Source organism: Oncorhynchus kisutch, linkage group LG25 (genome assembly GCF_002021735.2).
Source record: "Oncorhynchus kisutch isolate 150728-3 linkage group LG25, Okis_V2, whole genome shotgun sequence".
Lineage (NCBI taxonomy): Eukaryota > Metazoa > Chordata > Actinopteri > Salmoniformes > Salmonidae > Oncorhynchus > Oncorhynchus kisutch.
In genome coordinates this window covers 39,293,238-39,360,096 of record NC_034198.2, presented here as the reverse complement: position 1 = coordinate 39,360,096, position 66,859 = coordinate 39,293,238, and the positions used below count along the sequence as shown (strand labels likewise).

Here is a 66,859-nt window from a genome sequence, read left to right as displayed (position 1 = left end):
TTGGTTCCTTCCCTATAACTGTCACTCCATTTGGTTCCTTCCCTATAACTGTCACTCCCTTTGGTTCTTTCCCTATAACTGTCACTCCCTTTGGTTCTTTCCCTATAACTGTCACTCCCTTTGGTTCTTTCCCTATAACTGTCACTCCCTTTGGTTCTTTCCCTATAACTGTCACTCCCTTTGGTTCTTTCCCTATAACTGTCACTCCCTTTGGTTCCTTCCCTATAACTGTCACTCCCTTTGGTTCCTTCCCTATAACTGTCACTCCCTTTGGTTCTTTCCCTATAACTGTCACTCCCTTTGGTTCCTTCCCTATAACTGTCACTCCCTTTGGTTCTTTCCCTATAACTGTCACTCCCTTTGGTTCTTTCCCTATAACTGTTACTCCCTTTGGTTCTTTCCCTAGGCATCATTGACTCTGTTTGTGTCTAAAGTCTGTACGCTTTTCGTGTTTTTTGTTTTTGTATTATGTTCTATTTATTTTTCAATTGACACTCCCTGAACTTGCTTCCCGACTCCCAGCGTACATGTTACATAAGCAATGCCCCCAAGCACTCTGGCACCTTTCATGGCTGGGATAAGTTCTTTCCACTTCTGGCACACATCGTGCTAGCATGTCGGCAGGTAGCCTAGTGGTTAGAGCTTTGGGCCAGTAACTGAAAGGTTGCGAGATCGAATCCCTGAGCTGACAAGTTACAAATCTGTCGTTCTGCCCCTGAACAAGGCAGTTAACCCACTGTTCCTCGGCCATCATTGAAAATAAGAATTTGTTCTTAATTGACTTGCCTAGATAAATGTAAAAAATGTCCCGGACCCCTGACCTGATTTCACCGCTCGCGCCAGCATGTCCCGGGCCCCTGACCTGATTTTACCGCTCGCCCCAGCATGTCCCGGACCCCTGACCTGATTTCATTGGTCGTGCCAGCATGTCCCGGACCCCTGACCTGATTTCACCGGTCGAGCCAGCATGTCCCGGACCCCTGACCTGATTTCACCGGTCGCGCCAGCATGTCCCGGACCCCTGACCTGATTTCACCGGTCGTGCTAGCATGTCCCGGACCTCTGACCTGATTTCATTGGTCGTGCTAGCATGTCCCAGACTGCTGACCTGATTTCATTGGTCATGCCAGCATGTCCCGGACCCCCGACCTGATTTCATTGGTCGTGCTAGCATGTCCCGGACCGCTGACCTGATTTCATTGGTCATGCCAGCATGTCCCGGACCCCTGACCTGATTTCACCGGTAGTGCTAGCATGTCCCGTACCCCTGACCTGATTTCATTGGTCGTGCTAGCATGTCCCGGACCCCTGACCTGATTTCACCGGTAGTGCTAGCATGTCCCGGACCCCTGACCTGATTTCATTGGTCGTGCTAGCATGTCCCAGACTGCTGACCTGATTTCATTGGTCGTGCTAGCATGTCCCAGACTGCTGTCCTGATTTCACCGGTAGTGCAAGCATGTCCCGGACCCCTGACCTGATTTCACCAGTAGTGCTAGCATGTCCCGGACCCCTGACCTGATTTCACCGGTAGTGCTAGCATGTCCCGTACCCCTGACCTGATTTCATTGGTCGTGCTAGCATGTCCCGGACCCCTGACCTGATTTCACCGGTAGTGCTAGCATGTCCCGGACCCCTGACCTGATTTCATTGGTCGTGCTAGCATGTCCCAGACTGCTGACCTGATTTCATTGGTCGTGCTAGCATGTCCCAGACTGCTGTCCTGATTTCACCGGTAGTGCTAGCATGTCCCGGACCCCTGACCTGATTTCACCGGTAGTGCTAGCATGTCCCGGACCCCTGACCTGATTTCACCGGTAGTGCTAGCATGTCCCGGACCCCTGACCTGATTTCACCGGTAGTGCTAGCATGTCCCGGACCCCTGACCTGATTTCACCGGTAGTGCCAGCATGTCCCGGACCCCTGACCTGATTTCACCGGTAGTGCTAGCATGTCCCGTACCCCTGTTGACAAAGTAGCATGTGCTTTTGCCTCTGCGTTGCATGCTCTTTTGGATTTTAAGCTGGGTATCCGTGTGACCACGCCTTTATTAAATACATTTGATTGATTGATTGGTCCCTTCTTGTGTAGCCCAAGTCTGGTTGACTGATCTGCAGTGGCATCAATGCTCTGCTGCTCCAAATCTTTTATTTTTTTATTTTTTTTACTTCTTTTTTTTTGCCAGACAGCTCTAGTTTCTCTACCTCAGCATGACAGATGAAAGACAAGTTGTCAAGGTTTTCAGTTCTTATTCAGATGGTTGCCTGGAAACCAGTGGTGGAAAAAGTACACAATTGTCACATCTTGAGTAAAAGTAAAGATACCTTATTATTAAAAAAACAACTCAAGTAAAAGTGGAAGTCATCCAGTAAAATACAACTTTAGTGAAAGTCTAAAAGTATTACGTTTTAAATATACTTAAGTATCAAAAGTAAATGTAATTGCTAAAATATACTTAAGTATTCAAAGTAAAAGTAATAGTATAAATCATTTCACATTCCTTATATTAGGAAAATCAGACGGGATGATTTATGTTTTATATTATGGATAGGCACACTCTAACACTCAGACGTAATTTACAAACGAAGCATTTATGTTTAGGAGTTCTGCGAGATCAGATGCAGTAGGGACGACCAGGGATGTTCTCTGTTTAGGGAGTCCTCCAGATCAGAGGCAGTAGGGACGCCCAGGGATGTTCTCTGTTTAGGGAGTCCTCCAGATCAGAGGCAGTAGGGACGACCAGGGATGTTCTCTGTTTAGGGAGTCCTCCAGATCAGAGGCAGTAGGGACGACCAGGGATGTTCTCTTGATAAGAGTGTGAATTGTACCATTTTACTGTCTGCTAAACATTCAAAATGTAACCAGTACTTTTGGGTGTGTGAAAATGTATGGAGTAAAAAGTAAATTATTTTCTTTAGGAATGTAGTATTAGAATCTACCCTAACCAGAAACCGTGGATGGATGGCGGCATTCACGCAAAACTGAAAGAGCAAACCACCATATTTAACCATGGAAAGAGGTCTGGGAATATGGCTTAATATAAACAGTGTAGTTATTCCCTCTGCAAGGCAATCAAACAAGTGAAATGCCGGTACAGGGACAAAGTTGAGTTGCAATTCAACGGCTCAGACACGAGACGTATATAGCAGAGTCTACAGGAAATCATGGACTACAAAAAGAAAACCAGCCACGTCACGGACACCGACATCATGATTGCAGACAAACTAAACACCTTCTTTGCCTGGTTTGAGGATAATACAGTGCCATTGTCGCGACCCACTAACAACGCCTGCACCCCACCCTCTCTGTGGCCGACGTGAGTAAAACATTTAAACGTGTTAACCCTTGCAAGGCTGCTGGCCCAGACGGCATCCCTAGCCGCGTCCTCAGAGCATGCGCAGATCAGCAGACTGGTGTATTTACAGACATTCAATCGCTCCCTATCCCAGTCTGCTGTCTCAGCATGCTTCAAGATGGCCACCATTGTTCCTGTGTACAAGAAGGCAAAGATAACTGAACTAAATTACTACCGCCACGTAGCACTCACTTATGTCATCATGAAGTGCTATGAGAGACTCTCTAAGGGTCATATCACCTCCACTTTATCGGCCACCCTAGACCCACCTCAGTTTGCCTACCGCCCCAACAGGTCCACAGAGGATGCAATTACCATCACACTGCACACTTCCCTATCCAATCTGGACAAGAGGAATACCTATGTAAGAATGCTGTCATTGACTAAAGCTCAGCATTCAACACCATAGTACCCTCCAAGCTCATCATCAAGCTGGAGGCCCTGGGTCTCAACCCCGCCCTGTGCAATTGGGTCCTGGACTTTCTGACGGACCGACCCCAGGTGGCGAAGGAACAACATCTCCACTTTGCTGACCCTCAACACTGGGGTCCCACAAGGGTGCATGCTCAGCCCCCTCCCGTACTCCCTGTTCACCCACAACTGCGTGGCCGTGCACGTCTCCAACTCAATCCTCAAGTTTGCAGACGGCACAACAGTAGTGGGAAGGGACTACCAACAACAACGAGACAGCCTGCAGGGAGGAGGTGAGGGCAATAGGAGTGTGGTGTCAGGAAAATAACCTCTCACTCAATGTCAACAAAGCAAAGGAGACGATTGTGGACTTCAGGAAACAGCAGAGGGAGAACCCCCCCCCCCCCCCCCCCCCCCCTATCCACATTGAAGGGACAGCAGTGGAGAAGGTGGAAAGTTTTAAGTTCCTCGGCATACACATCACAAACAAACTGAAATGGTCCACCCACACAGACAGTGTGGTGAAGAAGGCGCAACAGTGCCTCTTCAATCTCAGGAGGCTGAAGAAAATTGGCTTGTCACCCAAAACCCTGACAAACTTTTACAGATGCACAATAGAGAGCATCCTGTTGGGCTGTATCACCGCCTGGTACGGCACTTGCACCGCCCTCAACCGCAAGGCTCTCCAGAGGATGGTACGGTCTGCACAACGCATCACCGGGTGCAAACTACCTGCCCTCCATGACACCTACAGCACCCGATGTCACAGGAAGGCCGAAAAGATCATCAAGGACAACATCCACCCGAGCCACTGCCTGTTCACACCACTACCATCCAGAAGACGAGGTCAATACAGGTGTATCATAGCTGCGATTGAGAGACTGAAAAACAGCTTCTATCTCAGAGCCATCAGACAGCTAAACAGCCATCACTAACTCAGAGAGGCTGCTGCCTACACTGAGACTCAATAACTGGCCACTTTAATAATATTTACATATCTTACATTACTCATATCATAAAAACAGTTGAAGTTGGAAATTTACATACGCCCTTAGCCAATTACATTTCATCTCAGTTTTTCACCATTTCTGACATTTAATCCTAGTAAAAATTCAATTTTAGGTCAGTTAGGATCACTTTATTTTAAGAATGTGAAATGTCAGAATAATAGTGGAGAGAATGATTTATTTCAGCTTTTATTTCTTTCATCACATTCCCAGTGGGACAGAAGTTTACATACACTCAATTAGTATTTGGTAGCATTGCTTTTAAATTGTATATCCTTGGGTCAAACGTTTTGGGTAGCCTTCCACAAGCTTCCCACAATAAGTTGGGTGAATTTTGGCCCATTCCTCCTGACAGGGCTGGTGTAACAGAGTCAGGTTTGTAGGCCTCCTTGCTCACACAGGCTTTTTCAGTTTTGCCCACAAATTGTCTACGGGATTGAGGTCAGGGCTTTGTGATGGCTAGTCCAAAACCTTGACTTTGTTGTCCTTAAGCCATTTTGCCACAACTTTGGAAGCATGCTTGGGGTCATTGTCCATTTGGAAGACCCATTTGCAACCAAGCTTTAACTTCCTGACTGATGTCTTGAGATGTTGCTTCAATATGTCCACATCATTTTCCTCCCTCATGATGCTATCTAATTTGTGAATTGCACCAGTCCCTCCTGCAGCAAAGCACCCCCACAACATGATGCTGCCACCCCCACAACATGATGCTGCCACCCCCACAACATGATGCTGCCACCCCCACAACACAATGCTGCCACCCCCACAACATGATGCTGCCACCCCCACAACATGATGCTGCCACCCCCACAACATGATGCTGCCACCCCCACAACATGATGCTGCCACCCCCACAACATGATGCTGCCACCCCCACAACATGATGCTGCCATCCCCGTGCTTCACGGTTGGGATGGTGTTCTTCGGCTTGCAAGCCTCCCCCTTTTTCCTCCAAACATAACGATGGTTATTATAGCCAAACAGTTCTATTTTTGTTTCATCAGACCAGAGGACATTTCTCCAAAAAGTCTGATATTTGTCCCCATGTGCAGTTTCAAACCGTAGTCTGACTTTTTTTATGGCGGTTTTGAAGCAGTGGCTTCTTCCTTGCTGAGCGGCCTTTCAGGTTATGTTGATATAGGACTCGTTTTACTGTGGATATAGATACTTTTGTACCGGTTTCCTCCAGCATCTTCACAAGGTCCTTTGCTGTTGTTCTGGGATTGATTTGCACTTTTCACACCAAAGTACGTTCATCTCTAGGAGACAGAACGCATCTCCTTCCTGAGCGGTATGATGGCTGTGTGGTCCCATTTTTGTTATACTTGCGTACTATTGTTTGTACAGATGAACGTGGTACATTCCGGCATTTGGAAATTGCTCCCAATGATGAACCAGACTTGTGGAGATCTACAAAAAAAATAATCCTGAGGTCGGATGATTTCTTTTGATTTTCCCATGATGTCAAGCGCGTTTTTTTAAAACGTTTTTAAAATTCTATTCACCACTTCAAAATGACTTTCTCTGATCAGACATAGGCTACTCAAAGAGACATAGGACTGTTTTATATTCCTATTCTCCATATAATTCAATAACTGACTTTTATATTCCTATTCTCCATATAATTCAATGTCTGACTTGGATTTCTCCATCCTATTCTTTTGCCGCAGCGCAATTCTACACCTCCGGAGATCTTGAAACAGACGTGCATAGCTACCTTGACATTTTTCGATTTAAGATGCGTCCACAAAGGGGCGTGAATATAATCAGTGACGACGATGCCTACATTCTCGCCAGTAGGTCCACCCGCCACATCTGTTGTAGTTTTAAGAACGAGTTTTGACTGCATAAACCAGCCCAATTTAACTGGTATTTAAACTACAACTCCCAGAAGCACATTCCACAATAAAATACCGGTGACATTTTTGGTTACATGATTGAGTACATTCTAGCCAATTAGGAATCTTGTGGAATACCTATGTGGGACATGAGCCCAGCGCATAAAACTGGCCCGTTGTCCGGCGTTTCGCCAGCTCAAAGTGCCACGACTCAAATTGAAATAAATAGGAATCCCAGACTGAGAAAGAAAATTTGCGGAAATAGCGGCATATTTATCGCCAGATTGAAGGAAATTCCACAACAAAAACCCGAACTTCTTCAACCGCTTCCAAAAGTGGTGTAGTTACATCAGCAGATATATATATAAAAAAGAAGGTAGGAATTCTGAAGACCTCTGGAAAGCCAGAATTACTTGGTAATTTAACTGACTAATGATGACTGTAAAGTTAGCCTTTTTTAAAACCTAGTTAGTTAACTGACTTGTGATTTGTTATTAGACCGCAGCAGACAGTTTAGCATTTTTTGTAACAATACTGTAGTAGCTAAACTAATTTAACTAGTTATGAGACTAACTAGCAAGCCAGCTAGCGTGTTGTAACAACCCAAGTTAACGTTAATTCTCAACTCCTGAGATGTGATGTAACGTTAGTTAGATAGTTAACGTTAACTTAGTTTCTTTATTTTTTTTAATAGCAAACTTTATTTGCGATTTACACAATGATGACACTTCTTCTTTTCCATTTCACATGCTATGTCAAAAGATTGAGAAATTAGGTCACAGCGTTTCATGACGACAATTTAAATAACTTGCTGAATGCATAATATTTGAGATGTATTTCTCACGATATAATGCCGCGTCATGTTTTTTTTGTTGAGCTGGGAGTCAGAGGGTGGGGGGTAAACCAGCCCCCCCTCAGTCGGTGCTCGGTCCAGGGAGGGAGAGAAACCCGTTGGAATGTCCAGACAGACCTGGGCGGAGCGTTGGGGTGTTGACATTATGCCAAGCACTTGTTAGTGAATATGGTTATTTGCATAGGCGATATTCAATGGACTGTAGGGAATGGAAGGGTTTCCGATGGAGTATCCTAATAGCAGAGAGAGTAGGAAGGAGTTATGTGTTTCTTTTCCGTAACGACTGACGCTTTGTTCACACCGACAGTCATTGCATTTTGGTACACCAGAAGTACATTAATTTCCAATGAAATGCTGTGTGTACCTCGCAGCATTGTGTTGTCGTGCGTACGTTGGATTTGTCGAATTTATGCGTTAAACCGTATTCGTATACGGCTTGACAGAAATGGCAGCAGAAGGTGAATGTTGAACTTTTGTTGCACACACATCCAGATGATGCTGCGTAATAGTTTGCGTAATATTCTCTATCGGTGTGATCAAGGCGTGAGGTTTGCATTTTTCTCTGCATGCAGTGCTTGACGTGGAATGAAGTAGGTTCCGGTACTCATTTTGGGTTCCGGTACTGTTTATATTTAGGTGCATGAGCTCCACAATACTTTTGAACACACAGTATATTTTATAAAAGGAACAGAATCTCAAGCAGTAGAACAGTTGTATGACGACGGTAATCCGCTCTAGTGAGCGCCTGCTCAAAGCCAAGCACTGTCTGCATGAAATACTTTTCTTCAGATGTAGGTGGCACCAAAAATCTTTGTTGCCTTTCCTTTATGCATGCCTGTTTTTGAAGGATGACGTGCAAGTTAGAGGCCCACACTGTTTGCTTTGTCTGTAACATTGCTTCCTATCCAAATGGAGAGCCTCTTAACTTGACTCACTCTTCCCCTTGGGTAGTTTGTCAACTGGTTAATTCCACCAAGTCATAATTTAAGCCTATAAAAACATTGAGCAGTAACTATGTTAAGCTTGGTTGATAAAGAACGTTCAAACATCCATTTAATTTGCCAAGCTGGGTTTAGTTTATTCATCATTTTTCAGTCTGTAATAACTTGTCATTGACGTGTAACCCTCCGTATGTAGGGAATCCCAGATACTGGGACATAACATTTCTACTCTGCTATTCAATCAAACGGCTTCTCCATATTCCAAGTGGATCCAACGTCGGTTTCTGGTAAGAGTTGTTAACGTTTCCAACATTTAACAATTCCTTGTGTACCGAAGATGAAAACATTGCAAGATCCTGTTCACCCGACCTGGCAATTTTTTTTAATGCTAAAATACCCACCCCACTATATGCAGAGGGAATCCCACCCCACTATATGCAGAGGGAATCCCACCCCACTATAGGCAGAGGGAATCCCACCCCACTATAGGCAGAGGGAATCCCACCCCACTATAGGCAGAGGGAATCCCACCCCACTATAGGCAGAGGGAATCCCACCCCACTATAGGCAGAGGGAATCCCACCCCACTATAGGCAGAGGGAATCCCACCCCACTATAGGCAGAGGGAATCCCACCCCACTATAGGCAGAGGGAATCCCACCCCACTATAGGCAGAGGGAATCCCACCCCACTATAGGCAGAGGGAATCCCACCCCACTATAGGCAGAGGGAATTCACGCGTGTTATCACAGCTGTGTACATACCGCCATAAGCAAACACCAATTTAGACAGCAAGAATCCTCTCACCCGGAATCAGACTTTTTTTTTGGTCATGGTTGACTTTAACCAAGCCCATCTAAAACAAATGTTCCCAAAATATCACCTATCTGTATCCTGCCCCACAAGAGGTGGGGCAGGATACAGCACACTGGATTCTCTTGTGGGGCAGGATACACATTGGTGATATTTTGGGAAAATTTGTTTTAGATGGGCTTTGTTAAAGTCACCCGTGACAATGAAGACTGATTCATGATGAGAGGATTCTCACCCGGAATCACAAACATCTGTGACGCATACAAAGCTTTACCCCACTTCAGCCAATCAGATCACATCCCTCTGGTCATACTCCCCACCTACGAGCAGCAATGGAGATATCGGTACAAATATGAACCCTGATGACTTGGTGGCGTGTGACGCACACAAGGCAAGCAGGTACGAACTCCGCAAATCCATTAGGGATGCAAAAAGACCAGACTCAACTTGAATTGATGTTTGTCAAATCAGACTTGTAGCAAAGACTACAGACCACAAAGGCAAATCTAGCTGTGCCTGGCCCACTGACGCCTCCCTCCCAGATGAGCTGAACACATGCTATGCTCGCTTTGGGGGCAGACAATACCGAGCCATCCAGGAGGACTCTCGCTGTTCCGGACGACCAGGTGCTTTTGCTCTTCGAGTTTGACATTAGGAATACTCTTTAGTGAATACTCACAAAGCTGCCAGCCAAGATGGCATCCCTGACCGTGTCCTCAGTGTTTGCTGACCAACTAGCGGGCGTCTTATTGAACATCTTCAACCTGTCCCTGTCTCAAACTTTAGCCCCTACCTGCTTTAAGGTGGGGATTGACTATCACCCCATCGCGCTCAGCTCCGTCATCATGAAGTGCCTCAAAAGGTTGGTCATGGCCCACATCAAGGCCAGTATCCTAGGCACACTGGACCCAATTCAATTTGCCTACCGCTCTAACAAATCCACTGAATATGCCATTTCAATCGCTATTCACACAAGGAACACCTATGTGAGAATGCTGTTCATCGACTACAGTTCAGCATTCAACACTATTGTTCCCTCTACGCTAGACACCGAGCTCAGAGCCCTAGGTCTGGACATCTGGACAACACCCTCTGACACTGGATCCTGGACTTCCTGATGGGCAGACCACAGACTGTGGCTTGACAATAGCCCCCCCCCCCCCCCCCTCACAAGCCATCACGCTTGAACTGGACTGACCACCTGCTCTGATTCTCTGCACCTTAGCACTCACCCACAGAGACATCCACACACACATACATTCATGCTACAACTGCTGCTACCAGTCTCCTTATTAAATTCGGAAAGTATTCAGACCCAATGACTTTTTCCACATTTTGTTGCGTTACAGCCTTATTCTAAAATTGATGATGGGTAAAAAACTAATTTAATCAATCTACACATATCTAATCTACACCCCATAATGACAAAGCAAAAACAGGTTTTTAGAAATTTCAGCAAATGTATTAAAAAAAATAAAGAATGGATCACATAAAAAAAAAAACCATTTATTTCACCTTTATTTAACCAGGTAGGCCAGTTGAGAACACCTTTATTTAACCAGGTAGGCCAGTTGAGAACACCTTTATTTAACCAGGTAGGCCAGTTGAGAACACCTTTATTTAACCAGGTAGGCCAGTTGAGAACAAGTTCTCATTTACAACTGCGACCTGGCCAAGATAAAGCAAAGCAATGCGACACAAACAACAACACAGAGTTACACATGGAATAAACAAACATAGTAATATGTATATACAGTGAGTGCAAATTAGGTAAGATAAGGGAGGTAAGGCAATAAATAGGCCATAATGGTGAAATAATTACAATTTAGTAATTAAACACTGGGGTGATAGATGTGCAGAAGATGAATGTGCAAGTAGAGATACTGGGGTGCAGAGTAGGGAAAAAAGTAACGGTATGGGGGATGAGGTAGTTGGATGCGCTTTTTACAGATGGGCTATGTACAGGTGCAGTGAGCTGCTCTGACAGCTCCAGTCATTGGCAGCAGAGAACTGGAAGGAAATGAGGGCAAAGGAGGAATTGGCTTTGGGGATGACCAGTGAAATATACCTGCTGTAGCGCGTGCTACGGATGGGTGCTGCTATGGTGACCAGTGAGCTGAGATCAGGCGGGGCTTTACCTAGCCGAGACTTATAGATGACCTGTTGCCAGTGGGTTTGGCGACGAATATGAAGACAGGGCGGGTGGTAAGGTGACAAAATGGTTGGCACTGTGATAGACTGCATCCAATTTGCTGATTAAAGGGTTGGTTATTTTGGAAATGCCATTGCCCAAGTCGAGGATCAGTAGGATAATCCGTTTTACGAGGGTATATTTGGTTTGGCAGCATGAGTGAAGGAGGCGTTGTTGCGAAATAGGAAGCCGGTTCTAGATTTAATTTTGGATTGGAGATGCTTAATGTGAGTCTGGAAGGAGAGTTTACAATCTAACCAGTATTTGTAGTTGTCAACATATTCTAAGTCCGAACCGCCCGGAGTAGTGGTGCTGGAGGGGCGGGTAGGTGTGGGCAGCGATCGGTTGAAAAGCATGCATTTAGTTTTACTTGCGTTTACTAGCAGTTGGAGGCCACGGAAGGAGAGTTCTATGGCATTGAAGCTCGTCTGGAGGTTAGTTAACACAGTGTCCAAAGAAGGGCCAGAAGTATACAGAATGGTGTCGTCTGCGTAGAGGTGGATCAGAGAATCACCAGCAGCAAGAGCGACATCATTGATGTATACAGAGAAGAGAGTCGGTCCAAGAATTGAACCCTGTGGCACCCCCAGAGACTGTCAGAGGTCCGGACAACAGGCGACAACAGGCCCTCCGATTTGACACACTGAACTCTATCAGAGAAGTAGTTGGTGAACCAGGCAAGGCAGTCGTTTGAGAAACCAAGGCTGTAGAGTCTGCCGATAAGAATGGTGATTGCAAGAGTCGAAAGCCTTGGCCAGGTCGGTGAATACAGCTGCACAGTACTGTCTCTTATCGATGGCGGTTATGATGTCATTTAGAACCTTGAGCGTGGCTGAGGTGCACCCATGACCAGCTCGGAAACCAGATTGCATAGCAGAGAAGGTACGGTGGGATTCGAAATGGTCGCTAATCTGTTAACTTGGCTTTCGAAGACCTTGGAAAGGCAGGGTAGGATAGATATTGGTCTGTAACAGTTTGGGTCTAGAGTGTCTCCCCCTTTGGGTCTAGAGTGTCTCCCAGCTTTCCAATCTATGGGAATCTCAGATGATACGAAAGAGAGGTTGAACAGGCTAGTAATAGGGGTTGCAACAATTGCGGCAGATAATTTTAGAAAGAGGGTCCAGATTGTCTGATTTTGTTGGGGTCCAGATTTTGCAGCTCTTTCAGAACATCAGCTATTTGGTTTTGGGTGCAGGAGAAATGGGGGAGGCTTGGGTGAGTTGCTGTGGGGGGTGCAGGACAGTTGACCGGTGTAGGGGTAGCCAGGTGGAAAGCATGGCCAGCCTTAGAAAAATGCTTATTGTAATTCTGAAATATCGTGGATTTATCGGTGGTGACAGTGTTTCTTAGCCTCAGTGCAGTGGGCAGCTGTGAGGAGGTGTTCTTATTCTCCATGGACTGTAGTGTCCAATAACCTTTTTGAGTTTGTGATACAGGATGCAAATTTCTGTTTGAAAATGCTAGCCTTAGCTTTCCTAACTGCTTGTATGTATTGGTTCCCAACTTCCCTGAAAAGTTGCATATCACAGGGGTTATTTGATGCTAATGCAGAACGCCACAGGATGTTTATTTTTTTTGCTGTTCAAGGGCAGTCAGGTCTGGAGTGAACCAAGGGCTATATCTGTTCTTGGTTCTATTTTTTTTAATGGGGCATGCCTATTTAAGATGGTGAGGAAGGCACTTTTTAAAGAATAACCAGGCATCCTCTACTGACGGCATGAGGTCAATATCCTTCCAGGATACCCGGGCCAGGGTGATTAGAAAGGCCTTCTCGCTGAAGTGTTTTAGGGAGCGTTTGACAGTGATGAGGGGTGGTCGTTTGACCGCAGACCCGTTACGGATGCAGGCAATGAGGCAATGATCGCTGAGATCTTGGTTGACGACAGCAGAGGTGTATTTGGAGGGCAAGTTGGTCAGGATGATATCTATGATGGTGCTCGTGTTTACGTATTTGGGGTTGTACCTGTACCATATTGTCTAGCCTGGCTGATTTGTTGGTATTCAGACCCTTTACTCAGTACTTTGTTTAAGCACCTTTGGCAGTAATTACAGCCCTGAGTCTTGGGTATTACTCTACAAGCTTGGCACACCTGTATTTGGGGTGTTTATAACATTCTTCTCTGCAGATCTTCTCAAACTTTGTCAGGTTTGATGGGGAACGTCGCTGCACAGCTATTTTCAGATGTTCGATCGAGGTTCGTCCGGGCTCTGGCTGGGCCACTCAAGGACATTCAGAGACTCGTCCCGAAGCCACTCCTGCGTTGTCTTGGCTGTGTGCTTAGGGTCGTTGTCCTGTTGGAAGGTGAACCTTCACCCCAGTCTGAGATCCTGAGCGCTCTGGAGCAGGTTTTCATCAAGGACCTCTCTACTTTGCTCTGTTCATCTTTCCCTCAATCCTGACTAGTCTCCCAGTCCCTGCCACTGAAAAACATACCCACAGCATGATGCTCCACCTGAGTTCAATTTCGAGTCTCGTAGCAAAGGGTCTGAATACTTAATTACATAAGGTATTTCTGTTTCATATTTGTAATAGATTTTAAAACATTTCTTTTTAGAGTCTTTGGTATAACTCGACCAGAGATCGAACCCCCCAACCTTCCAATCTCAGGGTGGACACATTAACCACAAGGCCACTGGTTAAATAAAGGTTAAATACAATTATGTTTTTCTCCTCCATCCATCCAACAGGACAGCTAACCTGTCATAGTGGTCATCATGGATCTATATGACCCTCAGACGCTAGGCATCATGGTATTTGGAGGCTTCATGGTCATCTCAGCCCTCGGTATCGTTCTGGTCTCCACCTTCTCCATGAAGGTATTCTAACTGTTGTTGTTAATGTAATAATGTATGCCATTTTAGCCTACGCTTTATCCAAAGTGACTTATTCATGCATGCATCATTTATTTTTATGGGTGGTCCCAGCGGGAATCGAACCCACAACATTGCAAGCACCGTTCTCTACCAACTGAGCCACGTTGTTGGGGTGATGTCTAAATGTGAACTGTTATGTTGTCTCCTTCTCCGTGAAGGAGACCTCCTATGAGGAGGCCTTGGCCAAGCAACGCAGAGAGCAGGGTAAGACTGTGCCGCTGGGACAGCTGACCAAGAAGGACAAGAAGAAGGAGAAGGTAAGATGAGCTCAAATGAACCTCTACCTAAATGTTACTCTAGATCTGTGTGTGTTGCCCCAGTATCTGTGTGTTAGCGACGTCGACGAGGAGTATGACATGCCTGCTCTAACACCCAGGAAGCGCCCATTCAAACTCCCACTAGACAGCTCTGCAAGTGTTCATGTCAAAATATGTTGTTTTACTCCCCAAATATTGAGTTTCGCAGAGCGTCTGTTTTTATTTACTGCTGTTACTTCCGGTACATATTTCCAAAAAAGGTCCAAATAAATAAATCATGTAGAAGCAAGTTCGGCAGCTCCAATGTAAATGACTCATTACTGTCGATCACCGATCTGAAGTCCAACCGCTCAATTCTGTCAATAACACCTCCTTGTGGCTGCCGGGGTTCATGCTACACTACTGCTTATAAAACTAAAAGTTAATGATGTGTCAAATGAATGATCTCCAGCTCAGGACTCCAGCTGTGTATTTGGTTTGCTAACTTTGCTAGCTAAGGTGGCTAGATGTCAAGATCAATCTTCTTGGTTACAGCAGAGACATTCAATCCCCTGGTGTGTGAAGATCTACTTTTTAATTAATTTTTTTAAAGAAGTAGCGTCTCTTGTGTGCACTTTCAGTAATACCTTATACCCCAGTATGCTACAGAAACTGTATGACGGTATGAACATCTGTGTTTGAGTACACATACTGTAGCACATTGTGATTTGTATAAAACATGTTCTAAATTAAATCTATTCTTATTATCATTAAGGCGTCTGAGAAGAAGAACCGGGGTAAGAAGGAACACAAGCCCAATGGGAAGCTTCCAGAATTAGACCTAGAGGATATCACAGTGGCCGAGCCTGAACTAGCCCCAGAACCAGTTTCTGCCCCCAAACCTGCCCCTAAGCCTACCCCTGCTCCTGAACCAACCCCTGCTCCCAAACCTGCCCCTGAACCTACCTTTACCCCTGCTCCTGAACCAACCCCTGCTCTAGCTCCCCCTGCTGTAGAGGCCTCCCCTGCTCCAAAGAAGAAGAAAGAGAAGAAGATGATGGCTAAGGTTGAGCCAGCCCTGGCTGCTCCTGCCCCAGCCCCCATGGCCCCCTCCAAGCCTGCCCCTGCCGCAGCAGCCCCCATGGCCCCCTCCAAGCCCGCCCCTGCCGCAGCAGCCCCCATGGCCCCCTCCAAGCCTGCCCCAGTCCTGGAGGCTGTCACCAAGGAGGTCCCTGTGATGGCAGTGCCCCCGGTGGGCTCCCAGAGGACTGCAGCCAAGGCTCAGGAGACCAAGGCACATGACCTTTCCAAGAAGAAGGCGTCCTCCAAGAAGAAGACTGAGTCTGGTAAGGAAGTTTGCCTATTTTCAATCATTTTACATCCTAGTTATTATGTCCGATAACTAGAGCAGCACAACTGTTGATAATACAGCATGTGTAGGTTCCATTTCTAACTAGTAGGCTATTGGATTAAGATAAATATTTATTTCATTTTTGGAATGGATTGGAAATAAAATATTTATTTACTCTAAATTGTTAGTGTTTATCCTGGATTATAAACTGGGTGATTTGAGCAGTCTAATTGTTTAAAGCCTTCATGTATAGTAAATTAAACCCTTTTTTTTTTATAGTTTAGTCTGGAAATGAGAAAGTTGCAAATGTCTTTCGGATTGGATGTTAAACGGTTGTCCTGACTCGTTGGTCACTAAACGATCCCATGGCACATATCGTAAGAGTAGGGGTGTTAACCCCAGTGTCCTGGCTATGTTCCCAACCTGGCCCTCATACCATCATGACCACCTAATCATCCCCAACTTCCAATTGGCTCATTCATCCCCCTCCTCTCCCCTGTAACTATTCCCCAGGTCGTTGCTGTAAATGAGAATGTTTTCTCAGTCAACTAACCTGGTAAAATAATGGGTAAATACAAATAAATGGAATGGTCTGTTCAGGCTCTGTCTGTAAGTTGTACATTTCAAGATACCATTCTTCTGTGGGTCATGTTGTGTGACAGACAGACATACGGACAGTCAGTCAGACACACCGGGATTGAGGTAACTGCTAGCCAGGATGTTACAAAATATCTCTTTGTTTGAACGGATGGTCGTCTAGGCAGGAACTACTTTAGCCATAACACAAGCACTACTGTAGTACTCCTCCTATGGGGCTTTTCCTTCTAGATTTACCCCCACACCAGGGTGTCATCAGTGTTTTATGTTATCGTCAGCTATGGCGGGATTGTCTTTACATCAGGAGGGTGACACTAAAGGACTTGTGACGAGCAGAATCAACTCTGTCGTTCAAGGCGGTTACTTTGTGAGACGTTACAATTCAGTTAGCTATGTAAAAGCAGATGGTTATAGAACAAAGCAGGATCAATGCGTTAGCTAGATAATTTCTCTAAATATTCTGAAATAACATTTTATTTTTGTAGAAATATATAAGCTTGAAATAGGCGTGGTCTAATTGACTGAACAACCAAAAAAAACACATCTAAGTTTAGATTTTAGTTTTAGTTTCTTCATGAAACTAAAAATCAACAGTTTATTTCTGGCTTTATCAAAGTTAGCTGGCTAACTCATTGATCCTGTTTTGTAGTATACCCCTCTGGTCTGCTGGAGCCATGGCCCAGTGAGACACTGGTGCCGGCCCATGTAGATGGAAACAGAAAGGTCTGAGCCTTTTGGCTAAAGCACTGGGGTAAATCCTCAGTGTAAATGGGCCACTACTGCAATGATGACAAACTGTCTGAGGCGTGTGTGTACGCCCTTGTGCACAGCACTGGCCCCGTTGTCAGTTGACACAGCCTCTCAGTAACCCAGATAGTAGGCTGTTTCTCTGGTTTCCAGAGGGCTGTCTCTGTCTGGTGCCACTCTACCTCAACGACTACTCAGCCTGGGGTACAGCTGCCCAGTTCCCACCCCCGCCATGGGAGTTTGGGAGTTTACCCACAGCCTTCAGATCAAATCAAACTTTATTTGCCACACGTGCCGAATACAGCAAGTGTAGACTTTACAGTGAAATGCTGACTAACAAGCCCTTAAGAGTGCAGTTCAAGAAGAAGAAAATATTTACCAAGTTGGCTAAAATAGAAAGTAATAATAAAAAGTAACACAATAAGAATAACAATAACGAGGCTCCATACAGGGGGCACCGGTACCGAGGCAGTGTGCGGAGGGGGGGGTACAGGCTAGTTGAGGTCATCTGTACATGTAGGTGGGGGTGAAGTGACTATGCATAGGTAACAAACATACAGCGAGTAGCAGCAGTGTACAAGAGGGGGGAGGGTCAATGTAAATTGTCCGGTAGCAATTTTTATGAATTGTTCAGCAGTCTTATGGCTTGGGGGTAGAAGCTGTTGAGGAGCCTTTTGGTCCCAGACTTGGCACTCCAGTACCGCTTGCCGTGCGGTAGCAGTGCGATTGAGATTGTGTCATCTGTTGGGGCGGTATACGAATTGGAATGGGTCTAGGGTGTCCGGGATGCTGTTGATGTGAGCCATGACCAGCCTTTCAAAGCACTTCATGGCTACCGACGTGAGTGCCATTGGGTGGTAATCATTTAGGCAGGTTACCTTCGCTTCCTTGGGCACATGTAGGTATTACGGACTCGGTCAGGAAGAGGTTGAAAATGTCAGTGAAGACACTTGACAGTTGGTCCGCTCATGCTTTGAGTACACGTCCTGGTAATCTGTCTGGCCCAGCGGCTTTGAATGTTGACCTGTTTTAAAGGTTTTGTTCACATTGGCTACCGAGAGCGTTATCACACAGCCATCCAGAACAGCTGGTGCGCTCATGCATGCTTCAGTGTTGCTTGCCTCGAAGTGAGCATAAAAGGCATTTAGCTCGTCTGGTAGGCTCGCGTCACTGGGCAGCTTGCGTCTGGGTTTCCCTTTGTAGTCCGTAATAGTTTTCAAGCCCTGCCACATCCGATGAGCGTCAGAGCCGGTGTAGTACGATTCAATCTTAATCCTGTATTGACGCTTTGCTTGTTTGATCGTTCGTCGGAGGGCATAGCAGGATTTCTTATAAGTATCCGAATTAGACTCCTGCTCCTTGAAAGCGGCAGCTCTAGCCTTTAGCTCGATGCGGATGTTACCTGTAATCCATGGCTTCTGGTTGGGATATGTACGTACGGTCACTGTGAGGACGACGTCATCGATGCACTTAGTCATCGGCTTCATCAATGAGGTGGTGTATTCCTCAATGCCCATTGGATGATTCCCGGAAACATATTCCAATCTGTGCTAGAAAAACAGTCCTGTAGGGTCTGAGTCATCTGACCACTTCCGTATTGAAAGTCTTCCTGCTTAGTTTTTGCTTGTAAGCAGGAATCAGGAGTATAGAATTATGGTCAGATTTGCCAAATGGAGGGTGGGGGAGCTTTGTATGCATCTCTCTGCCCCTAAGCCTACCCCTGCTCCTGAACCAACCCCAACCCCTGCGTCTCTGTTCTGACGGTGCATGGAAAATCCCACCAGCTCTATATTGTCTGTTTCTTCGTTCAGCCACGTCTCGGTGAAACATAAGATGTTAGTTTTTGATATCCAGTTGGTGGGATCATCTTAATAGGTTATCAATTTTATTTTCCAATGATTGCACGTTTAGCAAGGAGAATGGAAGACATTGGGAGTTTACTCGCTCGCCACCGGCTTCTCAGAAGGATCCCTGCTCTGCATGCCATTTTCCGCCGTCTTCTGGGCCTGTCCCAGTGAAAGCAGGATATCCTTCTCGTCGGACTCGTTAAAGGAAAAAGTTTACTCCAGTCCGCGGTGAGCAAATAGCTTTTCTGATGTCCAGAAGTTATTTTTGGTCATAAGAGACGGTAGCAGAAACATTATGTACACAATAAGTTTTTAAATTTCACAATTGGTTGGGACAATGTGAAACGTCAGCCATGTTGTTCGGCGCCATGCTTTCGATTAGGCAGACATAATAAGCTTATTAGACATTTACTATGACACATGTTTTGCCTTTCATTTATGGCCTTTTATCTTTAACATTCCACAGAGACAACTTAGTTCTGTAAAATATCAGTCAAACTGAATAAAATACCTAGGGCTGCCCACTAGTGCTGTGAAGGTAATGGAATTATGGATGACGATTATTGATGAGACAAATGGCAGAGGTCACACTTATAATCCTTGAGTGGATATAGTGCTGTTGCCGGGAGGGAGCCGTTGCCTAGGCAACCCAAGACTCACACTTATAATCCTTGAGTGGATAGGGAGGCGTTGCCTAGGTAACCCAAGACTCGTTTGCTGCAACACCTTGCATGTGTCAGCAAGGAGCAACAAAGTCAGTTTCATCACTTTGTAAAGAGTCCATGTTACCCCAGAAACAGGTCAACTGCTTGAATGCACGGCCGACCCATCTTCAGTCAGCTCTTTTCTTTTTTTATAAACAGTTATGACAGTAATTTATTTTAATGACCATCTCATCCAGAATTGTCATTACAAGATTATACAGTAATTGTGCCTAACGCAGATCTATCCTGCAGGAAGTGCATGAAGTTCCCTCCCCTGTTACTTAGTCTGCAGGAAGTTCCCTCCCCTGTTACTTAGTCTGCAGGAAGTTCCCTCCCCTGTTACTTAGTCTGCAGGAAGTTCCCTCCCCTGTTACTTAGTCTGCAGGAAGTTCCCTCCCCTGTTACTTAGTCTGCAGGAAGTGCAGGAAATTCTCTCCCCTGTTACTTAGTCTGCAGGAAGTTCCCTCCCCTGTTACTTAGTCTGCAGGAAGTTCCCTCCCCTGTTACTTAGTCTGCAGGAAGTTCCCTCACCTGTTACTAACCCAGCTCTAGTCTGCCGGCAGTGTGAGAACCCAAACTCTTAACGAAGGCAGACCTATCGAAGACAGTAGGATTATTCCACATGACCTTTCACCCCTCACCTTACCACGGACACCTTGGTGAGAGCTTTTCCCAGGAGGGAAATGGGGAATGATGTGTTTTATGTCAGGTCTGTCGTCGTTGTTTGATGAGGTACTGTGTGTTTTCATTGGTGTAATGGTATGTGATCCTGTTTCCCTCTCCTTCGCTATAGCAGCTGACTTGTAAGAACATTTGTCCCCTTTTTTCTCTTTCTCCCTCTTTTTCTCGCTCCCCCCCTTTTTCCCTCTCTTTTGCGCTCTCTCGCTCTGTAGTGTTGGACTCTGGTCTGGATTCCCCCCTGTTCCTGCCCTACAAGGCCCTGGTCTCTACTGTTAGCAGTATGGTCTTCAGTCAGGGAGAGGCCCAGCGCCTCCTAGAGATCCTCTCTGACAAGGCTGGCATCAGACAAGACACCTGGCACGTGGTAGGACCTTGGGTGGGGTGGGAGATACCACTGAGGGGTGACTATATTATCCAGAATGGGATGGGAGATACCACTGTGGGGTTGAAGGGGGGGGTTGAATAATGTCAGGCTTGGCGTGGCGGGTAGGGAATTCATCAGGGCACATGGTACAATCCGATTGGGACTCGGAGACGTAATTTGAAGGGGTTGGAGCGAGGGAGGTTTGGGACGGGACAAACCACTGTGAGTGGTGGTGACAGACCCACGTTGTCGGCGGCAGCTAGCCTAACAGTTAAGAGCGTTGGGACAATAACCGAAAGATTGCTGGTTCGAATCCATGAGCCGACTAGATAAAAAAATCTGTCTGTACCCTTGAGCAAGGCATTTAACCCTAGTTGCTCCTGTTAGTCGCTCTGGATAAGAGCGTCTGCTAAATGACTAAAATGCTGTTTAAATGCATGGGGGGGAAGGGTCAGACTCAGACACACTACAGATGCTGATGTTTATGGTGTGTGTGTGTGTGGTAATCAGGCTACTCAGAAGGGCGACCCAGTGGCTGTGATGAAGAAACAGTTGGAGGAGAATCAGAAACAGCTCGCTACTCAGCAGGAGGATGCTTCTGCAGCCAAAAACAGACTCCGGGAACTCAGCAGGGTAACACACAGACACATATAGACACACACAGACACACACACACACACACACACACACATACTGAGCAAGAGGACACCACAATAGCCAAGAACAGATTCTGAGAACTCAGCAGGGTAACAGACGCACACAAATGTAAAACACACGTTGAGAATATCTCTCAAAGACCACTTATTAACCACATACAATAGTGTTACATACATGAATGTGTTGGACCATTGTTTACCTCGGTCTTTCTCTAGTTCGCTGTCTGATGGTGTGGTGTGTGTGTCACTCTGCTCGCTATAGGAGCTCTCTGCTGAGAAGTCCAAGGTGGCCAGTGTGGAGACCAGGCTGAGTTCCCAGCTCTCATCCAGGGAGCAGGAGATGATCGCCCTCCAGGCTCGTATGCAGGCCTCCTACCAGGACCACGTAGCCCAGACACAGAAACTCAATGCCAAGGTACTAATGTACATGAGAATAGTAGAATACAGGCCTCCTACCAAGACAGTCAGTCCCTGTCGGCCTCTGTCCCTGTCGGCCTTTGACTTTCTCTCAATTGAATTAAATGTGCTTTATTGGATTTAAATTATTTATGCAAATATTGCCAGAGCATTCAAAAACTGAGTCAAAAGTTAAATCCCCTCTCAGGTCCTCAGTCTTCAGGAGCAGTTGGAGTCTGGTCCCACGGCTCAACTGGCTCGTCTGCAGCAGGAGAACTCTATTCTCAGAGACGCCCTGAACCAGGCCACAAGCCAGGCAGAGAGCAAGTAGGTCTCTGCTTCTACCCTAACCCCTGAACCCTAACCCCTGAACTAGGCCATCAACCAGGCAGAGAGCAAGTAGGTCTCTGCTTCTACCCTAACCCCTGAACCCTAACCCCTGAACTAGGCCATCAGCCAGGCAGAGAGCAAGTAGGTCTCTGCTTCTACCCTAACCCCTGAACCCTAACCCCTGAACCCTAACCCCTGAACTAGGCCATCAGCCAGGCAGAGAGCAAGTAGGTCTCTGCTTCTACCCTAACCCCTGAACCCGAACCCCTGAACCCGAACCCCTGAACCCGAACCCCTGAACCCGAACCCCTGAACCCTAACCCCTGAACCCTAACCCCTGAACTAGGCCATCAGCCAGGCAGTAAATAGGTGGCTCCTCCTGTTCTTTGTCCCAGCCCCTAAACGTTTTAGTATTTTCCATTAAGAAGAAAACGTTTTGAGAATAAACCATAATCTGGTGTTTTGAGAGTGCAAATGGAACTGCAGATCAAATACATTATGGTCTAGGATTACTGCTGCGTGAAGGTTCTACTGCGGCGTGAAGGTTCTACTGCGGCGTGAAGGTTCTACTGCGGCGTGAAGGTTCTACTGCGGCGTGAGGGTTCTACTGCGGCGTGAGGGTTCTACTGCGGCGTGAGGGTTCTACTGCGGCGTGAGGGTTCTACTGCGGCGTGAGGGTTCTACTGCGGCGTGAGGGTTCTACTGCGGCGTGAATGTTCTACTGCGGCGTGAATGTTCTACTGCGGCGTGAGGGTTCTGCGGCGTGAGGGTTCTACTGCGGCGTGAGGGTTCTACTGCGGCGTGAGGGTTCTACTGCGGCGTGAGGGTTCTACTGCGGCGTGAGGGTTCTACTGCGGCGTGAGGGTTCTACTGCGGCGTGAGGGTTCTACTGCGGCGTGAGGGTTCTACTGCGGCGTGAGGGTTCTACTGCGGCGTGAATGTTCTACTGCGGCGTGAAGGTTCTACTGCGGCGTGAGGGTTCTACTGCGGCGTGAGGGTTCTACTGCGGCGTGAGGGTTCTACTGCGGCGTGAGGGTTCTACTGCGGCGTGAGGGTTCTACTGCGGCGTGAAGGTTCTACTGCGGCGTGAAGGTTCTACTACTGCGGCGTGAGGGTTCTACTGCGGCGTGAGGGTTCTACTGCGGCGTGAGGGTTCTACTGCGGCGTGAGGGTTCTACTGCGGCGTGAGGGTTCTACTGCGGCGTGAATGTTCTACTGCGGCGTGAGGGTTCTACTGCGGCGTGAGGGTTCTACTGCGGCGTGAGGGTTCTACTGCGGCGTGAGGGTTCTACTGCGGCGTGAGGGTTCTACTGCGGCGTGAGGGTTCTACTGCGGCGTGAGGGTTCTACTGCGGCGTGAGGGTTCTACTGCGGCGTGAGGGTTCTACTGCGGCGTGAATGTTCTACTGCGGCGTGAGGGTTCTACTGCGGCGTGAGGGTTCTACTGCGGCGTGAGGGTTCTACTGCGGCGTGAGGGTTCTACTGCGGCGTGAGGGTTCTACTGCGGCGTGAAGGTTCTACTGCGTCGTGAAGGTTCTACTGCGTCGTGAAGGTTCTACTGCGTCGTGAAGGTTCTACTACGGCGTGAAGGTTCTACTGCGAAGCCCACGGCGTGAAAAACAAAACGATACAACTCGTCTTTTCCTAATATCATTGATTTTGGTGATAACTACGTTGAGGGAAAATGTACTTGCTACAACTGTGTGGTTGTTTCCTCTAGATATATTTTAGATGAATACATTTTACTGTAAGTTGATCTGGATAAGAGCATCTGCTAGAGGACTCAAATGTAAATGTCTCTCCTCAGACAGAATGCAGAGCTGGCCAAGCTGAGACAGGATTGTGCCAAACTGACCAAGGAGCTGGGAGAGAAGAGTGTGAGCCTTCAGACTGATGAGGTCATCAGGACTGGACTGGAGGCTAAGGTGTCTTCTGTAGAGAAACAATTGTCTTCACTACAGGTAAGACTGGAGCGCACACACACACACACGGTCAGAATGATGACTACATCTGGAGAGTGGGCTGGAGGCTGCCAGTTTGCTGAGAGCCTTGCCTGGCCTTACCTACTGGCTGCCCCCCCCCCCCCCCACACACACACTCATTTTACCATCATATTGTCATCAAAGGTATCTGTCTCTTAACCCTTATCTACTGGCTGGTTCCTCCCTCTAAACCCATATCTATTGGTCCCCTTCACCCCTGTAAAGCACCAGTGATGGGGGCTGGATCTCAGATGGGTTTGTAATCACAGAGCTGTGTGTTGGACTGGAATGCAACCACACAATAATGGGGCTGGCTGCTGGCTGTAAGGGAATGCTTTTCTCTCTCAGCACCAGATGGAATGTGTGCTACGTGCCCAAGCAAGGCAGTACTCCATTCTGCATATGCTGTCTGCAAAATGGCCGCCATCTAGTCTAACTAAGTCTGATGTACAGTATACAGTCTGCTATATGGAATCTACTATGGTTACTGCTACGGTTACTATATGGGGTCAATTTTACACCATATGTATTCAATTCAAAATAAAAATAATAATCATGAGCATAAAAAAATATAGTTGAGAATATAAACATATTTTTGAGGACGGGTGAAATAATGGCTGTTGAAATCAAAAACCAAACGATCGAAAGCAAAATGTAGAGAATTGTAAAAAAAAAAGACAGCAAAAAGCAAAACCCCAAGTCTTTTTAATCATTTTCAAGCGAGAGCAAAACTCTGACGTCAAATTATTTAAAAAAAAACAAACATTGAAAATGAATGCAAACAAAAAATCCTATTGAATACATTTAGCCTACGCTCTTGCCTGCATGTAATACCTTTCAGCTTTCACTGCCAGTCCTTTCGATTGAGAGTTTTGGCCTTGTTTTTCTGTGGAGGGCGGGCCCTAGAGGGAGGAGTAGACAATGAGTCTCCATTGGTCCGCTAGTTTGAGTGACGGTTCGTCTTAACCCAATCAATGAACATGATAGACAGTTTATTTTTATTCTATAGCCTACTTAAGTAGACGGTCTGACGTCACCGTTGTGCGCCACATGGCGAACCAGTTAGCAACACCTGCCGCAACCGCTGTGCAACAGGTAATTCATGTGTTTACCTACGTAGTTAGAAGGGTCAGGGCCAGTGACACATCAAATCATTGATTGATTGGTTTAAGCCAAACCATCACGCCTAAACTAGCGGACCAATGTCTTCTCCTCCCTCTAAACCCCTCTATAGTCTACTTCATAAATAAGAAAAATATTTACAGAGTAGGCTATAATAAAAAGTAACAGAATAACAATAATGAGGCTATGTACAGGGGGCACCTGTACTGAGTCAGTGTGGGGGTGTACAGGTTTTGAGGTCATTTGTACATGTAGGTGGGGGTGAAGTGACTGTGCATAGATAAACAGAGGAGCAGTAGTGTACGGGGGGGGGGGGGGGGGGGGTAAATTGTCCCGTGGTGATTTTATTTATTGTTCAGCAGTCTTATGGCTTGGGGGGTCGAAGCTGTTGAGACTTTTGGTCTTAGACTTGGTGCTCCGGTACTGCTTGCCGTGCATTAGAGAAAACAGTCTAACTTGGGTGACTAGTCTAACCGCCTAGTATAAACAGTTGAAGTCGGAAGTTTCCATACACTTAGGTTGGGGTCATCATTAAAACTTATTTTTTCAACCACTCTGCAAATTTCTTGTTAACAAGCTTTAGTTTTGGCAAGTCAGTTAGGACATCTACTTTGCATGACACAAGTCATTTTTCCAACAATTTGTTTACAGACAGATTATTTAACTTATAATTCACTGTATCACAATTCCAGTGGGTCAGAAGTTTACATACACTAAGTTGACTGTGCCTTTAAACAGCTTGGAAAATTCCAGAAAATGTCATGGCTTTAGTAGCTTCTGATAAGCTAATTTACATCATTTGAGTCAATTGGAGGTATACCTGTGGATGTATTTCAAGGCCTACCTTCAAACTTAGTGCCTCTGCTTGACATCATGAGAAAATCTAAATAAATCATCCAAGACCTCAGGAAAAAAAATTTGTAGACCTCCATGTCTGGTTCATCCTTGGGAGCAATTTCCAAACACCTGAAGGTACCACGTTCATCTGTACAAACAATATTACGCAAGTATAAACACCATGGGATCACGCAGCCGTCATACCGCTCAGGAAGGAGACTCATTCTGTCTCCTAGAGATTAACGTTTGGTGAGAAAAGTGCAAATCAATCCCAGAACAACAGCAAAGGACCTTGTGAAGATACTGGAGGAAACCGGTACAAAAGTATCTATATCCACAGTAAAACAAGTCCTAAATCGACATAACCAGAAAGGCTGCTCAGCAAGGCAGAAGCCACTGCTCCAAAATCGCCATTAAAATATGCCAGACTACAGTATGCAACTGCACATGGGGATAAAGATTGTACTTTTTGGAGAAAAGTCCTGTCTGATGAAACAAAAATAGAACTGTTTGGCCATAATGACCATTATGTTTGGAGGAAAAAGGGGGAGGCTTGCAAGCCGAAGAACACCATCCCAACCGTGAAGCACGGGGATGGCCGCATCATATTGTGGGGGTGCTTTGCTGCAGGGACTGGTGCACTTCACAAAATAGATGGCATCATGAGGCAGGAACATTGTTGCTTCAATATATCCACATCTCAAGACATCAGTCAGGAAGTTAAAGCTTGGTTGCAAATAGGTTATCCAAATGGACAATGACCCCAAGCATACTTCCAAAGTTGTGGCAAAATGGCTTAAGGACAACAAAGTCAAGGTATTGGAGTGGCCATCACAAAGCCCTGACCTCAATCCTATAGAAAATTTGTGGGCAGAACTGAAAAAGCGTGTGCAAGCAAGGAGGCCTATAAACCTGACTCCGTTACACCAGCTCCGTCAGGAGGAACGGGCCAAAATTCACCCAACTTATTGTGGGAAGCTTGTGGAAGGCTACCAGATATGTTTGACCCAAATTAAACCATTTAAAGACAATACACTCAATTAGTATTTGATAGCATGTCAACGTCTGACCCACTACCAGTTTCAACTGACCTGAGCCCTAGGACCATGCCCCAGGACTACCTGACATGATGACTCCTTGCTGTCCCCAGTCCACCTGACTGTGCTGCTGCTCCAGTTTCAACTGTTCTGCCTTATTATTATTCGACCATGCTGGTAATTTATGAACATTTGAACATCTTGGCCATGTTCTGTTATAATCTCCACCCGGCACAGCCAGAAGAGGACTGGCCACCCCACATAGCCTGGTTCCTCTCTAGGTTTCTTCCTAGGTATTGGCCTTTCTAGGGAGTTTTTCCTAGCCACCGTGCTTCTACACCTGCATTGCTTGCTGTTTGGGGTTTTAGGCTGGGTTTCTGTACAGCACTTTGAGATATCAGCTGATGTACGAAGGGCTATATAAATACATTTGATTTGATTTGACTGGGAATGCAATGAAAGAACTAACAGCTGAAACAAATCATTCTCTCTACTATTATTCTGACATTTCACATTCTTAAAATAAAGTGGTGATCCTAACTGACCCAAGATGGAATTTTTACTAGGATTAAATGTCAGGAATTGTGAAAACTGAGTTTAAATGTATTTGGCTAAGGTGTATGTAACCTTCTGACTTCAACTGTAGGTCCTGGATGGCAGGAAGCTTGGCCACAATGATGTACTGGGCTGTACGCACTACCCTCTGTAGCGCCTTACGGTCAGAGGCTGAGCAGTTGCCATACGAGGCTGTGATGCAACCGGTCAGGATGCTCTCTGGTGCAGCTGTAGAACCTTTTGAGGATCTGGGGACCCATGCCAAATGTCGACGTTAACGGGGGCCTTTTCGGCCCACCTTTTCCTGTAGTCTACAATCAGCTCCTTTGTCTTGCTCACATTGAGGGAGAGGTTGTTGTCCTGGCACCACACTGCCAGTTCTCTGACCACCTCCCTATAGGCTGTCTCATCATTGTCGGTGATCACTACCACTTGTTGTCAGCAAACTTATTGATGGTGTTGGAGTCACGTTTGGCCATGCAGTCGTGGGTGAACAGGGAATACAGGAGGAGACTAAGTACACCCTGAGGGGCCCCTGTGTTAAGGATCAGCGTGGCAGATGTGTTGTTGCCTACTCTTACCACCTGGCGTGGCCCGTCATGAAGTCCAGGATCCAGTTGCAGAGGGAGGTGTTTAGTCCCAGAGGTCTTAGCTTAGTGATGAGCTTCGTGGGCACTATGGTGTTGAACGCTGAGCTGTAGTTAATAAATGTCATTCTCACACAGGTGTTCCTTTTGTCCAGGTGAGAAAGGGCAGTGTGGATGCGATTTGAGATTGCATCATCTGTGGATCTGTTGGGCCGGTATGCAAATTGGAGTGGGTCTAGGTTGTCCGGGAGGATGCTGTTGACGTGAGCCATGACCAGCCTTTTCAAAGCACTTCATGGCTACCGACGTGAGTGCTACGGAGCACTAATCATTTAGGAATGTTACCGACGCTTTCTTGGATACAGGGCCTAAGGTAGTCTGTTTGAAACATGTAGGTATTAGACTCGGTCAGGGGGAGGTTGAAATGTCAGTGAAGACACTTGACAGTTGGTCTGCGCATGCTTGGAGTACACATTCTGGTAATCTGTCTGGCCCAGTGGCTTTGAATGTTGACCTGTTTTAAAGGTTTTGTTCACATCGGCTACGGAGAGCGTTATCACACAGTCATCCAGAACAGCCGGTGCTCTCGTGCATGCTTCAGTGTTGCTTGCCTCCAGTGTGTGGAGTAAAGGTGGTCTAGGACCCCCCCCCCTTTTAAATTAAGGTCCCTGGCCACTAGGAGCGCGCTTCTGGGTGAGCATTTTTTTCGCTCGCCTACGGATTCTCAAAGGCTGCCCGATCTGAGTCTTTTCTTCACTTAAAAGGTGTGGCGCTAAGCCTGTTCAGTGAAAGCAGGATATCCTTCTCGTCGGCCTCGTTAAAGGAAAGTTTCTTCCAGTCTGCGGCGAGTAATCGTGGTTCTGATGTCCAGAAGTTATTTTTGGTCATAAGAGACGGTAGCAGCAACACTATGTACACAATAAGTTTTTAAAAATTATAATAATAAGTTACCCCAAAAAACGAACAAAATTGCACAATTGTTTGGGAGAATGTAAGAAGTCAGCCATGTTCTTCGGCGCCATCTTTTGATGCTTTATTTTAGTTTATAATTCTATACATTTTGCTTTCAATTATTTTTTAATTTTATTTCAACATCCATTATTTCACATTCACGATTTATTTTATTTTGAATTCAATACATATCGCGTGAAATTGACTCCCTTATTAAGGCTACGGCTAAGGCTGCTGACCAGCAGTTTAAAACGCTAGCACACCCAGCTGTGTTTAGTACATAAGCTACATCCTAATGCAAGGGGGAGCAAAGTACAGCCCACGGGCTGTATCCGGCCCGCTGGGCACTTCAATCCGGCCTCCATTTTTTTTTTTCCCCAATTTTGTGGTATCCAATTGGTAGTTACAGTCTTGTCCCATCGCTGCAACTCCAGTATGGACTCGGGAGAGGCGACGGTCGAGAGCTGTGCGTCCTCAGAAACACGACCCAGCCAAGCCGCACTGCTTCTTGACACAATGCCCGCTTAAGCCGGAAGCCAGCCGCAACAATGTGTCAGAGGAAACACTGTGCACCTGGCGACCCCAGGCTGTGTCACTGCCCCCGGCCAGCACCAGGAGTTGCTAGTGCGCAATGGAACAAGGAAATCCCGTCCTGCCAAACCCTCTCCTAACCCGGATGACGCTGGGCCAATTGTGCGCCGCCTCAATGGTCTCCCAATCATGGCCAGCTGTGACATAGCCTGGGATCGAACCTGGGTCTGTAGTGATGCCTCAAGCCTGGGTCTGTAGACCGCTGCGCCACTCTGGAGGCTCCCGCATATTGATTTTAACAATTGGTCCCCTAAAAAAAATGCAGCCCCCCGATGTGGCCTTGAAGCCAAAAGGTTTGCCCTCCCCTTTCCTAATGGAATGTTGTTTATCATGGGATCCATCCAACCCAGCTGTGTTTAGTACATTAGCTACATCCTAATGGGATGCTGTTTATCATGGGATCCATCCAACCCAGCTGTGTTTAGTACATTAGCTACATCCTAGTGGAATGCTGTTTATCATGGGTACATTAGCTACATCCTAGTGGAATGCTGTTTATCATGGGTACATTAGCTACAACCTAGTGGAATACTGTTTATCATGGGTACATTAGCTACATCCTAATGGAATGCTGTTTATCATGGGTACATCAGCTACATCCTAATGGAATGCTGTTTATCATGGGTACATTAGCTACATCCTAATGGAATGCTGTTTATCATAATGTGTGGAGTCTTTTACTTGATGGTCAAGACTTAATGTTTAATCATTTTAACTACGATCTCTTCTTGTACCAGCCCTGAAGTTTATCATCAGAATGTTATGTAATTAAAGGGCCTATTAAGTGAATTTATAAACTCCAGACCCTTTATGCCATGCCTGTATCCTTATCCATCTGTTTTGCGCTCGCTCTCTTTTGCTCGTCAGTTTTATAGTTCCTATTAACTCTGTAGCTGGACAATATAGTAGAGATATTGTATTTATCCTCTGCTGCCCTCTGGTGGTGAGTAAGGTGTGCACCCTCCGTCCATAATCAGGCAGGCCATGCAGATACAGTAGCGAGACCATAATAAGTAGAGGCCCAGTCGGTACAGATCGGCAACGCCAAGGGTCATTGATTCAATTCCCAATGGGACCACCCATGTGTAACAATGTATTCACGCGTGACTAAGTTGCTTTGGATCAAATTTTCAGCTAAATGGCATAAGATGGATGGATGTCATAACTTACTTCAGTGACCGCGTGCTCAGGGTATTACAGAATACTATCTGCAGTGTGACAGCATGCTCAGGGTATCACAGAATACTATCTGCAGTGTGACAGCGTGCTCAGGGTATTACAGAATACTATCTGCAGTGTGACAGCATGCTCAGGGTATCACAGAATACTATCTGCAGTGTGACAGCATGCTCAGGGTATTACAGAATACTATCTATTGTCGATCAGGCCAGTCATGCCGAGAGTGAACAGGAGCTGCAGAGGAGGCTGGAGGAGGTCAGTGAGGAGCTGAGGAGTTCTCAGAGGACCCTGGAGAAAGCCCAGCAGGATGCTAGCACCCTTTCAGGTAGAGTATTGTTCACGTTTCAGCCATGTCTAACGGGTGCCATGTCTAACGAAAGTGCTCCATTGAAGTCCATGTAGACTCGTGCTGAAACTTACCTCAAGTTCGACCTTAATGTATTTTGGATGATTTAATAAGCTGACCAACGAAACAAATCAGAGCACCTATAGTCACGTTGTTTTTCACTGACGATCTTAACCTACATTTATTATATTCTTTAAAATTACAGGTGAATAAGTTATTTTTTGAGTATTGATTAAAAACAATGTTGATAGTTTGTAGCGCTGTCTGCTGTCCCTCCAGATCTCCAGGTCCATCTGGGCAGTGTAGAGGATGATCTGAAGAAACGTGGGACCCAGCTGGAGGCCCTCACAGCCCAGCTGGAGCAGACTGAGCTGGAGAAGGGACAGCTGGAGGACCAGGTGGGATCCATTAATGTACTTCTCGAGGCCAGCCAGAACAGAGATGAGAATGAGGACTTGGAGGTGAGTTATCAGATTAGATAATATGATATTATCGTTTAGGTAGGAGCCTAGACTGCTCCCAACCAGCACTTGCACACTGCGCGAACCAGTCCTTAGTAGTGCCAGAGAGTTTTAAAACTCATAGACTAAACATGAATTTACTTCCTGTAAACATCCACGATGAAGATTCAGAGCACCGTCAATGGGAGAGTGGCAAATTCATTCAAAGTATTTGCAGGAAGTAATCACAAGTGTGGAGTGTCTGTTTCCAAACCTCTCTGGGGCTAGTAAGCATCTTGTCCCGAGATGGCGTGGAGGTGGAAACCATGTTATCCACTGTTCTTTTTGATCCACTTCTAAAGATGTCTGAATTTATGTTTGTTTATGTTTTGTAGGATAACTCCACTGAGTTGGAACGGCTAAAGATGAGGTAATTTCTGATCTGTCCTTCCATAATTCTCTCTCTATATAGATGTGGAGTTGGTCTTTTCTCAACAACACCAATCATTTCTCTTCCAGTCTTCAAGACCGAGACGTTCAGCTGGCGTCACTCCAAGAGAAGCTGAAGCAGCTCAAAGAAATGAAACAGGAGGCAGCTATGACTCCCGTAAGTATTTCAACTCTCAGACATTCTCTGTTCTGTTGTCACTGTGCTAGTGGGATGGCCATGAACTTTGGCTAGCGGAATTGGTTATTTCTCTATTGAGTCGCTAGCGGAATCGGGTATTTCTCTATTGAGTCGCTAGCGGAATCGGGTATTTCTCTATTGAGTCGCTAGCGGAATCGGGTATTTCTCTATTGAGTCGCTAGCTGAATCGGTTATTTCTCTATTGAGTCGCTAGCGGAATCGGTTATTTCTCTATTGAGTCGCTAGCGGAATCGGTTATTTCTCTATTGAGTCGCTAGCGGAATCGGTTATTTCTCTATTGAGTCGCTAGCGGAATTTGTTATTTCTCTATTGAGTCGCTAGCGGAATTGGTTATTTCTCTATTGAGTCGCTAGCGGAATTGGTTATTTCTCTATTGAGTCGCTAGCGGAATCGGGTATTTCTCTATTGAGTCGCTAGCGGAATCGGGTATTTCTCTATTGAGTGGCTAGCGGAATTTGGTATTTCTCTATTGAGTCGCTAGCGGAATTGGTTATTTCTCTATTGAGTCGCTAGCGGAATTGGTTATTTCTCTATTGAGTCGCTAGCGGAATTGGTTATTTCTCTATTGAGTCGCTAGCGGAATTGGTTATTTCTCTATTGAGTCGCTAGCGGAATTGGTTATTTCTCTATTGAGTCGCTAGCGGAATTGGTTATTTCTCTATTGAGTCGCTAGCGGAATCGGGTATTTCTCTATTGAGTCGCTCGCGGAATCGGGTATTTCTCTATTGAGTCTCTAGCGGAATCGGGTATTTCTCTGAGTCGCTAGCGGAATCGGTTATTTACATGTATTTATTTCGACATGTCTAGGCAGAATTGTATCCATTGGAAAGAGCCCTCTTGTTTCCAAAGAAGGGTATTGAGAAAACTATAGATTTTGTCTTTCTTATGATCTTCTCACTCTGTCGCGACAGGAGGTCACTACAGCTGAGACCGAGCAGGCACCTAACAGGTACGTCTAGGTCCCCCCTCTACCTGTTTTAAATCATCCGTTTGATTCAGTCACCAGCTTTGTTTAATTCTGCTATTACGTACCGGAACATTCTCATGTGTATCTCTTTTTTTATTTTAGTGAGGACAGATGCCTGGTGGTGTCCCTTCAGGAAGAACTGAAACAGCTTAAAGAAGAGATGGAACAACTACTAAACTCTCCCGTAGCGCCCCAAAGTTTTGCGCTAAAATCGGTACCATTTCTATATTTACACAACAGTTTTTCCATGATGAATATTGACATGTTCTGGTGGTTAACTTGGGTTGACATATAGCCTGGTGGTTAGAGAAGTGAGTCTGCCAAAAAATATATATCTGGCAACCAACGGGTTGCTTATATCAAATCCTAGATGCATTTGCCTGCCGTTATGCCCTTGAGCAAGGCACTTTACCATCCCACCACAACTGCTCCATGGCGCCCAGTGTGGCAGTCCCCTGCTCCAACGTGTGTGTGTGTTTTTTCCAGAGGGTTTGAGATAAAGCAGACCAATAAAGTCATCTTAATATTGAAACCTTTTTTTTACCAGGCTGATGTCTCAGGAGAGTCTGATCAGCTACTCAATGGGTATGTTATCATTTTATTGATGGCTTGTTCCAGGGAAGTACATTGACCAGGGGACAGAACATTGACCAGGGGACAGAACATTGACCAGGGGACAGAACATTGACCAGGGGACAGAACATTGACCAGGGGACAGAACATTGACCAGGGGACAGAACATTGACCAGGGGACAGAACATTGACCAGGGGACAGAACATTGACCAGGGGACAGAACATTGACCAGGGGACAGAACATTGACCAGGGGACAGAACATTGACCAGGGGACAGAACATTGACCAGGGGACAGAACATTGACCAGGGGACAGAACATTGACTTGTTCCAGGGAAGTAGATTGACCAGGGGACAGAACATTGGCTTGTTCCAGGGAAGTAGATTGACCAGGGGACAGAACATTGACCAGGGGACAGAACATTGACCAGGGGACAGAACATTGACCAGGGGACAGAACATTGACCAGAGGACAGAACATTGACCAGGGGACAGAACATTGACCAGGGGACAGAACATTGACCAGGGGACAGAACATTGACCAGGGGACAGAACATTGACCAGGGGACAGAACATTGACCAGGGGACAGAACATTGGCTTGTTCCACAGTAATACATTTACCAGGGGACAGAACAGTGACTCGAATAGGACTGTCAGTTATAGTAGTTCTAGTCCTATGTCTTGTGCACAACTCTACAAAAAAATGATCAATTCCATACATCTGTAATACAGTAAAACACTCCATTGTCTAACGCTGGTTAACCATGTGCTCTTCCATCCAGTCTGGAGAAGAGTGAGAGTCAGGAAGTAACACTAGAAGAGGAAGAGATTCAACTCAAAGAAGAATCTGAACAGGCCCAGAGCAGCACCACTGTACGTTCCCCTTTCCTCTCCTACAGTCACCTTTAGCCTGGTCCCAGGCCTGTTTGTGCTGTATAGCCAACTCCTATTGGCGTTCGTTCAGACCAGGCTATAGTTTCCTTGCTTGTCTAGCAACGTGATCTGTATCCGTGAAGGATCTGTTTTGTTGTTTCAGCAGTCGCACAACGCAGCAGAACTGGCCGCGCTACAAACCAGGTACGTGGAACGTTGCTCATCACCAAACCCACTTATTATTTTGAAATTGTTTCGTTCCTTTTTATGGAATATCAAAATCAAATGGGATTCAAAGGCTCTTCAAAATGGCTACACACTTTACAGTGAAACAATACAAATGAAGCTATATGGGTTTCTGGCTCTATAGAAAAAGGAAACTAGACTGTTTCTGGCTCTATAGAAAAAGGAAACTAGACTGTTTCTGTCCCCTTGGTTCTTCATTAGTCTGGCAGAGAGAGAAGCTATGATGAAATCACTACGAGAGGAGCTAAGGGAAGCCAGGGACCAATCACAGAAGGTACAAGAGATCCTCGCTCAGGTCCAGCAGAGCCAAGAGTCCCAGCCGAGCACAGAGCTGCCGGTAAGACTGAGCCATAATAAATGATTATTGATTGGTCTGGTCTGACAGAAGTCATGGTTATGTAGTATGTTAACAATGTATAATGCAGTCTGTGTAGTGTCTGGTTTTTACCCTTTACCTGTAAACCAGAGCACCGAAGACGAATATAACATTTTTTAATCAAAAGTCCATTGACTTTCCTATTGGTTCTGTCTGTGGTGTTTTGATTCCAGGAGCTGTTGGAGAAACTGAAGGAGGCAGAGGACAGCCACGGGACACTGCAGGCCCAGTGTGACCAGTACAGGACAGTCCTGGCTGAAACGGTAAGGACTTACACTGATACAACATGCCCAATTGGTCTACAGTCACCTGCATAAACTAGAAATTTGGCCTACAGACTTTTTACAAATAAAGACAATAGCATGTTTGAGAGAGACCGAGGTGTGGATGGGAAATAGATGTGCTGAATTTATCCTCCAACGCCTGCATCGATAAAGATGTGAAACAAAACCTCCTCCTTTCATAAAAACACAAGTGTGTGAGAGCGAGTTGTGGTCTACATGTCATGGATCTTTCTCCAACCACAGGAAGGAATGCTGACGAACCTTCAGAAGAGTGTTGAGGGGGAGGAGCTGGTGTGGATGTCCAAGATGGCCGACTCTGAGGACCAGTTGAAGAAGGTGAAGTAGCAGTGTTTACATTTTCTTATATCTCCTCTCTTCCGTCTGTGGCCCTGTTCTAAACCACACCCTCTCTACTCACACTAGGCCCTGGAACAAGTACGTACTCTGGAGGAGACTGCAGAGAGCTTGAAGACAGGAAACCAAAGCATAGAACAGGTTTAATAAATCAATTAATGTTCATAATGCTTCGTGTGATATGTTTAATTATCAGGTCTGGTGTAGTGACTGTCTGATGGATGTTTAATTATCAGGTCTGGTGTAGTGACTGTCTGATGGATGTTTAATTATCAGGTCTGGTATAGTGACTGTCTGATGGATGTTTAATTATCAGGTCTGGTGTAGTGACTGTCTGATGGATGTTTAATTATCAGGTCTAGTGTAGTGACTGTCTGATGGATGTTTAATTATCAGGTCTGGTGTAGTGACTGTCTGGATGTTTAATTATCAGGTCTGGTGTAGTGACTGTCTGGATGTTTTAGTTATCAGGTCTGGTGTAGTGACTGTCTGATGGATGTCTGGTGTAGTGACTGTCTGGATGTTTTAATTATCAGGTCTGGTGTAGTGACTGTCTGATGGATGTTTAATTATCAGGTCTGGTGTAGTGACTGTCTGATGGATGTTTAATTATCAGGTCTGGTGTAGTGACTGTCTGGATGTTTAATTATCAGGTCTGGTGTAGTGACTGTCTGGATGTTTAATTATCAGGTCTAGTGTAGTGACTGTCTGGATGTTTAATTATAAGGTCTGGTGTAGTGACTGTCTGATGGATGTCTGGTGTAGTGTCTGTCTGGATGTTTAATTATCAGGTCTGGTGTAGTGACTGTCTGGATGTTTTAATTATCAGGTCTGGTGTAGTGACTGTCTGATGGATGTTTAATTATCAGGTCTGGTGTAGTGACTGTCTGGATGTTTTAATTATCAGGTCTGGTGTAGTGACTGTCTGGATGTTTTAATATCAGGTCTGGTGTAGTGACTGTCTGATGGATGTTTAATTATCAGGTCTGGTGTAGTGACTGTCTGATGGATGTTTAATTATCAGGTCTGGTGTAGTGACTGTCTGGATGTTTTAATTATCAGGTCTGGTGTAGTGACTGTCTGGATGTTTTAATATCAGGTCTGGTATAGTGACTGATGCTGTGTTTTAGTAATGGACCCCTCACTCTGTCCCTCTCTCTGCAGCTGAAGGAGCAGGTGATGCTTCTGGAATCCCAGTTGGAGAAGCCGTCTGAGACGGAGGAGGAAATGGCACAGGTACACATCTACATTCCTTCCTTCCTTGTCCAAATCCCCGAGCCGACCAGGTGGAAATGATGTCGACGTGAACTTGAGCAAGGCACTTAACCCTAATTGCTCCAGGGTCACCGTTGATGAATGCAGACCATAACCCCACTCTCCGATGGTGTCGCTCAGGGTGTTGGGATATGCAAAAAAACACATTTTCCTGTGTGTGTGTGAAATAGGACACATACAGGCACCCACCAAACATATTATTATATAGACCATAGATGGGTACACTAGTTATACACATCAACATTCATATAGCAGAAACAGTCACCGGTACACTGGAAAAACATAATCTGATATGACAAGGCTGTTTTGTGTTCCGTCTCACTAAATCGCATGGCTGACAGTGAGTGACCATAGAATGTAATACATTACGGAGTCTGTCTGTTCTGTGTGTCTGTTCTCCAGTTGAAGAAGCTGCTGTCAGAGTCTCAGAGCCAGCTGGAGTCGTCCCAGACGCAGGCCCAGACGCACAGGGAAGAGCTGGCTACGGTAAGTGTGAGTGCGCACCTATTTCCTGTGGTCCTGACCGGAAACATCAGCGGGTCGCCTGTTGAGGTCAACTTAGAGTGTGTATCAGTTTGTGTATCCCAGTTCTCTCCCTCTTGTCCCTAACCCCTGGAGCTTCCTGTTCCAGGTCAGAGGTCAGCTGAGTGAGGCGACGGAGCACGCTCAGAGCCAGAAGGCGGTCCCTGAGGCCGGGGCACAGAACGGACCAACGGAGCCAGAGGTCAGGATGCATCGGAGGTTATAGGTCATGGTCATGGGTCCTGAAAACTGATCGCTACCACAATAATATAGTCATCAGAACAGTCTAATTAGGAAGGTTTATGAAATGAATAAACATTTCAGTCGATTCCGCTGCCGGCTTTCCGACCCACATTAACCAGTTAGCAAACGGTTACATTTGTTCCAAATTGTAAAAATAATGTGACCAATAGAAATGCTTATGCATGCATACACAGAATGGGCTTTAAAATGTTTTATTAAGAGATGAATTGAAATGTGAAACAATAGCAAGCCTATCGTCCACACAGTTAAAAGGCTATATTACTATAACAACTACTGTAATGAAGCAGCCAAAGAAAATGACATTTGTGGGAAAATACTGTTCGGGGAAAAAACTAATGTTAGCGGTTTCATGTGACTGAGATAAAAATAGATAAAACATCTCTGTTAAAAAACATGGAGGGCAAATCTAAAGATGCAACAACTAGGCTGGGTGGCAGGGTAGCCTAGTGGTTAGAGTGGAGGGACGGCAGGGTAGCCTAGTGGTTAGAGTGGAGGGACGGAAGGGGAGCCTAGTGGTTAGAGTGGAGGGGCGGCAGGGTAGCCTAGTGGTTAGAGTGGAGGGGTGGCAGGGTAGCCTAGTGGTTAGAGTGGAGGGGTGGCAGGGTAGCCTAGTGGTTAGAGTGGAGGGGTGGCAGGGTAGCCTAGTGGTTAGAGTGGAGGGGTGGCAGGGTAGCCTAGTGGTTAGAGTGGAGGGGTGGCAGGGTAGCCTAGTGGTTAGAGTGGAGGGGTGGCAGGGTAGCCTAGTGGTTAGAGTGGAGGGGTGGCAGGGTAGCCTAGTGGTTAGAGTGGAGGGGTGGCAGGGTAGCCTAGTGGTTAGAGTGGAGGGGTGGCAGGGTAGCCTAGTGGTTAGAGTGGAGGGGTGGCAGGGTAGCCTAGTGGTTAGAGTGGAGGGGTGGCAGGGTAGCCTAGTGGTTAGAGTGGAGGGGTGGCAGGGTAGCCTAGTGGTTAGAGTGGAGGGGTGGCAGGGTAGCCTAGTGGTTAGAGTGGAGGGGTGGCAGGGTAGCCTAGTGGTTAGAGTGGAGGGGGTGGCAGGGTAGCCTAGTGGTTAGAGTGGAGGGGTGGCAGGGTAGCCTAGTGGTTAGAGTGGAGGGGTGGCAGGGTAGCCTAGTGGTTAGAGTGGAGGGACGGCAGGGTAGCCTAGTGGTTAGAGTGGAGGGGTGGCAGGGTAGCCTAGTGGTTAGAGTGGAGGGACGGCAGGGTAGCCTAGTGGTTAGAGTGGAGGGGTGGCAGGGTAGCCTAGTGGTTAGAGTGGAGGGGCGGCAGGGTAGCCTAGTGGTTAGAGTGGAGGGGCGGCAGGGTAGCCTAGTGGTTAGAGTGGAGGGGTGGCAGGGTAGCCTAGTGGTTAGAGTGGAGGGGTGGCAGGGTAGCCTAGTGGTTAGAGTGGAGGGGTGGCAGGGTAGCCTAGTGGTTAGAGTGGAGGGGCGGCAGGGTAGCCTAGTGGTTAGAGTGGAGGGGCGGCAGGGTAGCCTAGTGGTTAGAGTGGAGGGACGGCAGGGTAGCCTAGTGGTTAGAGTGGAGGGGTGGCAGGGTAGCCTAGTGGTTAGAGAGGAGGGACGGCAGGGTAGCCTAGTGGTTAGAGTGGAGGGGCGGCAGGGTAGCCTAGTGGTTAGAGTGGAGGGGTGGCAGGGTAGCCTAGTGGTTAGAGTGGAGGGACGGCAGGGTAGCCTAGTGGTTAGAGTGGAGGGGTGGCAGGGTAGCCTAGTGGTTAGAGTGGAGGGGTGGCAGGGTAGCCTAGTGGTTAGAGTGGAGGGGTGGCAGGGTAGCCTAGTGGTTAGAGTGGAGGGGTGGCAGGGTAGCCTAGTGGTTAGAGTGGAGGGGTGGCAGGGTAGCCTAGTGGTTAGAGTGGAGGGACGGCAGGGTAGCCTAGTGGTTAGAGTGGAGGGGTGGCAGGGTAGCCTAGTGGTTAGAGTGGAGGGACGGCAGGGTAGCCTAGTGGTTAGAGTGGAGGGACGGCAGGGTAGCCTAGTGGTTAGAGTGGAGGGGTGGCAGGGTAGCCTAGTGGTTAGAGTGGAGGGGTGGCAGGGTAGCCTAGTGGTTAGAGTGGAGGGACGGCAGGGTAGCCTAGTGGTTAGAGTGGAGGGACGGCAGGGTAGCCTAGTGGTTAGAGTGGAGGGGTGGCAGGGTAGCCTAGTGGTTAGAGTGGAGGGACGGCAGGGTAGCCTAGTGGTTAGAGTGGAGGGACGGCAGGGTAGCCTAGTGGTTAGAGTGGAGGGGTGGCAGGGTAGCCTAGTGGTTAGAGTGGAGGGAAGGCAGGGTAGCCTAGTGGTTAGAGTGGAGGGACGGCAGGGTAGCCTAGTGGTTAGAGTGGAGGGACGGCAGGGTAGCCTAGTGGTTAGAGTGGAGGGGTGGCAGGGTAGCCTAGTGGTTAGAGTGTAGGGACGGCAGGGTAGCCTAGTGGTTAGAGTGGAGGGGTGGCAGGGTAGCCTAGTGGTTAGAGAGGAGGGGTGGCAGGGTAGCCTAGTGGTTAGAGTGGAGGGGTGGCAGGGTAGCCTAGTGGTTAGAGAGGAGGGGTGGCAGGGTAGCCTAGTGGTTAGAGTGGAGGGACGGCAGGGTAGCCTAGTGGTTAGAGTGGAGGGGTGGCAGGGTAGCCTAGTGGTTAGAGTGGAGGGGTGGCAGGGTAGCCTAGTGGTTAGAGTGGAGGGACGGCAGGGTAGCCTAGTGGTTAGAGTGGAGGGGTGGCAGGGTAGCCTAGTGGTTAGAGAGGAGGGGTGGCAGGGTAGCCTAGTGGTTAGAGTGGAGGGGTGGCAGGGTAGCCTAGTGGTTAGAGAGGAGGGGTGGCAGGGTAGCCTAGTGGTTAGAGTGGAGGGGTGGCAGGGTAGCCTAGTGGTTAGAGTGGAGGGGTGGCAGGGTAGCCTAGTGGTTAGAGAGGAGGGGTGGCAGGGTAGCCTAGTGGTTAGAGTGGAGGGACGGCAGGGTAGCCTAGTGGTTAGAGTGGAGGGGTGGCAGGGTAGCCTAGTGGTTAGAGTGGAGGGGTGGCAGGGTAGCCTAGTGGTTAGAGTGGAGGGGTGGCAGGGTAGCCTAGTGGTTAGAGTGGAGGGACGGCAGGGTAGCCTAGTGGTTAGAGTGGAGGGGTGGCAGGGTAGCCTAGTGGTTAGAGAGGAGGGGTGGCAGGGTAGCCTAGTGGTTAGAGTGGAGGGACGGCAGGGTAGCCTAGTGGTTAGAGTGGAGGGACGGCAGGGTAGCCTAGTGGTTAGAGTGGAGGGGCGGCAGGGTAGCCTAGTGGTTAGAGTGGAGGGACGGCAGGGTAGCCTAGTGGTTAGAGTGGAGGGGCGGCAGGGTAGCCTAGTGGTTAGAGTGGAGGGGTGGCAGGGTAGCCTAGTGGTTAGAGTGGAGGGGTGGCAGGGTAGCCTAGTGGTTAGAGTGGAGGGGTGGCAGGGTAGCCTAGTGGTTAGAGTGGAGGGGTGGCAGGGTAGCCTAGTGGTTAGAGTGGAGGGGTGGCAGGGTAGCCTAGTGGTTAGAGTGGAGGGGCGGCAGGGTAGCCTAGTGGTTAGAGCGTTGGACTAGTAACCGGAAGGTTGCAAGTTCAAACCCCCGAGCTGACATGGTACAAATCTGTCATTCTGCCCCTGAACAGGCAGTTAACCCACTGTTTCTAGGCCGTCATTGAAAATAAGAATTTGTTCTTAACTGGCTTGCCTCGTTAATATGACCCGGCTGGGTCGTTAATATGACCCGGCTGGGTCGTTAATATGACCCGGCTGGTGCCTTTTTGTCTTCTGGACAACGAAAGAAACTTAATTATGAAAACCAGTAGAAGAGGAGAAAAATCCTGGTTTCAACGGCTTATGAGTCTTTATAAAATACAAATAATTGCCTCCACGTTTCTATGCTGTGATTTTTGACTTTGAAGCAAAAGGTGAGACATTTCTCATCATATGAAGTTAAAAAAAAAACAATTTTAAATATATGATTTCAAAATGCACACCGTCTCCAGCTTAGATTGCAAGGTGGTGGGTGGTGCGCTGATAGCCTGCCTACTGTATTGCCTATCCATTCAAATGGGTGAAATGAGGATGAGCACTTCAATCAGGAGTTGAAAAATACAAATAAATGTTTAAAAAATTGTGGCCATAAACTCTGTTTTGTTGCGCAATCGGCTGGGCTTATAAAAACGTGTTTCACTCCAGCAGCAGCAACCGGCTGTTAGAGGAGCTACAGAGCTAAACAAGGCTGTGTGTGTGATTTTTGTTTTGTGTACAGTACCAGTCGAATGTTTGGACACCTACTCATTCCAGGGTTTTTCTTTATTTTTTACTATTTTCTACATTGTAGAAAAGTAGTGAAGACATCAAAACTATGATATAACACATATGGCATCATGTAGTAACCAAAAAAATGTGTTCAACAAATCAAAATATATTTGAGATTCTTCAAAGTAGCCACCCTTTGCCTTGACAGCTTTGCACACTCTTGGCATTCTCTCAACCAGCTTCATGAGGTAGTCACCTGGAAATCATTTCAATTAACAGGTGTGCCTAGTTAATTTGTGGAATTTCTTTCCTTAATGTTAATGCATTTGAGGCAATCAGTTGTTGTGAATAAGGTAGGGGTGGTATACCGAAGATAGCCCTATTTGGTTAAAAACCAAGTCCTGTTAAATGGCTTTATCCAAGAAGGAGAGTGATTGAGTGCTGCATCAGATGACTTGGCCTCCACCATCACCCGGCCTCAATCCAGTTGAGATGGTTTGGGATGAGTTGGACCGCAGAGTGACGGAAAAGCAGCCAACAAGTGCTCAGCATATGTGGGAACTCCTTCAAGACTGGAAAATCATTCCTCGTGAAGCTGGTTGAGAGAATTCCAAGAGTGTGCAAAGCTGTCATTAAAGCAAAGGGTGTGTACTTTGAAGAATCCCAAATATAAAATGTATTTTGTTTTAACTCTTGTTGTTGTGTTACAACATGATTCTATATGGGTTATTTCATAGTTTAGATGTCTTCACTATTATTCTACAATGTAGAAAATAGAAAAGAAATAAAGAAACCCATGAGTAGGTGTGGTCAAACTTTTAACTGATACTGTGTGTGTGATATATGCCGAACTAACGAACACACGAGAACGGCCTAGCAACATGGGTATTCCTATGCTTCAGACATGGGTGTGTCACTGTCAACCTGGGTTGTTTCTCAAGTTCAAGAATGTTGTGAGGCCAGTGTCTTGACTTTGTCGGTGTTATTATTCATGTATTATTATAGGCGGTGTGTCCAGTCTGTCCAGTTCTCTCCGTACGCAGCAGCTGCGCTTGTTTTAACCACCCAGTGTGTTGACTATCAGCTGCCCTAACCACAGCTTGGCTCACTCTCTATTCTAAGCATGATCACTCACTGCTTGGGTTTAGTTTTCTACTGTAGAGCCAGTTTTTTTTTTTGAAGTGATGCTTATTGCCTGGTGTGGAGTGATGCGCTGACATGGCACAGAGTGGTGTGTGCCTGCGTGGGTGGGTGTGTGCCTGCGTGGGTGGGTGGCTGTGTCTGCGTGCGTGGGTGGCTGTGTGCGTGCGTGGGTGGGTGGCTGTGTCTGCGTGGGTGGGTGGCTGTGTCTGCGTGCGTGGGTGGCTGTGTCTGCGTGGGTGGGTGGCTGTGTGCGTGCGTGGGTGGGTGGCTGTGTCTGCGTGGGTGGGTGCTGTGTCTGCGTGGGTGGGTGGCTGTGTGCGTGGGTGGGTGGCTGTGTCTGCGTGGGTGGGTGGCTGTGTCTGCGTGGGTGGGTGGCTGTGTCTGCGTGCGTGGGTGTGTGTCTGCGTGCGTGGGTGGCTGTGTGCGTGGGTGGCTGTGTCTGCGTGGGTGGGTGGCTGTGTCTGCGTGGGTGGCTGTGTCTGCGTGGGTGGGTGGCTGTGTCTGCGTGCGTGGGTGGCTGTGTCTGCGTGCGTGGGTGGCTGTGTCTGCGTGCGTGGGTGGCTGCGTGCGTGGGTGGCTGTGTGCGTGGGTGGCTGGCTGTGTCTGCGTGGGTGGGTGGCTGTGTCTTGCGTGGGTGGGTGGCTGTGTCTGCGTGCGTGGGTGGCTGTGTCTGCGTGCGTGGGTGGCTGTGTGCGTGCGTGGGTGGCTGTGTCTGCGTGCGTGGGTGGCTGTGTCTGCGTGCGTGGGTGGCTGTGTCTGCGTGCGTGGGTGGCTGTGTCTGCGTGCGTGGGTGGCTGTGTCTGCGTGCGTGGGTGGCTGTGTCTGCGTGCGTGGGTGGCTGTGTCTGCGTGCGTGGGTGGCTGTGTCTGCGTGGGTGGGTGGCTGTGTCTGCGTGGGTGGGTGGCTGTGTCTGCGTGGGTGGGTGGCTGTGTCTGCGTGGGTCGGTGGCTGTGTCTGCGTGGGTGGCTGTGTGCGTGCGTGGGTGGCTGTGTGCGTGCGTGGGTGGCTGTGTGCGTGGGTGGTGGCTGTGTGCGTGGGTGGGTGGCTGTGTGCGTGCGTGGGTGGCTGTGTGCGTGCGTGGGTGGCTGTGTGCGTGCGTGGGAGGCTGTGTGCGTGGGTGGGTGGCTGTGTGCGTGCGTGGGTGGCTGTGTGGCTGTGTGCGTGGGTGGGTGGGTGGGTGGCTGTCTGTGTCTGGGTGGCTGTCTGTGTCTGGGTGGCTGTCTGCGTGGGTGGCTGTCTGCGTGGGTGGCTGTCTGTGTCTGGGTGGCTGTCTGTGTCTGGGTGGCTGTCTGTGTCTGGGTGGCTGTCTGTGTCTGGGTGGCTGTCTGTGTCTGGGTGGCTGTCTGTGTCTGGGTGGCTGTCTGTGTCTGGGTGGCTGTCTGTGTGGGTGGGTGTCTGTGTGGGTGGGTGTCTGCGTGGGTGGGTGTCTGTGTGGGTGGGTGTGTCTGCGTGGCTGTCTGTGTGCGTGGGTGGCTGTCTGTGTGGCTGTCTGTGTGCGTGGGTGGCTGTGTGTGCGTGGCTGTCTGTGTGCGTGGGTGGCTGTCTGTGTGGCTGTCTGTGTGCGTGGGTGGGTGTCTGTGTGGGTGGCTGTGTGTCTGTGTGGGTGGGTGTCTGGGCGCAAGTCATTACAAGCTCTTTAATGCTTTTATCTATTTGTGTCTGTGGCAAGGGGGGGGGGGAAACATCTCAGTGTCCAGCCACTTCATCTTCTGACACTGTGTAATGCATTATATCCTAATGTTTTGTGCGTCTCAAGGTCCAGTCCCAGTTGAGTCAAACCACGGAGGAGTTTGAACAGGTACGTGCAACAGCCAATCGGAAGAGGGCAGAACTTTGACATTGGCTTACAAACTGTTTAGTTAGTCGCTGTCTGTCTGTGTGACTGGTTATTTGACTGACTTGTTTTTTATTTTATGTGATCTTGACCCCCCAGGCTCAGAAGACTGTAGAACTCCAGGCTCAGAAGACTGTAGAACTCCAGGCTCAGAAGACTGTAGAACTCCAGGCTCAGAAGACTGTAGAACTCCAGGCTCAGAAGACTGTAGAACTCCAGGCTCAGAAGACTGTAGAACTCCAGGCTCAGAAGACTGTAGAACTCCAGGCTCAGAAGACTGTAGAACTCCAGGCTCAGAAGACTGTAGAACTCCAGGCTCAGAAGACTGTAGAACTCCAGGCTCAGCTGGACATTCTGAAAGAGGCAGGAGACTCCCCACAGGCTGACACAGAGGACGTAGCCCAGCTAAAGGTACATGACCGTGGGCCACATTCAGCGGAATGTTCAAATCAAATACAATTTTATTTGTCACATGCACCGAATACAACCTTACCGTGAAATACTTACAAGCCCTTAACAGCAAGCAGTTTGAAGCAAAAGAGTTACTGAATAAAAGGGCGACAGTAACGAGGCTATATACAGGGGGAGTCTATGTGCGGGGGCACAGGTTAGTGGAGAGAAAATGACTACCGTAATTTCTGGACTATTAAGCGCACCTGAATATAAACCCACTGAATTTTTTTAAAATATGTATTTTGTACATAAATAAGCCGCACATGTCTATAAGCCACACCTACCGGTACATTGAAACATGTCTATAAGCCACAGGTGCCTACCGGTACATTGAAACATGTCTATAAGCCACAGGTGCCTACCGGTACATTGAAACATGTCTATAAGGTGCCTACCGGTACATTGAAACATGTCTATAAGGTGCCTACCGGTACATTGAAACATGTCTATAAGGTGCCTACCGGTACATTGAAACATGTCTATAAGGTGCCTACCGGTACATTGAAACATGTCTATAAGCCACAGGTGCCTACCGGTACATTGAAACATGTCTATAAGCCACACCTACCGGTACATTGAAACATGTCTATAAGCCACAGGTGTCTACCGGTACATTGAAACATGTCTATAAGCCACACCTACCGGTACATTGAAACATGTCTATAAGCCACAGGTGTCTACCGGTACATTGAAACATGTCTATAAGCCACAGGTGCCTACCGGTACATTGAAACATGTCTATAAGGTGCCTACCGGTACATTGAAACATGTCTATAAGCCACAGGTGCCTACCGGTACATTGAAACATGTCTATAAGCCACAGGTGCCTACCGGTACATTGAAACATGTCTATAAGCCACAGGTGCCTACCGGTACATTGAAACATGTCTATAAGCCACAGGTGCCTACCGGTACATTGAAACATGTCTATAAGGTGCCTACCGGTACATTGAAACATGTCTATAAGCCACAGGTGCCTACCGGTACATTGAAACATGTCTATAAGCCACAGGTGCCTACCGGTACATTGAAACATGTCTATAAGCCACAGGTGCCTACCGGTACATTGAAACATGTCTATAAGCCACAGGTGCCTACCGGTACATTGAAACATGTCTATAAGGTGCCTACCGGTACATTGAAACATGTCTATAAGGTGCCTACCGGTACATTGAAACATGTCTATAAGGTGCCTACCGGTACATTGAAACATGTCTATAAGCCACAGGTGCCTACCGGTACATTGAAACATGTCTATAAGCTGCAGGTGCCTACCGGTACATTGAAACATGTCTATAAACCACAGGTGCCTACCGATACATTGAAACATGTCTATAAGGTGCCTACCGGTACATTGAAACATGTCTATAAACCACAGGTGCCTACCGATACATTGAAACATGTCTATAAGGTGCCTACCGGTACATTGAAACATGTCTATAAGCCACAGGTGCCTACCGGTACATTGAAACATGTCTATAAACCACAGGTGCCTACCGGTACATTGAAACATGTCTATAAGCCACAGGTGCCTACCGGTACATTGAAACATGTCTATAAGCCACAGGTGCCTACCGGTACATTGAAACATGTCTATAAGCCACAGGTGCCTACCGGTACATTGAAACATGTCTATAAGCCACAGGTGCCTACCGGTACATTGAAACATGTCTATAAGCCACAGGTGCCTACCGGTACATTGAAACATGTCTATAAGCCACAGGTGCCTACCGGTACATTGAAACATGTCTATAAGCCACAGGTGCCTACCGGTACATTGAAACATGTCTATAAGCCACAGGTGCCTACCGATACATTGAAACATGTCTATAAAACACAGGTGCCTACCGGTACATTGAAACATGTCTATAAGGTGCCTACCGGTACATTGAAACATGTCTATAAGCCACAGGTGCCTACCGGTACATTGAAACATGTCTATAAGCCGCAGGTGCCTACCGATACATTGAAACATGTCTATAAACCACAGGTGCCTACCGATACATTGAAACATGTCTATAAGGTGCCTACCGGTACATTGAAACATGTCTATAAACCACAGGTGCCTACCGATACATTGAAACATGTCTATAAGGTGCCTACCGGTACATTGAAACATGTCTATAAGCCACAGGTGCCTACCGGTACATTGAAACATGTCTATAAACCACAGGTGCCTACCGATACATTGAAACATGTCTATAAGCCACAGGTGCCTACCGATACATTGAAACATGTCTATAAGCCACAGGTGCCTACCGGTACATTGAAACATGTCTATAAGCCACAGGTGCCTACCGATACATTGAAACATGTCTATAAGCCACAGGTGCCTACCGATACATTGAAACATGTCTATAAGCCACAGGTGCCTACCGATACATTGAAACATGTCTATAAGCCACAGGTGCCTACCGATACATTGAAACATGTCTATAAACCACAGGTGCCTACCGATACATTGAAACATGTCTATAAGCCACAGGTGCCTACCGATACATTGAAACATGTCTATAAGCCACAGGTGCCTACCGGTACATTGAAACATGTCTATAAACCACAGGTGCCTACCGGTACATTGAAACATGTCTATAAGCCACAGGTGCCTACCGGTACATTGAAACATGTCTATAAGCCACAGGTGCCTACCGGTACATTGAAACATGTCTATAAGCCACAGGTGCCTACCGGTACATTGAAACAAATGAACTTTACACAGCCTTTAAACGAAACACGGCTTGTAACAAAAATAAATCGGCTTTAACAAAACACGGCTTGTACCAATTTTTTTTTAAATGGCAGTAAACAGTAGCCTACCAAGAAAGTCATTGGTCACGATCTTCCTCCTCCTGTGCACTGAAACCACTGAAGTCATCTCCTTCGGTGTGTCGGGAGTTGAATTGCTTCATCCGATGTTGGATCGCTGCCCTCTTCAACACGCAGCAGTCCAGCCTTTCGAAACCCGTTGATGATAGTGGATTTTTTTACAATGCTCCACGCTGTCAGCAGCTCTATTTCCTTTTCCAACAGCCAGATCGATCGCCTTCAACTTGTGAGGTCTCTGACCTCCTCCCTAGAGGCTGTCTCATCGTTGTCGGTGATCAGGCCTCCTGCAACGTTTGTCGTTAGCAAACTTAATGATGGTGTTGGAGTCGTGCCTGGCCGTGCAGTCATGAGTGAACAGGAGGTACAGGAGAGGACTAAGCACGCACCCCTGAGAGGCCCCCGTGTTGAGGATCAGTGTGGCGGATGTGTGTGTTACCTACCCTTACCACCTGGGGGAGGCCCGTCAGGAAGTCCAGGGTCCAGTTGCAGAGGGAGGGGTTTAGTCCCAGGGTCCTTAGCTTAGTGATGAGTTTTGTGGGCACTATAGTGTTGAATGCTGAGCTGTAGTCAAAGAACAGCATTCTCACATAGGTGTTCCTTTTGTCCAGGTGGGAAAGGGCAGTGTGGAGTGCGATTGCATCATCTGTGGATCTGTTGGGGCGGTATGCAAATTGGAGTGGGTCTAGGGTTTCCAGCATGATGGTGTTGTGAGCCACGACCAGTGTTTCAAAGCACTTCATGACTACTGACATGAGTGCTACGGGACACTAATCATTTAGGCAGGTTAACTCCGCTTTCTTGGGCACAGGGACTATGGTTTCTGTTTGAAACATGTAGGTATTAGACTTGGTCAGGCAGAGGTTGAAATGTCAGTGAAGACACTTTCCAGATGGTCCGTTCATGCTTTGAGTACACGTAATCTGTTTTGCCGCGCGCCTTTTTGAATGTTGACTTGTTTTAAAGTGCCTTGCTCACATCGGCTATGGAGAGCGTGATCAGTCTTCTGGAACAGCAGGTGCTCACATGCATGCTTTAGTGTTGCTTGCCTCAAAGCGAGCACAAAAGGTGTTTAGGTCATCTGGTAGGCTGGGCAGCTCGTGGCTGGGTTTCACTTTAGTCCGTAATATATTTCAAGACCGGTTTCATTCTTAGTCCTGTGTTGACGCTTTACCTGTTTGATGGTTCGTCTGAGGGCATATCGGGATTTGTTATATGTGTCGGATTAGTGCCCCCCTCCTTGAAAGCTGCAGCTCTAGCCATTAGCTCGGTGCGGATGTTACCTGTAATCCATGGCTTCTGGGTAATGTAGTTCCTGCTTTTAGTTTTTGCTTGTACGCAGGAATCAAGAGGATAGAGTTATGGTCAGATTTGCCAAATGGAGGGAGAGCTTTGTTTGCGTCTCTGTATGTGGTGTAAAAGTGTCTGGAGTTGTTTTTCTGGTTGCACATGTGACATGCTGGTAGAAATGAGGTAAAATGGATTTAAGCTTGCCTGCAAGTTCCCAGCCACTAGGAGCGCCACTTCTGGTTGAGCATTTTTCTTGTTTGCTTATGGCCTAAAACAGCTCGTTGAGTGCGGTCTCAGTGGCAGCATCGGTTTGTGGTGGTAAATAGATGGCTACGAATATTATAGATGAGAACTCTCTTGGTAGATAGTGTGGTCTACAGCTTATCATGAGGTATTCTACCTCAGGCAAGCAATACCTCGAGACTTCTTTAATATTAGACATTGCGCACCCGCAGTTTTTGACAAATGGACACATCCCCTCGTCTTACCAGATGTAAGTGCCCTGCCGATGCACAGAGAAACCATCCAGCTCTAAATTATCCGTGTCGTCTTTCAGCCCCGTCTCTGTGAAACATAAGTTATTACAGTTTTCAATGTCCCGTTGGTTGGATAGTCTTAATCATAGATCGTCCAATTTGTTTTCCAATGATTGAACGTTGGGTAGTGGTGGTTTACCTAGTCGTCAGCGAATTCTGACAAGGCACCCCGCCATCTGTTTTTTCTTCACGCCGATGACAGGGATTTGGCCTTGTCATGACAAACAGTATACCCTTTGCGTCAGACTAGTTAAATAGAAAATCTTTGTCCAGTTCGAGGTGAGTAATCGCTGTTCTGATGTTCAGAAGCTCTATTCGTTCATAAGAGACGGTAGCTGCAACATTATGTACAAAATGAATTTCAAGTTATGTGGAAAAAAAACTAACACCACCACAACTCCAGCAGCTCTTAAAATTCACTCTGGAGCAGAATAACCACAACACTCTACAGGACTGCTCTAATGAGGTCAATCCGTCCCTGCTTTATTACGCCAAGGTTGTGGGTTCAATTCCCACAGGGATCACAGAAACATACTAATATAAAGTCTCTCTGAATGAACGGGTATGCTTAGTGGAATACCTTCGCTTGAATGACTACACCTAATACTGTTTAACTGCTGCATAGGTGTGGTTACACAACGGCAGGCACGAGTCATGACCGCAGTCAAATTCCACGTGACTGTAACTAGGCTTCTCCGAGCTCTGATGCTGCTGATGGTCATTAGTAGCCTACCAAACTTGATAGTTGCCTGGTAGTCGGCACTCTATTGTTCCTCTAATCACTCTGACATCAATGCAAATGTTTTAGAAAATCCAACTCGTCATGAGAGCTCATGTTGCGTAACATTTCTATAGGCTATGCAATTGCGAGAGAGAACAGAAGTGATGGCCTCTTAATAAGAGGAGGATCCTATCAGCTTTCTATAGGCTAGGCATACTTTCTTTCTCAAATGTCCTAATATTAAGCACATAGGCTATACTCCTGTCGTAAAGAGAAGCTATCTGGCTGGGATGAAAATGAACCACACATGGGGGGGGGGGGGGAGCCTCCTCCGTTTGCTATTTAAGTGCAAAGATGACGTGTATTTTCCTCCCGCTGCCTCCCGGTGCATGATAATGGTCCATTCTACATCAAAACAAATTTCACTCTGTGTGTGTGATTTTAGTGTATATATAAAGACAACTTTAAGAATAGTCTGATGGGTGAAAATATTAGCCTATCACTTTTGCAACTTATTCAAATCGTAGTCGCACACCTCATGTAGCCTAGCCCTCATGTAGCCTAGCCCTCATGTAGCCTAGCCCTCATGTAGCCTAGCCCTCATGTAGCCTAGCCCATAGGCCTTTGTAGCACAACTGAAGTAGCCAAATAACTTTCTTTTAAAACTTAAGCACATTAACCCGCTTTACACTCGGTGTTGAGCCTAACTGGCATGTTTTCCCGCTAGTTGATTGCATTTTGGAACATTCACGCTTATATCCTACTGCCAGGTGCGCATTTCTGTGCTTATAATGTGAATAAATAGCCTAATATTTTAAGCTCAACGTTCTGATCTGTTGCATCAGCCTCATTTGCTTTTAAAAGTTTAATTTTTTTTTACATTTTCATGTGATTTGTTGTATTAATTTGAGCATCCCACAACGGTCCCAGACTGTTAGGAATATTTATTTCTCACACATATCATGTTTCTTTAGACCTGTCTAAAATAAATAATGTATTGTGAAGGTGTAGGTTATATTACATGGATTCTATTAGACTTTTTCAAATGTAGACATTCCAAAGGTCTGCATCAGTGGCTTGTAGGCTGTGCGTGGAAGCTAAGAGATGCTAAACGTGTTTAAATGTCTCATGGTAATTAACTGTTAATTATTTGTTTGACAATCACTGTCTGACAATTTCATGGCTTGTAGGCTGTGCGTGGAAGCTAAGAGATGCTAAACGTGTTTAAATGTCTCATGGTAATTAACTGTTAATTATTTGTTTGACAATCACTGTCTGACAATTTCATGGCTTGTAGGCTGTGCGTGGAAGCTAAGAGATGCTAAACGTGTTTAAATGTCTCATGGTAATTAACTGTTAATTATTTGTTTGACAATCACTGTCTGACAATTTCATTCCGCCCTAGTTATGCAATTATAATACATTTTGTTTATTTTTTTTTGTTGTTGTCATGTCCATCAATGATTGATTTGATGAATTAATTGATTGGGTGTGGGTTGTAAATATTTGTGTTTCTGTCTTTCAGGAAGAGAGTTCAGGACTGAAGGAAGGAACATCTGTGTAAGAGACTGAAGACGTGACACTTAAACATGATTATCATAGTTATGCATTCCAAAACTATTAGTTCTTGTACTGTAGTAGTTGATTGCTGCAACTCCTATTAAAAAAAAATAATCTAAGGGCCAGTTTCCCGCACGCTGATTTAAGCCTCTTCCGGAACTGAAATACAAGCTCAGTGGAGAGTCTCCCTTAAAGAAACGTATTAGCCAGGGACTAGGCTTAATGTGTCTGGGGAAAACCGTCTCAAAATCTTTCTGGGTCGTTCCACCAATTCGGTGCCTTATCAAATGTGTAACTTGGTGGGGGGGATTATTATGATTATTATGATTATTATTATTTTTTTTCATTCTGTCATAAAGAGAACATGTTCAACACAATAAAAATGTTTTCCCATCTCGGTGTTAAATAAAAAAAGTGCCAAATAAAGCTAACAGGTTTTGACTGTAACAGATTTGACTTTAACAGGGTTGACAATTTTCATCTTAAATCAGCCTTTGTGACGGAGGGACAGGAACCTTGTTATGTGCAGCAGAGGGGCAATTGAGGGGGGGGGGGGGGGGGAGAATGAAAGTGTGAAACCATACCTAGCCTGTCTATATATATGGATAACGGGTTTTGCTTAACCAACTCCGTTTTCCACCACAAAACACCAGAAAATGTTTTGTGGTGGAAAATGCTGAGTTTTAGCACTTTAGCAATTCTTATTCATATAACAAAAATTAACTCAGTGGTCTACTAAAAGGGTGTTTCATTGAAATTATGACAAGCTTTTAAAATTCAACATTGGTGTTAGAATTCATACTTAAAATGGCGAAGGGATGCAAAACTCACTCATTTGGTGGAACGACTGATCTGTTGATCTGATCTGTTGATCTGATCTGTTGATTTGATCTGATCTGTTGCTGCATTCCGTTGATCTGATCTGTTGATCTGATCTGTTGATCTGATCTGTTGCTGCATTCCGTTGATCTGATCTGTTGATCTGATCTGTTGATCTGATCTGTTGCTGCAATCCGTTGATCTGATCTGTTGATCTGATCTGTTGCTGCATTCCGTTGATCTGATCTGTTGATCTGATCTGTTGCTGCATTCCGTTGATCTGATCTGCTGATCTGTTGCTGCATTCCGTTGATCTGATCTGTTGATCTGATCTGTTGATCTGATCTGTTGATCTGATCTGTTGATCTGATCTGTTGCTGCATTCCGTTGATCTAGGATGAGGAGAAAAGATACTACACTGCAAACAGAACGTTGAAGACCAACATGCATTCATCAACGATTCTGGCCATGTCAGAAGTTATACATTAAGACTAGCTCTGGTCCAGGGCATTAGTGCGCGTTACTCCACTATGCCCTGTATCGATATTGACCACACTAACGCCCTGGACTAGAGCTGGACTAGACCTCCTCTGCCTTATAGTCACAATGAAATCTCCCTCCCCAGAGTCTACAGTGTTAAAAGGGAGAACGATTGTGCGTGTTTTTTTTTTTTTTAAACGTACATCAACCTGTGCAATTACTTTGTGCACCCTATTCTCCTATATTGAACACTTCTTTTGACCAGAGCACTATAGGGAAACCTTATGGGCCCTGGTCAAAAGAAGTGTACTATATAGAGAGAAGTTAGGGTGAAACTTAGTGTCTTCTGTAACTGGTTGGATGAATGATGGGGAAGAAGTTAAGGTACACAGGACGGATGCAATACGTTGAGTGCCTCCTTCAATACTGTGTTTTACAGTAGTTGGCTGCCAACACAAAATGTATGAATTTGATCAAGAATAAAACTACAATGTAGCTATTGTGCTATGACTCGTTTTTGAACCTGTTGATGATTTTTTAAATTTTTTTAAACCAAGGATTGATGTAACAAAACCACAAATGTGTTCCAGAAAGCAGGATTATCAGCTAACTGATAGTCAAGTGATATGTGGCTATTATTATCAGGTAAAAAAAAAGTTTGTATATTAGTTGTTTCAATTTAAAGTCGAGATTTCTGAAGACTAAAAGCAGTTTTGGAAAGTTAGCTGGCTAACTTGTTGACCAAGAATTCTGTGACAACCCCCCCCCCCCCCACCCCACCCCCACCCATGAGTAACAAACTGGGAATGTAGAAAACCTATGAAAGAATGCAGAGGGCCGGGCAGATGTTTAATTTGACAGATTACTCCGGTAGCACTCAGTTTCAAAACGCTTTCTTATTGAACAGGACCCAGGATATGCAGTGAGGCGCTCGCATGTGGGCAGACTGACAATCTGGGTGGTGGCCATGCGGGCCAGCTTCACGCCCTCCTCGTTATTATACACTGAACTAAATTATAGTGTTGGTTTCATGAACTGAAATAAAAGTTCCCCCCAAAATTTTTCAGCGACTCAAAAAGCTTGTCTCTCAATTTGAAGCTGATGTAAACAGCATGATCATTACACAGGTGCACCTTGTGCTTGGGACTATAGAGCAGTTTTATCACACAACACGATGCTGCAGATGTCTCAAGTTTTTGAGGAAGCTTGTAATTTGCATGCTGAATTGTTGAATTTATATTTGTGTTCTGTATATTATATTCCATGGGAGGCACTAACCTTGATATAGGCTGTGGTTAGCAAATAGTACATGATGCTAAAAATGGGAAATTACACTTCAGTATTGGCTTTGCCTACCCATGAAGTTTAGATATTAATAAATAACTTAAGCTATGTAATAGTGACGGAGGAGATGGTTGCTGTTCTACGATCCCCTAACCTATTGTGTCTTTTCCACATTATTTGTACCTTATTTTATACATCTACAAGCATTTCGCTATACTCTCATTATCATCTGCTAACCATGTGTATGTGACCGATTTTGATAATGTTTCTGCCACCTTGTTTTATGACCGAAAAAGAGCTTCTAGATATCAGGACAGCGATTACTCACCCCATACTGGAGGAATACTTTTTATTTAACAAGTCGGGCGGGAAGGATTTACTTCAGACACCCGACAAGGCCCTCGTCATTTGCAGGAGAAAGAGACCGATATCAGAGACAAAGTTCTGGGTGCCTTGTATAGATCCGACGGCGAGTGGGTAATCTCCCTTTAGTGGCCGGGGACTTTAATGCAGGGAAACTTAAATCTGTTTTACCTCATTTCTACCAGCATGTTACACATGCAACCTGAGGAGGAAAAACTCCAGACCAACTATACAAAGCTCTCCCTCACCCTCCATTTAGCAAATCTGACCATAATTATATCCTTCTGATTCCTGCTTACAAGTAAAAACTAAAGCAGGAGTCACCAGTGACTCGGTCAATAAAAAGGTGGTCAGATGAAGCAGATGCTAAGCTACAGGACTGTTTAGCTAGCACAGAGTGGAATATGTTCCGGGATTCTTCCGATGGCATTGGGTTCATCAATAAGTGCATCGATGACATCGTACCCACAGTGACCGTACGTACATACCCCAACCAGAAACCATGGATTACAGGCAACATCCACACTGAGCTAAAGGCTAGAGCTGCCACATTCAAGGAGTGGGACTCTAACCCTGCAGCTAATAAGAAATCCCACTATGCCCTCTGACAAACCATCAAACAGGCATAGCATCAATACAGGACTAAGACTGAATTGTACTACACCGACTCCAACGCTCGTCAGATGTGGCAGGGCTTGCAAGCTATTACAGACTACAAAGGGAAGCACACCCCAAGCCATAAGACTCCCGAACAGCTAATATTGTGGACATTCAGTACTGAGAGAGACTTGGTCATTTCTTCAAACAATCATTATTTAATATCGATTAATTATTGTAATAATAAAACCGTCAACCCAAGAGTCTTGACTGACTGTTAGGATGAGAGCCTTCCCTTTACAGACAATGCACAGTTTATTTAGCTAATACCCAGAGTGCTTGATTCCACCCTTACCATATAGATTGGGGGGTACCATAAGCCACTTTGGGCTCAACCTGTCTTTCTGCACCTGGTGCTATCTTTTATTTATTTATTTTATTTCACCTTTATTTAACCAGGTAGGCAAGTTGAGAACAAGTTCTCATTTACAACTGCGACCTGGCCAAGATAAAGCAAAGCATTTTGACACATACAACAACACAGAGTTACACATGGAGTAAAAGAAACACAGTCAATAATACAGTATAAAAATGAGTCTATATACGATGTGAGCAAATGAGGTGAGATAAGGGAGGTAAAGGCAAAAACAAGGCCATGGTGGCAAAGTAAATACAATATAGCAAGTAAAAAATAAAATAAAAAATAAACACTGGAATGGTAAATTTGCAGTGGAAGAATGTGCAAAGTAGAGATAGAAATAATGGGGTGCAAAGGAGCTAAATAAAATAAATACAGTAGAGAAAGAGGTAGTTGTTTGGGCTAAATTTTAGATGGGCTATGTACAGGTGCAGTAATCTGTGAGCTGCTCTGACAGTTGGTGCTTAAAGCTAGTGAGGGGGATAAGTGTTTCCAGTTTGAGATTTTTGCAGTTCGTTCCAGTCATTGGCAGCAGATAACTGGAAGGAGAGGCGGCCAAAGGAAGAATTGGTTTTGAGGGTGACCAGAGAGATATATCTGCTGGAGCACGTGCTACAGGTGGGTGCTGCTATGGTGACCAGCGAGGTGAGATGAGGGGGGACTTTACCTAGCAGGGTCTTGTAGATGACCTGGAGCCAGTGGGTTTGGCGACGAGTATGAAGCGAGTGCCAGCCAACGAGAGCATACAGGTCGCAGTGGTGGGTAGTATATGGGGCTTTGGTGACAAAACGGATGGCACTGTGATAGACTGCATCCAATTTATTGAGTAGGGTATTGGAGGCTATTTTGTAAATGACATCGCCGAAGTCAAGGATCGTTAGGATGGTCAGTTTTACAAGGGTATGTTTGGCAGCATGAGTGAAGGAGGCTTTGTTGCGAAATAGGAAGCCAATTCTATATTTAACTTTGGATTGGAGATGTTTGATGTGAGTCTGGAAGGAAAGTTTACAGTCTAACCAGACACCTAGGTATTTGTAGTTGTCCACATATTCTAAGACAGAACCTTCCAGAGTAGTGATGTTGGACGGGCAGGCAGCGATCGGTTGAAGAGCATGCATTTAGTTTTACTTGTATTTAAGAGCAATTGGAGGCCATGGAAGGAGAGTTGTATGGCATTGAAGCTCGTCTGGAGGGTTGTTAACACCGAGTCCAAAGAAGGGCCAGAAGTATACAGAATGGTGTCGTCTCCGTCGAGGTGGATCAGAGACTCACCAGCAGCAAGAGCGACATCATTGATGTATACAGAGAAGAGAGTCGGTCCAAGAATTGAACCCTGTGGCACCCCCATAGAGACTGCCAGAGGCCCGGACAACAGGCCCTCCGATTTGACACACTGAACTCTATATCTTAACCCCCCACCCTGGCCTAATTTCCCAGATGCCAGGATATCTAAGGACCATTGAGGCCTTTGTTCTACTCTTCTATCCTGGCTAAACATACACCATATAGTGTCTATGGAATGCAGGCTCAATCAGACCGGAGACGCACAGTATGTCTCACATGCACCACTAATCATAGAATGTGTCTGTCTCATTTTTTTTTTGCACGAGACATCATTCTATTGTCAGCTTCAAGCTATCTCTAGTAAAATCCATGTCCTCGACATCCAGACGAGCTGCAGGAAGCTATAGTGGACACCATAAAACTCAGCATTAGCAGGACAGAAATATCTCACTGGTTGTTTAGTAAATAATTATTACATATTGAACAAATAAGGTGAATACATAATTTTTCCCTCACACTAATCAAAGAGCTACTCTCTGTTTATAATCTATGCATAGTCACTTTAACTCTACCTACATGTACATATTACCTCAATTACCTCGACTATCCGGTGCCCTCGCACATTGACTCTGTACCGGTACCCCCTGTATATAGCCTCCACATTGACTCTGTACCAGTACCCGCTGTATATAGTCTCTACATTGACTCTGTACCAGTACACCCTGTATATAGCCTCCACATTGACTCTGTACCAGTACCCCCTGTACCGGTACCCCCTGTATATAGCCTCCACATTGACTCTGTACCGGTACCCCCTGTATATAGCCTCCATATTGACTCTGTACCGGTACCCCCTATATATAGCCTCCACATTGACTCTGTACCGGTACCCCCTGTATATAGCCTCCACATTGACTCTGTACCGGTACCCCCTGTATATAGCCTCCATATTGACTCTGTACCGGTACCCCCTGTATATAGCCTCCACATTGACTCTGTACCGGTACCCCCTGTATATAGCCTCCACATTGACTCTGTACCGGTAGCCCTGTATATAGCCTCCACATTGACTCTGTGCCGGTACCCCCTGTATATAGCCTCCACATTGACTCTGTACCGTAACACCCTGTATATAGCCTCCACATTGACTCTGTACCGTAACACCCTGTATATAGCCTCCACATTGACTCTGTACCGTAACCCCCTGTATATAGCCTCCACATTGACTCTGTACCGGTACCCCCTGTATATAGCCTCCACATTGACTCTTTACCAGTACCCCCTGTATATAGCCTCCACATTGACTCTGTACCGGTACCCCCTGTATATAGCCTCCACATTGACTCTGTACCGGTACCCCCTGTATATAGCCTCCATATTGACTCTGTACCGGTACCCCCTGTATATAGCCTCCACATTGACTCTTGTACCGGTACCCCCTGTATATAGCCTCCACACTGACTCTGTACCGGTACCCCCTGTATATAGCCTCCACATTGACTCTGTACCGGTACCCCCTGTATATAGCCTCCACATTGACTCTGTACCGGTACCCCCTGTATATAGCCTCCACATTGACTCTGTACCAGTACCCGCTGTATATAGTCTCTACATTGACTCTGTACCAGTACACCCTGTATATAGCCTCCACATTGACTCTGTACCAGTACCCCCTGTACCGGTACCCCCTGTATATAGCCTCCACATTGACTCTGTACCGGTACCCCCTGTATATAGCCTCCATATTGACTCTGTACCGGTACCCCCTATATATAGCCTCCACATTGACTCTGTACCGGTACCCCCTGTATATAGCCTCCACATTGACTCTGTACCGGTACCCCCTGTATATAGCCTCCATATTGACTCTGTACCGGTACCCCCTGTATATAGCCTCCACATTGACTCTGTACCGGTACCCCCTGTATATAGCCTCCACATTGACTCTGTACCGGTAGCCCTGTATATAGCCTCCACATTGACTCTGTGCCGGTACCCCCTGTATATAGCCTCCACATTGACTCTGTACCGTAACACCCTGTATATAGCCTCCACATTGACTCTGTACCGTAACACCCTGTATATAGCCTCCACATTGACTCTGTACCGTAACCCCCTGTATATAGCCTCCACATTGACTCTGTACCGGTACCCCCTGTATATAGCCTCCACATTGACTCTTTACCAGTACCCCCTGTATATAGCCTCCACATTGACTCTGTACCGGTACCCCCTGTATATAGCCTCCACATTGACTCTGTACCGGTACCCCCTGTATATAGCCTCCATATTGACTCTGTACCGGTACCCCCTGTATATAGCCTCCACATTGACTCTGTACCGGTACCCCCTGTATATAGCCTCCACACTGACTCTGTACCGGTACCCCCTGTATATAGCCTCCACATTGACTCTGTACCGGTACCCCCTGTATATAGCCTCCACATTGACTCTGTACCGGTACCCCCTGTATATAGCCTCCACATTGACTCTGTACCGGTACCCCCTGTATATATCCTCCACATTGACTCTGTACCGGTACCCCCTGTATATAGCCTCCACATTGACTCTGTACCTGTACCCCCTGTATATAGCCTCCACACTGACTCTGTACCGGTACCCCCTGTATATAGCCTCCACATTGACTCTGTACCGGTACCCCCTGTATATAGCCTCCATATTGACTCTGTACCGGTACCCCCTGTATATAGCCTCCATATTGACTCTGTACCGGTACCCCCTGTATATAGCCTCCACAGTGACTCTGTACCGGTACCCCCTGTATATAGCCTCCATATTGACTCTGTACCGGTACCCCCTGTATATAGCCTCCATATTGACTCTGTACCGGTACCCCCTGTATATAGCCTCCACATTGACTCTGTACCGGTACCCCCTGTATATAGCCTCCACATTGACTCTGTACCGGTAGCCCCTGTATATATCCTCCACATTGACTCTGTACCAGTACCCCCTGTATATATCCTCCATATTGACTCTGTACCGGTACCCCCTGTATATAGCCTCCACATTGACTCTGTACCGGTACCCCCTGTATATATCCTCCACATTGACTCTGTACCGGTACCCCCTGTATATATCCTCCACATTGACTCTGTACCGGTACCCCCTGTATATATCCTCCACATTGACTCTGTACCGGTACCCCCTGTATATAGCCTCCACATTGACTCTGTACCGGTACCCCCTGTATATATCCTCCACATTGACTCTGTACTGGTACCCCCTGTATATAGCCTCCACATTGACTCTGTACTGGTACCCCCTGTATATACCCTCCACATTGACTCTGTACTGGTACCCCCTGTATATAGCCTCCACATTGACTCTGTACCGGTACCCCCTGTATATAGCCTCCACATTGACTGTACCGGTACCCCCTGTATATAGCCTCCATATTGACTCTGTACCGGTACCCCCTGTATATAGCCTCCACATTGACTCTGTACCGGTACCCCCTGTATATAGCCTCCACATTGACTCTGTACCGGTACCCCCTGTATATAGCCTCCACATTGACTCTGTACCGGTACCCCCTGTATATAGCCTCCACATTGACTCTGTACCGGTACCCCCTGTATATAGCCTCCACATTGACTCTGTACCGGTACCTCCTGTATATAGCCTCCACATTGACTCTGTACATAGCCTCCATATTGACTCTGTACCGGTACCTCCTGTATATAGCCTCCACATTGACTCTGTACCGGTACCCCCTGTATATAGCCTCCACATTGACTCTGTACCGGTACCCCCTGTATGTAGCCTCCACATTGACTCTGTACCGGTACCCCCTGTATATAGCCTCCACATTGACTCTGTACCGGTACCCCCTGTATGTAGCCTCCACATTGACTCTGTACCGGTACCCCCTGTATGTAGCCTCCACATTGACTCTGTACCGGTACCCCCTGTGTATAGCCTCCACATTGACTCGGTACCGGTACCCCCTGTATATAGCCTCCACATTGACTCTGTACCGGTACCCCCTGTATATAGCCTCCACATTGACTCTGTACCGGTACCCCCTGTATATAGCCTCCACATTGACTCTGTACCGGTACCCCCTGTATATAGCCTCTCTATTGTTATGTTACTCCTGCTGTTTAATTATTTGTCACTTTTATTTTCTTATTTTTTTTAGTTAACCCTTCTTTTTCTTAAAACTGCATTGTTGGTTAAAGGCTTGTAAGTAAGCATTTCACTGTAAAGTGTAACCTGTTGTATTTGGCATATTTGACTAATAAAATGTGATGTGTACAGAGGTAACCAAGACAACACCAGACATTTAACATTCTCCTTGCACGAGGATATTACGCTGGCAGCACAATCACAGATTTTTTTTCCCCGCCCTCAAAACATAATTCCACTTGTAAAGACATACTAATCTTTGGGAATATACACTGAGTAGACAAAACATTAAGAACACCTGTCTCTTTGCTTGACATGGATTGACCACGGTGGGAATTGGATGTACTTGTATTTGTAATATTTAATTATTTATACCTGCATTTATGATACGTTTTAACAAATACTGGTATGTTGAAAAGCTAGTGTGTATATTTAGAGAAATATACTAACCAATAAAAATGTATAAATACCATTTGTTATTGGAGTTACTCATTAAGAGTATGTATAATTTAAATTGGTTTTGTGCTGGCCAACTGGTTTAATACGGAGCGCCTGTGGCTCCGCCCACTCCATTCACTGCAATGCAATACTGTAGAACATCACAATTTAAAACGTGTTGTTTGCTAAGGATGGTGTATTCTGTTTCTTGAATAGGCTACTACGAAGTCACTGTGTGAACCGACATATTCATATTTGTTTCTATAAATCCCCAAAGAAAATACATGCAATTCATAGGTCATTAGACCTAACTGTCTGACAATTTCTGTACTGCAAGGCCTACGTATTAATTTCAAAACACTGAAACATAAGGCCTCTATAGGCATACATTAAAATTAAGACTATAGGCAGATTCATGTCTAGACTGATTAGACTATAAACCTTTCAAAGCATTTTTTGTTGTTGTTGTTGTATTTGACTCAAAGTGAATGACTTGACTGTTTGTTCTATGCAAAGGTTGTTGCCAACACAGTGGAAACCTCCGGTGGAAACAAGGCTGAAATCAGGAACAGAACCCACCCACAACTACACTGCGCAACCATCTTTAAACTCTTCCTGATTCAATCGCTTCCCTTCAACATTCCCGAGCGTCAGAAACAAGTAAGACACAAGTTATTTTGCTTTGAAAAGGGTTATAATTCTTCAATGATAGGTTTTATACAGATCTAAGCCAACTCGACATGTCCTAGAATGGTGTGCAGGTTTACGCTTCTGAATGTCTTTATTTATATAACGTATGCGAAGCCGTTCGCATATCCGCATCTCGTTACAACATCTAACAATCGCCATTTAAAATCGCTCTTATTTGTAAACGATCCTGGGTTTAGTTATTGGTCACTGTTTAATTGTTATGATTTAGTAGTCTACAATAGTTATCTTATTATTACTATCCTGCATTAAGGGAAGATCGACCAGATTTTAAGTGCGCTCTAAAGTACTTTATTCTCAAACTGCCATTTTGTCTCAAATTCAAGGATGTGTAATTAGCTACAATGTGACATCTTGGAAGGCTAGATTGTAATATTATGTAACAGCTTCAGTGTAGCCTAGTATATATATATATATATATAATATATATATATTATTATTATTATTATTATTATTCATGTTTTTTCAGCAGTGAAATGGACACACGAAACATGTGAGACCACCGATTCTGGTTGGCTGTAGTTACATTGTAGCACTCCTAATGTAGCCTTAATGACGTTGTTGGAGTAGGGAATTACTAGCGTTGCAGTGTTCTTTTGTAGCGTTCAAATCAAAGGAGCCTATTGACGGATCAATTTCAAAGCTAGTTCTGGAGCAATGAGTGTCCTTATGGGGCGTTCCTCTGCCCGGGCGTTGCTGAACTCTGACAGATCTTACAACGGCCTGGATAGGTATTTTTAGGTATTAGCAGATGCCACGTTCAAAACAACTGGGAACTCGGGAAATATCCCACTTCTGACTTCAGTGTGTTCAAGACAACTGGGAACTCTGAGGTGGGGGGGATTCAAAACTTGGGCATATTTCTAGAGCTCTGACTTTCTCCTCCGTTTTTTTCCCCCGAAAGTTCCCAGTTGTCGTGAAAGCACCATAACCACGTCGTAGTTGCGTTACCCTGCTCAGATGTTGCTTGCGTCAACCAATTGTTGTGTGCCATGTCATCGACGGACTGTTTTAACAAATAATGTGGTTAGATGGTGTGTAAAATACCAATCCAGGCGTTGTAAAATATGGCAGGCATCAGCAACGCCTGGGCAGAGGAACACGTTTTATGTTGTAGAAACATGTCAGTCGATGACAGAGCAGGGCAACGGCACCTTAATCTTTGCTTTCGGCTGTACTGGTCTGTTTATTCCGATAAATCGATGTTTAGGTTAGATTCCATGGAGATGCTGGAATGTGTGACGATGCGAGAGGGCGTGCTGTAGGGTAGGGGACACCCAGTCGCCCTTCATATGTTACTTGTTAAATTGCTCAGTCTGGGTTAACCAGTCCAAGGAGTGTCTCAAAGGAGGAGTGCTGATGTAAACCTGTTTAAGACAACAAAAAAACTCCCAGCTCAGAGTAGGTTTTAACATTATGTTTTAGACGTCCTCCGGCCATTTCACTTTTACTTTTGAAAAGCGATATCCCAAGTATAAATGCAGTAAAGCACACACACCGAAGGGGGGGAAAAAATGTGTTTTGGAATATTTTTATTCTGTATATTTTTCTTCTTCTTTTCACTCTGTCATTTAGGTCATTATTGTCACTACGATGTTGTTGATCCATCCTCAGTTTTCTCCCATCACAGCCATTGAACTCTGTAGCTGTTTTAAAATGACCAATGGCCTCATGGTGAAATCCCTGAGCAGTTTCCTTACTGTCCTGCTGCTCAGTTCAGAAGGACGCCTGCATCTTTGATGTGTCTGGGTGGTTTAATACATCATCCGCAACATCATTATTAACTTGACCCTGCTTAAAGAGAGATTCAATGTCTGATTTGTTATTATTGTTATTTTTATTTAAACCTTTATTTAACTAGGCAAGTCAGTTAAAAACTAATTCGTATTTAATGACGGCCTACCGAAAGGCCTCCTGCAGGGACGGGGGCTGGGATTAAAAAAATATAGGACAAAACACTCTTCACAACAAGATAAAAAACACTACATAAAGAGAGACCTAAGACCACAACATAGCAAGGCAGCAACGCATGACAACACAGCATGGTAGCAACACAACATGGCAGCAGCACAACATGGTGTTTGAAATGCACTACTCGCCTTCCGGGTGGGGCAGTGGTCTAGGGCTGTGCCACCAAACACTCTGGGTTCGCATCCAGGCTCTGTCACAGCCGGCCGCGACCGGGAGGTCCGTGGGGCGACGCGCAATTGGCCTAGCGTCGTCCGGTTTAGGGAGGGTTTGGCCGGTAAGATATCCTTGTCTCATCGTGCACCAGCGACTCCTGTGGTGGGCTGGGCGCAGTGCGCGCTAACCAATGTGGCCAGGTACACGGTGTTTCCTCCAACACATTGGTGCGGCTGGCTTCCGGGTTGGATGGCGCTGTGTTAAGAAGCAGTGCAGCTTGGTTGGGTTGTGTTTTGGAGGACGCATGACTTTCAACCTTCGTCTCTCCCGAGCCCGTACGGGAGTTGTAGCGATGAGACAAAATAGTAACTACTAACAATTGGATAGCACGAAAAGGGGGTCAAATTTAAAATATGTAAAAAAGAAATGCACTACTTGACTGAGGGAACTAAAATATGTATGTATGGGGGACAGAGGAAGTGGTAGGCATTCATCATTATTACTATTTCACACCCAGTGAGTCCATATAACTTTGTCGTTTGTTAAGCCAAATAAGGTGAATACTTATGCACCAACTATATTTTAGTTGTTAATTTGTAGAATTTTCTTTCCACTTTGACATGATGGAATATTTTGTGTAGATCAATGACCAAAACATGACAATTATGACACTTGTTATGACTCAAGGCTTCATGCATAGCTTTTATTTTTACCCATACGAGCAGGAGTTGAATGTCTTTATTTTTACCCATTAGAGCAGCAGTTAAATGTCTTTATTTTTACCCATAAGAGCAGGAGTTAAATGTCTTTATTTTTACCCATTAGAGCAGGAGTTAAATGTCTTTATTTTTACCCATAAGAGCAGGAGTTAAATGTCTTTATTTTTACCCATAAGAGCAGGAGTTAAATGTCTTTATTTTTACCCATAAGAGCAGGAGTTAAATGTCTTTATTTTTACCCATAAGAGCAGGAGTTAAATGTCTTTATTTTTTACCCATAAGAGCAGGAGTTAAATGTCTTTATTTTTACCCATAAGAGCAGGAGTTAAATGTGTTTATTCTCAGAACTTATGACTAATTTTCTACTCTGAGACGCTTTGTGGATTTGGCCCCTGGCGATGGAATTACTGGTCAATAGGTTGTAATAGTATCCCGTACGTTCAATTGAACCCAGAGTCATTATCGTTCATCCATCCATGGTACTTCCACGTAGTTCACCGAGTCCTCATCTTCCAGGATATTTAACTTTAATATTACTTTCAGGATATTTTTAGCCGAATGGGAACTATGCCTTTACACCAGGGGTAGACAACCCTGTTTGTGGAGTATCTCCGGTACTTCAGCATTTTGTTTCAACTAGTCACTGATCATCTGAGTTAATTGATTAGTTCAGTGATTGGCTAAATTCAGCACACCTGGTCTTCAGGTCTGTTATATG

At 46.1% G+C, this 66,859-nt stretch overlaps 2 protein-coding genes across 7 annotated transcripts in view; both read left to right on the top strand.

The window, feature by feature from the left end:
- The first annotated feature begins 6,751 nt into the window (after positions 1-6,751).
- Positions 6,752-53,206, top strand: LOC109870221 (ribosome-binding protein 1). 6 transcript variants are annotated; one of them, XM_031804859.1, is made up of 29 exons: positions 6,753-6,990; positions 8,605-8,695; positions 14,101-14,229; positions 14,445-14,543; positions 15,298-15,868; positions 20,662-20,813; positions 21,324-21,446; positions 21,732-21,884; positions 22,074-22,192; positions 24,002-24,155; positions 31,243-31,360; positions 31,661-31,842; positions 32,217-32,251; positions 32,341-32,428; positions 33,382-33,419; positions 33,540-33,651; positions 33,985-34,022; positions 34,794-34,884; positions 35,051-35,088; positions 35,332-35,467; positions 35,680-35,769; positions 36,034-36,126; positions 36,214-36,285; positions 37,309-37,380; positions 37,822-37,905; positions 38,051-38,143; positions 45,295-45,336; positions 45,472-45,783; positions 52,721-53,206. In XM_031804859.1, exons 3-29 carry the CDS (start codon positions 14,128-14,130, stop codon positions 52,757-52,759), a joined length of 3,246 nt encoding a protein of 1,081 aa, XP_031660719.1. In that variant the 5' UTR covers positions 6,753-6,990; positions 8,605-8,695; positions 14,101-14,127; the 3' UTR covers positions 52,760-53,206. The 6 variants fall into 6 exon arrangements, with proteins under 6 accessions (XP_031660717.1, XP_031660714.1, XP_031660715.1 ...); XM_031804858.1 differs by having other exon boundaries at positions 35,048-35,088; XM_031804857.1 differs by lacking the exon at positions 32,217-32,251 and having other exon boundaries at positions 6,752-6,990; positions 32,294-32,428.
- A 9,769-nt stretch (positions 53,207-62,975) lies between these two features.
- LOC109870085 (annexin A4-like) overlaps positions 62,976-66,859 on the top strand; it is a 24,599-nt gene continuing 20,715 nt past the window's right edge. Inside the window, exon 1 of the mRNA XM_031804566.1 lies at positions 62,976-63,250. The gene's annotated coding sequence lies outside the window, so the exon portion shown is untranslated. The remainder of the gene's footprint in view (positions 63,251-66,859) is intronic.

Bases quoted from the DNA above. Each gene is read 5' to 3' on its own strand.
- LOC109870221 (XM_031804855.1), top strand. From the start codon at position 14,128: ATGGATCTATATGACCCTCAGACGCTAGGCATCATGGTATTTGGAGGC. The intron at 14,230-14,444 runs GTATTCTAACTG...TTCTCCGTGAAG, and splicing joins TCTCCACCTTCTCCATGAAG to GAGACCTCCTATGAGGAGGC. The intron at 37,906-38,050 runs GTAAGTGTGAGT...TTCCTGTTCCAG, and splicing joins ACAGGGAAGAGCTGGCTACG to GTCAGAGGTCAGCTGAGTGA.